This window comes from Thunnus thynnus, chromosome 21 (assembly GCF_963924715.1).
Source record: "Thunnus thynnus chromosome 21, fThuThy2.1, whole genome shotgun sequence".
NCBI lineage: Eukaryota > Metazoa > Chordata > Actinopteri > Scombriformes > Scombridae > Thunnus > Thunnus thynnus.
Genome location: NC_089537.1, coordinates 8,417,619 through 8,489,707, shown reverse-complemented (window position 1 = coordinate 8,489,707; position 72,089 = coordinate 8,417,619). Strand labels below are relative to the sequence as shown.

Sequence of the window (72,089 nt, the reverse complement as noted above, 5' to 3'; positions counted from 1 at the left end):
TTTTAGAATCAGAATGGCTTTCCGTAGCTGTCCCTGATATGCACCCGACAGACAAACTTGATCTGCTCATGCCCTAAAATAATAATAATAATAATTCATAATGCATCAGTGCATGCCACATGGATGATGCCAAGTGTACGTCCCACTTCATTAATTCATCCATAATGAGTTTTGCAGCATGTAGGAGCAACTACCTTAGAGGCAGCCCCAAGAGTCAAAGCTAATTAAATCAGAATCTTAAATCCCAATCTACACACATCTGCCTTTGTTTGCAGAGTAAAAAGCACAAATGAGCTGCACTCACACAAAACACACTACTCTGTCTGTCTGTCTGTCTTATAGATGTGGACAACTGAGGACACGACTCTACAGATGTAGACTCTTTATGTTCTCCGTCCACAGGTCCTTGCCTGCTGCACAAGCCACTAAAACCCACAGGAGGTCCACACCAGTAGGTGTCTCTGTAACACAAACAAATGCTGTGTTATTAGACAAGTGCATCATTGAATGCCACATCATATTGATCTCCATTTTGTGTGTATGTATGCATTCCCGGAAAAGCTGAAAATACAACTTAACACCGGGTTCAAGTGTAATGCCCTTTGTTAATTGGTTGCTAGAAGTGTGATCCACATCTCAAGATGACAGTAACTAAGAAGCCAGTATGGAGCATCTCATTGCAGGTGGCTGAGAGATGCTGTTATGCGTTGGGTTAATCTCTTGCTGTCTATAGTCACCACAAAGTCCTCAAGGACATTATCAGCAATGAAAGGACCCTGATTTGTGTGCTGCCCATATCTCGCTATTCTTTCACAACTGATTAAGCAGCAGGAGCATCTCAGATATTGAGTGGCGATGCAACCTTTTCCACTGAGGTGAGGTCCTGTGCATGCAGGCCTAAATAGAGGTGAAGCTTTCTGGGTCTTTTTTGAGCTTCAGTTGAGAGAAAAAAAAGTTGTAGGTCATTTTGTATCAAGTACACTCACTTTGTTTTCTTTGACTACGGCCTCATAAATTGTACATCACTGACTCTGTGCTGCATTTCTGTGGATTCAACACATGCATGTGTACAGCACCAAAACAGACCCCATACATATGTATGCTAATGTTTCTTGAATGAGGAAAGTACGTGCTCAGAAATCCCACAATTGTTTATCGGTAAGCAAAAATTTAGAGCATCATGCGCCTTAAATTTGTCTTTTCTGGCTCCCAGCGCTGAGGAGAATGTATGAGCTGGATAAAGATTCTCATCTCACATGCTCTCACAGAATACTTGAGCCTGTGGTTTATGTCTGTAAGAGAAGCTGTCTCGGAGATGACAAGTCGCTGTTTGAGTAACCCAGCGCAAACGTCACAAGTCATCATTAATCATGTGAATGTGTCATGCATCACACAGAGGTGGTTTGCCGCATCTGGTCTTTAGTCATATATCCTAATCATCACCATATCAGCGTTCCAAATCTGTCTGTGAATACATTATTCAAATTTAGTTCATTAGAAAAGTCATTTCAGCTGATAGTTAAGTCCACCTAGAACTTGGAGAATGGCCTTAATGACATTATGTTTCATTGTAATTCTCTTCCCTTGCAGTGGGGATATTGTACTCACCATAATATATAATGCCATATACATTCCCACAATATAAAGGGAGGCATGTGAAGTTAAAAATCTTTTCTTTGCCTTTTTTCTGTGTAAGAAAAGGGAGTTTCTAATATTTGAACACTTTAAGAAGTACTTGAGGTATCTTCCTGTTCATCTGAAAACACTTTAACCATGAAGACATCATTAGCAAAATGAGCTAAAACAAAAGCCCCTAATATTGTTTTCTCTTTGTACAACAAATGAATCATCATTACTCTCAATACAATATATTTCTCTCAGGTCTTCCAGGACACAGTGTGTACTTCATATCACCTCTTATACAACTGCATGACAAATCAATCATAAAATTGTTGTTTAGATTGTTTTGACCGATAGGCACCTTGAGCCCTGGAGGACCCAAACAACCAAATAACTACAACACACCATAAAAATAGCTGAAATAGAAAAGCAGGCATTTCTAGCTGTAGCATTACGGCTGCAGGTATGTTTTTATTTCATTGCTGTAATGGGATCTCAAGCTTGTAATCTTACTATTTTATATTTTATAGGTTTGTACTAACATCAGTGGCAGCTCTTGTTGACCTTGAATCATTGTATACTGAATCTCTGAGTACATTCTCTTTCCTTGCAAAACTGTCTATTTTGAGACACATGCAAGCAAAGCTATACATCTTGCCTGGAGGATTAGTCCAGCTTACACTGTGGAATGCTTACCAGAGACAATGCCTGATCCATCTGTCTGAAGAAAAAGTCTTCCCTGCCCTTCCCTGAACTAATCTCACATCGCTATAACCACAAGTCTCAATTCACCTGTTGACGGAGAGCTGCAGGCAGATTTTTCCCCTTGAGTCGAACATCGCATCTCCGCTCCATTCACCAAGGACCAACGAAGGAGATTTCACATGGAACATGCAGCCCCTGAGGCCTAATTTCAGACAGCCATGTTTTTTAATTACAGAGTGATCTACAGCACTGTGCATCTGTGCTCTTGTTTGGTTTGACCTCTCTTGTCCTCTAAATCCAAAAAGCTGACACACTTTAAGAAATAATTCATAAAATCCTTTAATATGAGCCTCTCATTTGTGTTGACGTGTCTCTTTAGTTATGACCTACTAGAGCCAAAACATTTTCAAATTGAACTCTGGCCATTCGACAGCAGACACAGGACTAATTTCCATTTTCTCTGCCTGCAGTGAAAGAAATGTAACTGCTGATGATCCTAAAGTTGACAAAGTGGATGGGAGAGGATGCATTTGTTTCATTCTCAGACTAACCTGGGAATGAAATATGAAAAAAACAACTCTGCCTTTATCTATTCTTTGGATAATGTAGCAATATTTATGATATGCTTATATTATAATTAAAAGAAACCTTTCACTCAGTCGTGTTAGATAAAATGTCAAGACAATGTGTATATGTTGTCAAGGAAGTATAAATATTTAGCCACACTTACTCTTGCATAGTTATATTAAAACATTTTATATAATTTGAATTTAATTACTTTTATGTCCTTTATTTCCACAATACAACTTTAACTTAATTCTATTAAAAGATAAGTATTAAAAAGGCAATTCAATATTTGTAGTGCTATAAATATGTTTGATCATGCAGAGACGTACCTCTGTTATTATGATTATTAAACTGATCTGCATTGCATTGATCAAAGATAGTCAGAGGTCCAGAATGCCCACCTTATGTATGATTGATGTCCAGTGAAAACCGTGTATATCAAAATGTGGTGATCTTGATTTTTTTTTAGATAAACACAGGTTCCTTTATAAGTTGAGAAAATTCTTCTTTTTAAGCCAGATAACAGTTTGATTATCTGAACGAGGCATTGTAACCAGGCTGAAAACGGGGCTGTAATTCTTACTTTGTGAAAAGTCGATATATTGGGAGATGTGTGGTTTTCACAGGACATAATGAAACATGATAAAGAGTATTATGAATTCACGCAAATTGTAGAAATAATTTTCTGGCTGCTTGTAAGGCTGTAAAATTACCTCATGTTCACTTGTAACTCTTGATATTGCACTAATATCAAAAGTTACAGATGAACATGAGCTAATTTGATTGCTGGGATCGGCAGAGTGTGATTCTGCTCAGCTGTGACCTATCATTCTTCACCAAAAATGGTCTTAACTTGCCACACTACTGTGTAACAGATAATAGTATTATTGTTATTGCATTGTTGCTGCCTGTGTTGGCCCAGTTGGTGTTTATTTTCCTAACGCTCCATGTCCACAGACGATGGCAGTGATCCATCCTGACAGCCAGAGGCTGAGCGACAGATTCCACACAAGAGGGAACCCCAAGGTAATCATTTGCATTTGTTTTTTATTGCAATCATTAGGGCTCCCCTGCCGGGCCTCAGCACAAGTCTGTGTGACAGATCCCATGTTTTATCTCAGAGTCAGGGGAGGTATGTTGCTGGGAGCGAGCCGAAGAGTACAGTATGCTGCACTGATAAAGAAAACAGGCTGGCTACCATGCATCATAGAGACACTGACATCTGTGCGTCCCTACGTGCGCTTTGTAGAGTTGGAATAGTGCAGAATTTTCAATATAGAGAATCTGTGATTAAAAATGCAGAGGATATTAATTATCATACTAACTTGTATTGCCAATTTCCTCTGTCAGTGTATTAAAAGATGTAGAATTATTTTCATTATCTTCAAAGGCTGGTACACAACATCGCAGAGACTGCCGATAGCAAGAAAGCACACCAGAGAGGAAAACTGTGGGGAACAAAAGACTGAGGAATCCTTGATCAAGCTGGGCAGTGTCATGACCTCTCCTGTCCCCCAATAGAGTCCTGGAGAGATCACAAGTGGTGCTTGAACGGCAAGCTCCATGGCTGTGCATCAGGATCCAAAGATCACCCCGAGCCCCTACTCTCCTTTTAATTATCTTGGGGTCTTCAGGAGAATGGGCCTGCGTGCAAAGGACCCTCCCATTCAGCTTTATCTGTGGAAAAAAAAATCTGAAATTACCCTTATAGTTACACAGCTGTCACTATAGTGCTACTTAGAAACTCCTATTCACAAAGTGCTAGACACAAAGAAGAGTTCCTACACTCCACAGCTGGCAACAGAGAGAGAAGTAGCTATTGTTCTTGGACTTAGTAGATGTAACATCTCTCTTTGACATGTGGTTATTATATGTACTTGTAAGTCTGCTTGCATTAAATATACCTTTCCCAGTACCTCAAATATAACTAACTAATTATATACAGCCAACCCTGAGGAGAAATGACCTTTGAGTGCTTGTTGAGACTAACGGTAGACCAACACTTGCTTATTCTTGACTTGTAGCCAACTGTCGAAATGCTTTCTAATACAGTATATCAGTCTGTGTAGCATATTTGTTATAATGATGCTTTGTATGAATACACTGTGTCACTAATATACCCCTGTGCTTGTCACAGTGCAAGCAGGATCATTAAGTTTTGATGAAACAATGGCAGACCCCAAGGTGAGTTGGAAGAAGCCTCCCACGCCAAGGCCAAACTAGACTTGCCGCCATAGAATATTACACTCATTCAGCTCATTACAGAGGAAACAAGCGCTTTTCTGACTCCCTTGCTTACTTGTGTGTCCCTGCTAGCAGCCCACACACACACACACACACATCTCTAATAGATGCCTGGGTCTCCCCAGTCTTTTTGTCTGTGTCCTCCTTATCTGTGCTGCCATGGAGGAAGCCTGCCCCTTCTCACCATCACGGCTGCTTCTCAATCAGTGTGGCTCCAACCTCCAAGACTCATTCCAATTTGGTGCCGTCCCCCTGATACCAGAGCAATTACCCTGTTCTGGCCATCTGCATCCCTAGCCACACAGTGCGCCACTAGCTTGTCACTGAGCCACCGCAGTAAAGGGGAAAGATCTTTCATAGCTGTGGATGAGTAATAGAAAGGAAAGATGTGACACATGGATCTGTTACATCTCATGGTATGTATTGGTTGTGTGTTCCTGTGATTTGTATTGTTAATCCTAAAGTGAGGTAAACTTTCAAGGAGTTGAGGAGCAAAAACTGTATTGGCTAGCTGCTTAGAGTTGGATAAAAGTTTTTTGGTACTTAGACTCATAGGCAAGTCAAGAACTAGCTCGTGGACATAAGGTCAGGAAGTCTGCAGAATATGAAACCCTTAAGTAAAGGCTGGTGTATACTCAAAATGAAAAAGTTCGTACAATGTGTCGTCCAACCAAGGAAAAATTGCTCATAACTGTTCTGAATTGCCACAATTTTAGGAAAGGAAAACTTTGGAATAGTTTCCACTTAACAAGCACTTTGGATGAAGCACACTGACTCCTTAATGCGGTGAAGCTATGAAGATCCAATTTTAGATGACCTCCAAGAGCTTCAGGCAAACAACTCCTTGAAACACCCAGGAGATAGAAGATGAAAGGAACACTCTGACCAGATCCTAAACTCAACAGTAACACCCTCTTTCAGGTATTAGTGTAAGATTCTGGACAGTTCATGCTCATCTCTTTGGCAGAGGTCACTCAAGTGGTCTCCACAGTAGGAAGATGCCAGGGGTGGACAAGATCGGTGCTGAAATAATGAGGTCTCTGGATATCAGGGTGTCATGGTTGATACATCTCTCAAATGACACTGAGATTTCAGGAACAGTGACATTGGACCGGAGGCCTGAGTGGTGGTCTGCATTATTTTTTTTTCCCACCTGCATTCTGTTAAGACCTGCCCCTACTCTGCCTGTGATTGGCTCTGACCCTGATATTCTTACCCTAACCCTAACCATCTCACTCCTCATGCCTAAACCTAACCAACCTAACCAACAAAGGCAACGAGCACTAGCCAATCAGAGGCAGAGTAGGGCAGGCCTTCGAGGAATGCGGGTCGGGAAAAAAATGACGCTGGTGGTCTTTGTCTTCAAAGAAGGGCCCTGGGGATATGTTGTAGCCATCACATAGCCTCTTTAGAAGTGCTTAGGGACTGTAAAGGAAACAGTGGGTGATGATTTAGTCCAGTTTAGTACCAAAAGTGTGGATTCATCCAGGTCACAGAAAAATAGACCAGCCTGTAACCCCTTTTCAAATAACTGTGGGGTCAGAAGAGAGTGCTACTCTTGTCTTTGTGTATTTTATGGTCTTAAAAAAAAGTCTATGTTCCCCAAGGGATCCTGTGGGAATGCGCAATGTGGGAGCATTGGGGAATTGGGACTGCTGCTGCTGCAAGTCATTCATTCTTATGAACATTAATATACAGCTCTCACAAAGAGTGACAGATACTCTGCAGGATGTCTGCATTCTCGTTCATTCAAGGTAGAGGTTAGTCTCCAGCAAAGAGGCACATTGTCCTAGTGAGTGTTTGTTATATTCATGGACAGGAGAGAGATCGAGAGATCTGGAGAGTGTCCAGGCCTCTGCTGAGCCTTGATATTTGGGCAGTACATCTTCAGAGAGTGTCATTCTTTGACCTCATTCAATTTACCTCACTGTGGTTTGCTGCTCGATGTGATGTTGTCAGGATGAGGATCAGCACCTACATCTATATCTGAAGAGAAAGTGTCCGGTCCCACTCAGATGAAGAGTGAGCAGCAGCCCAAAATGGTTCATGTATCGTTGGGTCCTTTTTAGCTGTGAGGGTGGAGTTGTGAGATTTATTGCATGTAAAATGTTTGGTGTAGTGTCTGCAGTAATGTAATTTAACAGTGTGGTGATAGATAGAGCTGTGCAACAAAGAAACTCTTTTTTTTTATTTAACAGTCATTCTTTGTCTGTTATATTTAGGGATCAAAAGAATGATGATAATGATGGTGGTACTCTGCTCTTTTTGACATGGTGACAAGCTCAGTGGCCAGGGCAATATCAGTCAAAATGACTGTATTCTGCTACTCCATATTAAGGGGAGCTAGATAATTTAGATGTTCTGGACACCTCCTGCTGGATATGTAACCATCATATATTTGCTGTATTTCCATGAACACCAATGACATGCTGAATCACTGCAGATCACACAGAATCCCATGCAGATTTCATATTACTCCAGCTCCTCTTTGCGCTTGTAGTCTAACATTGACGGAATTGTTTTGAAAATGCTTTTAACTATGTACAAGGTTGTGAAATGGCTTTGATCCAAGTTGCATTAGCAATTGTTAAACACCACTGAACATTGTGTGGCCACTCAGGTGCTTAGATGGAGCTACTATCCTTCTTGACTCCAAGCTAAGATCAAGAGGAGACTACGCATTACAACATAATAATGTTTCCTTTCTGTCATGCCTGAAACTCCACTTAGAACCTTTTAAAAGAGCAGTAAAACAAATATTTTTCTTTTTTCTTTTTATTGAAAGAGTTCATTGAGTTTATTGCCATTTTCAGTTATTCTTTATTCAGTCGTTTGTTCATTTTCATCAGTTCCTTTTATATTCATGTGTGTATTATTATTCAATGTACATAAAAGTTTACTTAATGATTGGCCTAAGGGTTTTTCTTGCCACAGTTGCCATTGCAACCATAATGTATATAAGTGAAAAGAACATTTTTGGAAGTGTATGATGGTAAAAGGTGATGGGGTGGCAGGTCATGGGAGGATGGTTCTTTCTGCAATTAAACAATAACTGAACATACAGTAGTTTGTGTAGCATAAATTAGCTCATCTTTCTGGAATATAATTTTATTTCAGTTTCACCATGGCCAAATCTTTGACCTATTACTGCAGACAAATCCACAGCAACAGGCTGTGTTTTGAGTTTCAACAACTCATTATGTCATAACCTGGTAAAACTGAGGGTATCAGTGCCTTGCACACCCACACATCATGCCACAGCGAGTCTCTTTGTATGTTCATCTTGAACATAATTAATCAGGAAGACGGCAATTCAAATATAAAAACAACATTAGTCAAAAATTACTCCTGACCTTTCTGAGTTGCAAAATAAACCTCCCTTCTGGTTTTCAGTAATTCAGCTCTAAATGGGACATGAGAACACAGTCTGAAAGTTTCTCCCCACACATGATGGACCTTGTTAACAAGACACCGCCATCCTCCAATATCACCGCAGTTTACATCTCCTTTGCTTTTAACTTTCGATTTTGAAGAGTTCAAAGGAACAGTCTCTTTGGCCTTATGAAAGTCTAGACTGGAGACTTTGAGGATGATTCACAAGCTGTTTAATGGGAGTTTTTTTTTTTTTGCTACATACAGTTGATAAAGCCATAGTTGAACAGTTAACACTTGTTAATATTTGGTAAGTTAACACTCATAGGCACGTCTGTGTCTTGCCTTGTAATGATACTTCCTGTTATGTTGTAATGATGCTTTCCTGTGATGAGGGCAGGTTATTACCATTGATATTTTTTAACTACATAGAATTATTACTGTTAAACTTAATGTGGTCTTTTCACCATTTTTATGCAGTACTTTTTTTTTTTTTTTACAGAACAGTCTAGATGTACATAAGAATACTTTTTACTGTTTTTAATTCATAAATTATGTACGTATAAGCCGTCATCTCATGTACTGAGGCTGATTGTTTACTATTCACATTTCACTTCAATCTGAGTCAAAGGCAAAGCACTTTAGTGAAGTGGAATATCCAGTTGGCTCACAGAGTGGATAGAGAGGGAGTTTAATAATACAAGATCAGACAATAAGTCTCAATAAACACGTCTGATTAATAACTAATTCCCTGGAAATGTCAGGACAATAAGGCAGCAGCTGTTTGAAAAGGCCGACTAAATAGGAACATCCTGAGGGATTATTTTGAAGGCCTTAATATATGGTGGAGGAATTGTGACCAAACAACATGCTGCCAGTATTTTATATAACCCTATGATACTACATATACAGTAACACTGACAGAATATACCATAGATGTGAAGGATTTAAAAATTCTTGCACTGTAAACAGTGACAGCGCACTGACAACAGCATTTTTGAAAGACACAGCACTGTATGTCTCAACTTGTCAAATTTCCGGCAGACTTCTTCATATTATATTTAGCTTCAAATCCTGAGTGAACATGCACATCTGTCTCCTTATACCGGGAACAAGAAAGAAAAATGTGTCCCGTGCCGTAATGTGGAATGTCAGTCTGACTTCGCACTGAGCAGATCCATTGAAAATGAATGGTAAATGATAGAAAATGTGACTTTGACTGTAATCCAGGATGATTTCCTTAGGATCAGGACACATTTATGGCTTGGAATTCATAGCGCCGCCTGAAAATAAATCTCAATCAAATGGAAAAGTTTTGACATTGTTGAAACTGTTTTTAGCGCAAGTATCCCATTAATTAGGACCGAAACAGCTCAAAGGTGTTCATACTGGGATCCTGTCATGATTTATAATGTTGTTTTCTGGCTGTTGTTCAATTTCACAAGTTCTGCTTGACAGAATTTATCAAACTTCACAACAACCTCAAGCTGGCTATCAACAATCTCCTTGATAGTATTCACATGTAAACAGTTATATTCTATGTTTTGAATCTATGTTGGAATTATTTTTTTGAAAGACATTAACATTTTGGCAGACAGTTAGATGAGAAGATCAATACCATTCTTATGGTCCTTGTATGCTAAATATAAGGCTACAGCAAGCAGCCAGTTAGCTTAGCTTAGCACAAAGACTGGAAACAGGGAAACAGCTAGACTGGTGCTGTCAAAAGGTTAAAAAAGCTGCTTACCTGCACCTCTAGAGCTCACTAATCAACGCTTTTTTTTGGTTTAAAGATATAACAGGTTAATAAGCTTCAGGTTTTACTTTAGAGGTGCTGGTAGGCAGATCTTGTTACCTTTGGACAGAGCCAGTTTAGCTGTTTTCCTGTTTCCAGTCTTTATGCTAAGCTAAACGGCTGCTGGTTATAGCTTCATATTTAATGAACAGATATGAGAGTGGTACATTATGAATCACCTCATTTAACTCTGCCTCTATGTTGTCGAGGGCAATAAATAAATGTAAAATAATGACAATAAACACCATGTAGATTCAATGCATACTATCAGAAATCCTTTCCTGTCTTTTCAGGAATGAAAAATGCACATTCTGTTCTTCCGGTCTCCAGTCTGGAGTTTACCCACCGCTGCTATTGTGATTCATCGGGGGAAATCAATCAGGAAAAGCTTAATCGCCCCTTTGAAGAGTACAAGTCACACGCACTGATGCACTGTGTTGCTATCGCCACCATTGTAATGTTTTACCTCAGAGGTGTCTTCATCAACATATTGGATAACAGGTGTTGTTTGTAATGAATTAATTAAAATTCTCCGTGGAGAGGGGAAAATTGCAAGGCAAAAACTGAATTATCATAATTAAGCCATCATTTTTCAATCGATATGAAGAGAGCAAAATGCTGAATTTGTAACTCAGCTGCAACTGAAATGTGTGTGTTGACTACTGTATGTAGGAGTAATGACATCTGTGAACATGCACACACTGTTGGCCATGTGAAATGCAAATCAGTAGCCTATGACAGGATTTGCTGCTGGATATCACATAGTGTAACAACTCTGATTAAAGGATAGGTTCACATTTTTTTCAAGTCTGTTTTAAAACAATACTCACATATCCATATCGATATTGAAAGGATTATTGCTCGCTGTAATTGTTCCTAGTGTCTATATTGGCTGCAAAGAGATCCCTTCCTAAAGCAATTCCAGTGTAAGAGATGAGGGATGAAATCCACAGTCCTCTTTCTGTGCAGAAATCAAATTAAGTTCAGCAGAGCCAATATGAGGCTTCAAAAGGCTGACTTCACAAATCAAACAGGTAGGTGCCAGAGTTAGTCTTTTTTGTATGAAATTCCCTCCATTCCTCTTCTGTTGCTTAGCAAGAGAACACTTTTTGTGGACACACAAAGACAAAATTTGGTACTAATGAGACTGGAACTTTGGAAATTACTGATTTGATTTGTCCAGCTGAAGCATTGTTTTAGCTTGGAACTGTGGATTTTCTTGAGCTTTACTTTTACTGAAATAGCTTTTGGAACAATTACAACAACGAATAACACTTTCATTATTCATATGTGAGTACTATATCGTATTATGAGTATTAAAAGTTGAAAAATGCAAAGCAAACTTGGTTATATTTTTGATTTAAAAAAAAAAGAAATCTCAAGCCTGAAACAACCTGATGTTGTGCTCCTGCTGATGTGTTGATTCTGTTTAGAGAAAGTGAACAAAATGAGCTTGACACCATAACAGTCCGTGTATCCTGTGGGAGCTCTCTGCACAATAGGTGCTTTGGCAGCGAGCTCTAAATCTCTTTGTCTTCTCCGTCTCTCTTCACAATACCTCTCTCTCTCCCTCTCTCCCCCTCTCCCTCTCTCTCTCTAACTCACACACACACACACATATATATCAGATTATGGTCACTTTTGGGGACATTACATAGACTTGCATTCATGTCCTGAAGACTTACCTAACCATCACCACGACATGCCTAATTCTAACACTTACCCTAACCTTAACCACTGACCCAAAAATCAGCTATTAAAAGTAAAAAAGTAGTAAAGTAGTTTATTACAGACCACACACACACACACACATGCATACACTCAACTGCAAACGTCCAAATCTTTCGGTCATTTGAGCAAAATCTAATACTCCATCTCCATGTGGGTCTGCAGCAGCTAATCAGAACGAGATCAGACATCTGGGACTGAGCATGTCATTAGTACGGCACTACTGCTGTGTTTACATGCAATAATCTCATTATTGTCCTCACTCTGATTATGTGAATAAATCCATTAAGTTGTTTACAAGCGTTGTAGAAATGTAGCATGTTATATTCCAACTTAATCGTATCTGGCACGTTGTAATTGATTAAATACAATAATTAAATACAATAATTGCCTACCTGTTATACAAGCTAAAAATCACTGGACACAATATTGAGTTAATGTTGCCCAAAAAGCCACTGAAGACCAGGGGTTGTTTTGACCCAGTTGTAGTGTTATTTTTTATTTTACTGTTGGGTTATTTACCCAAAATAAAGCTTTATAATCTACTCTAATCTTTTTAAACATGCATGTAATAGTTTATTGATTTTTTTGTGTGTCTTTTGAATGTAATATGCAAATCATTTTGTACATGAAACAATACATTTGTGATAGTTTTTAGTTAAAGCTTGTTATGTGTAACACTGGGTCAAAATAACACATTGCTACTGCAGTTAACCCAATGTTGTATTGGTGCTATATTGACCCAAACTGGGTCAATATGTGTGTATCTTTAATGTGTAAGATACAGGTGTGTTATTTCATCTACATATTGTTTTCTACTTTGATATGGGAAACCAAATCACACAAAGAAAAACATATTTCACACTTTACTGATACAGATTATATTGGATTTATCTGATTTTGAGATGACTGCCAATGAAATACAGTGAAGGTGTGTAGCAGCCAACAATGTAATAACTACTGTTAATGTAATAACTGCCACTAACGTGATAATATTTCCATTCTAAATGTAATAAAAGTTGATAATGTCATAACTTACCCATAATCTCATAAGATTTCTAAACCAATAACGTAATAACTTTTTTCACATAGTGTCATAAGTTATTACATTATCAGCTGGGTTAAAAAAAATCATAATAAATTTAATAACTGGAGCTGATAATGTAATAATATACCTATATCACTTTATCTAAGTTTTATTTATCGGCTATAAAGTGTCACACTTCCATGACACTTACCCTTACTGTTGCCCCTTTTAAATAGCTGCTCAAAAACCTGACCGCACACACACACACACACACACACACACACACACACACACACACACACACACACACACACACACACACACACACACACCCCTACTCTCTCTCTCTAGGAATTATGACTATATATTTGTTTGTGGTATTTGATGGTGGGACTTATCTCCATCCCTGCCTTCTACTCCTGAAATCTATACATCTTTCATGAAGCTTTGTCCTCAAATACAAAGATCACCATTTCTTCTCATGAAAAACATCATCTTTAATTAAACATATTTAAATTACTTTTTCAAACAAACTGTTTCAACCACACTATTAGAGCTATTCTGCTCTCTCTCTCTCCCTCTCTCTCTCTCTCTCTCTCTCTCTATGTATATAGTTAACAAACTCTGACAAGTTATCCTTCACCTATTTACATCCCTGGCTAATTAAATACAGTCATGACAAGCTTGCCAAAGAGTCTAAAACTGAAGCAAATGATATCTGTAGTTCCTTCTTGAAGATGTGTATTTTCTTTGTTCCTTTGTCTGCAAACTTCTGTCGTCCTTATCACACATGTTGAAAGGTAATAAGTGATTTAATTTGATTTAGTAAATATAGTTTATTTAGGTGAGATTCATGCACATAGATTAATATTTCTTATACATTTAGTGCATGAGGCTATACAGATTTGTTAGATCATTCTCATTAACTCTTAGAGATCCACGGGGGGTGTCTGCACCCTTGGCTGACATCTTTCAGAGGCTGTAGCAGGCTCAGCTTTAAAGCTAGTAAAGATACTGGTATTATATGAAACCAGAAGACCCAAGGCATCAGTCTCAACAGTCTTTCTACCAATGGATGCCTAAATATATAAAAATTGCTAATCTATGTGCATGAATCTCATCTAAATAAACTGTAAAATACAAACAAAGAAAATACAAGGAACTACAGATATCATTTGCTTCACTTTTAGACTCTTTGTCGAGCTTGTCATGACTGTATTTAATTAGCCAGAGATGTAAATAGGTGAAGGATTCTGATTTGGTAATACATTTTCTTGTAACTTGTCAGAGTTTGTTATATATATATATATATATATATATATATATATATATATATATATATATATATATATATATATATATATATATATATATATATTGGTTTAGATATGTTATTACATTATGGGTAATAAACAAAACAAAAAATCATAATAAAATCTAAAAAACTCAACAGTCTTTCTAGGGCTCATGTTCTAGTCCTGATTAACATCAAATCTGAATGGATAATCTTAAAACCTCTCAGTGAATGGTTTTCATTTGAACTAAACATCTACAGTAGAGTAACCGATATTATGAAACTTTCATTTGAACTTGATATCTGCAGCAAGGTTGTACGCAACTAATAAAAAAGACATTCATCTGTGGGTAATACACAAGACCACAGAATGATAGAAGTAAAGACTGGGAGTTTGTACTTCATAAAAAGCATATGCCATTAGTAGATAAACCTTCCTTGAACTGTGGTCTTAAAGCTTCTAAAGGCACTTAAGTTGTTAACGTTATGTTGAGAGCTTTGGGCGTTGTTATGTAGTGATGTACTGTATATGTGCTGTCTTACAAGCTCTGAAGGCCTAATTGACGCAATCAGCTGGCAGCTGGAACCTTAGCAACAAGGACTACAAACGGCAAGTTATGGGCATGTAGGAACAATCTGACGTCATCACAGGGAGGAAGAAGAGGTAACTTTGCAAACGAAGTGTTCAGAGCAGGCTAAAGCACCGGCTCTTGATTTGCAGGAAGTATTTTTAAATATGTTTTTAAAATCTGTCTCTTGGAAATCCCCCAACTTTTGGAATACCCCTTTAAATGACTCTAGTTTTGGTTGTTATAGTCATTTAACACACATAAGCAGTTCATAAACGCCTTAATTTCAAGGTGAATGTGATTTTTACACATCTGGTGGTTTTTATTGCAGCTTCATTCTTTTTTTTTTCAGTTATCAATGTTATTCAAAAGTAACATGACAACGACCCTGAATCGTACATCCAGCTCGCTCCACAAAAGTGAATTCTGGAAAAAACAAATCTCACATCAAGCAAACACAATGTAAGCCCCTTCCCAGATGACTGCACTTTAATAATAAATAAAACATGAAATTAGCAGTAGATATTATTCTGCGGTGATTTCTCAATATCAAACAGTAACACACACAAGCACACACACACACACACATATTCCCCGACCTTAAACATAAATGTTACATAACACCTAATGAATGCATTATAAACTCTCAGGCAAAAATTCTCCAGAGTGAGCCAGAGATTTGTCTGATATAATGTATCAGGAGACATATTACCTCAGGGACCGTCGCCCTACCAGGCCAGCCATGATAAATAATGCAACAAAAATACATCATCATGATGTTTCTCTTTATCCAACATGTGTAGCTGTCAACTTTGATCAATACGAACGCACTAAAGGCGATGGTATATAAACACAGTCCTTTTATGTTTATGCATGCTGTTGAACCCAGAAACACCTCAAATAAGACATTTAGATGCAAAACATTACAGCCCTTAAGCCCCACAAAATCTTTTAAGTTAACCTGGGGAGTGTTGTGTTGCACCACTACAGGCAGCAATATTGTTATCATGATAGGAATATCGACAGAGTTAGAGAGGGGGGTTCTTGAGCAGTTCTTATAGCACAATGATATTCTCCAAGGTTTTTCCTACAAAAATGATTCCACCAGGGCTTTCAAAATATCAATTTAGCTAAAGTATCCTCCATATTCACTGTATGTCCACTCTCATCGCCGCCGTACACCCGTAACACAGACAACCTAATAAGGATGGAAATTTGAAATTCAAATTTCTTTTCTCTCATCTCTCATCTACACCGGTGTAGTGATCTAAGGACCCACCCCTCAATTTTGACTGTCAGATCAAAAAAGTCTTCATTTGCATCGGGGCTCATATGAATTTTCATTTCACGTATGGAGTTTTCATTGTCGGGGAATATGATGAAATGTTTTAATAATTAAATCAATTTGGTGTCACTGAACAGCAGTAATGGATTTTAACTCAGGTGCTGTATAGTTTGAGATACCTTACTTGAGTATTTCCATTTTTTGGCACCTTATACTTCTACACCACTGCATTTCAGAGGGAAATATTGTACTTTATACTCCACTCCATTTTATTTAATATATATTTATTACTTACTTTGGATATTCTATATACAAAACATATGATTATCTAATAAAATACGATTTCTTGCTATAGGTTAAGCAAACCAACAGTATATAAAGTAGTTGAAAATGGCTCCACCTGGACCAAGTATAACATTAAAATAATGACAGGGTCTGTGCATACTTTTACATTTGATACTTTAGGTACAAATAGTTTTGTACTTTTACTTGAAAAGTATTTTTAATTTTACTTTAATGCAAATTTTACTTACATTGTGGGAAGAAAATGAGTTGAATACATCCTCCACCACTGCTGACAAACGTACTTACACTTGATGAAATACCTGAAATGTTTATGAAAACTTGAACAAAATGACATCCCTTAAGTGTCAGAATGTGTCAGACCTCATTTCATTTGCCTGTAAAACTTGAGTGTACGGTGAAACACCTCAGATCGGTTCACCTTAGTGTCCTCTGATATCAATAATTCTCTCAGTTCTAATAAGAATTTTTGACCCAGCATTAGCTTCTCGAATCGCAGCGGCCCGCTATCACTGTATAATATTTTCACTCACCATGCATTCCCTCTGTCTGAAACAGGCACGTGTGATTAGCATCAGTGAACTCAGCACAACTCTCTGAATTAGAATCCTGCCGCCATTAATAAAGACCAGAGAGAAAGATGAAACCGAAGACTCGACTGTACTCCTCATGTGGTGCGGCCCCAGAGATCCGTGGTGCCCAAGGCTCTGAGGACTTTCTCTGAGGCATCTTTTTGATGTAAAAGTCAAGGAGTGCTCTCTGTATTCCACAGGCAGCCTAGGCCCTGCCTGACCAGGCTGTAATAGCCTATGATCAGAGATCTATTACTCACTTCTTAGAAATGGGCTCAGGGAGCGCAGTCATTTGCCATTTTAAATTGATCTGTACTTTTGGTTTCTGGTCCGATGAGACAACATCTCTCAATTTCAATTTCCACTTGCGATATATTACTATCAATACATTATTAGAGTCATTTCATAGGTTATTCTGTAGACTCTAATTTGCATAAGTATATGCATTTCATTGCAGCACAGCAGTGGGCATGGTTTTAAATACAGAATTGTGCAATGTGTCAGAGAGAAAAGAAAATCCTGCTTTTTCCTATATTGCCAGGAAAAAATTGGTTGAGGCTACTTTCCTTCCCTTGCTTGACTATGGTGATATGTTGTACACGCGCGCCTCTGGCCAGTGCTTGCATTGGCTGAATACTGTGTACCACAGCGCTCTGAGGTTTGTCACAGGCTGAAAAGCTCACTCATCATTGCACCTTATATGCCAGAGTTCAGTGGCCTACACTGGCCTTGTGCAAACTCACTCACCGGTACATATTTATTTATAAGTCCATCCTTGGTCTGCTTCCCTCTTACCTTTGTGGGTGTATCTCATTCAAAAATAGTAATTATTTTTTGCGCTCAAATGGCACCGTCTTACTGTTCGTCCCTGAGGTTCATACTGAATTTGGCAAACAGGCCTTTATGTTCTCTGCCCCTGCAGCCTTGAACCACTTGCAGACAGATTTGCAGCTAAAGTAGCTGATCCCGATTTAAAAATGTAGTAAAGGGTTTGGAGGCAAACCCAGTTGGAATTTGTAATTGCTTCCTTAGCTGGATCCGTTTCCTCCTGTCTGTCTTTTTAGGTACATGACCCTGTGAGTTGCTGCTGTATGTTTCGTTTTATGTGTTTTTAATGTTTGCTTGTATGTTGTTTGAAACGTTGTATTGCTGCTATCTTGGCCAGCGCTCCCTTAAAAAAGAGATCTTGTAATCTCATAGGGACTCACCTGGTTAAATAAAGATTTTCATAAAAAGATAGAGGACTATGCGATAGTGTTGAAGTTCCTCTGGGCGAGCTCTCTCCCAGTTGTGTCCCTTCCTGCCCGGATATTTTAGCATCATCCACCACAGGCTGGACAGGGAAGCACAGAGGAGGATTTGGAATACATTTGGCTGAGGTAACAAATTAGATTAGTCTATTTATCTACTAGCTGGCCTCTCCTCCTGCTTTACCTCCTCTCTTTTCTCAGCAGGAAGCCACAGTTGTGTCACTCCTGTCTCCTCTCCTGTTTCAACTCAGACAAAACTGTCCATGCTGATCAGCCTCACCGCTGCTCAACGCAAGACAGGGAGAATATAAGGAATCGGAGAGGAAGAGATTAGCATCTTGTGGCCAGATCATGAATATATTCAACGCACGGCAAAAAGGATGCGACCCAGCTGTTATAGGAACATTTCATATTACCATCTTCCACATGTGAGGCAATAATTGTGTGAATGAAAGCAATGCATATTATATTTTCATTTCCCTTCTCCCTTTCTATGCTGGCAGCTGTGGACTTTTATTTGACTGAGCTAAAAACCGCTGTAATAATCCAACATTTTGCTGCATGAAGGTAATGTTCTCATACTGGCTGAGCACTGTCAATATTCTCTCACGACTGTTGTTATAATATACAATAAGTGAGTAGCACGTGTGTGCTACAATAAAATCACATTTTACATTTATTCCATATGCAGCACAAATGTTCATTGAACCATATCACGTAAAAAGTCTTGATGTCACAGAAGCTGCATAAATGTTTAGTTAGAAAGACCCAAGGTTATGTTGTAGCATTATAACTGATTCACCTAACAGGATGTGATTGTGCAAAGCATATTCAGTACAAGAAAATAATCTTTTTTCATTCATGGCACCTTGTGCTTTACAAAGATGTTAAAATGCAAAAAATGTAGAGTTATAGTCCAGCAATTCAAGCTACATAAACACATGAAAGTGCAAATTTGTGATACCTCTACCAAGATGATTATAGCAAAGTGTGCAGAACGTTGTTAACAAGTTGTGACAACACTGTAAGCAAAAGGCAAAACCTGGAGCCATGCCAACCGTCTTGTATTTTCCCCAAGTGGAATATGTTCTGGACAGTATTTTTTCCACTCATTTCATACTCCGCTCACGGCTGCCTCTGTTGCACTTAAAAGGTCCTGCGGCCATGCATCAACAAAACGGCTTAATTCGATTAAACAAGTGACTTCAAAGCCACAAAAGGTGTCACAGTAAATCCAAATTAATTAATTTTGTTATCTGTTAAATGCATTGTGTGTCATTAGAGATGGTTAGAGTGAATAATGGCTCGCTCCTCCATTTACCCGCTAACATCCTAGGTGGCACTTTATTCATGCAAACTGCTAGATTAATATTTTAACTCTTTGACATGGAAGAGGAGCTCATTTACAGCACCACTTCAGCATGTGTGTGTGTGTGTGTGTATGTGTGCTCACTACGGTTCACATGCACTCATATGGAAAATGTAGTTTATTACTGTATGTACACTTCTGATTTGGTATCATGACAGTTCACAGGATATCCATGCCACTTCCCTTGAGGATACCACCACACAGCTTGAGGGAGACCTGAGAGATAAGGTCTTATCTCCTCTTATACAACTAGACAACTTGTACAAAACCAGAATGATGATGTACTTGTATGACATCCAATGACTGTCACTGCTTCTGTTGACCTAATTCAATTTTCTTTTCAATTACCTGTAGTATATTACCATCACAGCCATTGGTATTGTGATATAAATCATCCAACCGGACCCTGTGGCTACAGCAGAAAGGCACCCCACTGGGTGATGTAGAGCTGTGTCCTGTCTGGCCCGTGTCTCACTTAAATATGTTTTAGATTAAAGAAAAGAACACAAAACACTCACGACCCACATTTCAGCAGCCAGACTATGCCGCTGGGCCCCTTCACAGAAACGTAATGTATAATTACAATGACTCAAGGTTAGCTACAGACAAAACTGATAGCTGAGAACAAAGCGCAGTGAGTTCTGGGATCTGAGGATTATTATTTGGGGATGTGTAATTAAAAAGGCCTTGGTGTAATTTACTTCTTAGTCTTGCGTCTTCGTTTCAATCTTCACATCTTTCTCTAGACCTAAGAGCTTGCGGCAGGTTCAATGAGGTGAATGTTGGTCAACGAGTGGGGGGCCCATTGACTGGGTAGTGTTACCAGTGTCACCTCAGTGTCCTCGTGAGGTGAGAAGACTGATTAATTCAAGAGAAGAACTGGGAGCAACCAGGTTTGAAAACACCCTTTAATCAATAGGGACGGTTTATCCAGTGTGCTTAATGTGAGAGAAGAATTAGCCATGCTGTATGATGTGGGTACAGACCAAAACTAATACAGTGAGTAGATGCTGAATGAAATGTCACGCATAAGTACAGGGTTTGTGCATCAGTGGTGAAGTGTTTTTAAGATTTTATTGGCAGGTAAAGTCAAGGTTAAAGCTGTGCTGTTGTGTCTTTTGAGCAATGGAACCAGTATCTCACATGACACATGAAACACACTACTCTCAGTTCGTAAATACATTTCACATTTTTAGTCATGCTAGTTGCATAGTTCAAAAAGATGGTCAAGACTTAAATATTTCAACGACTATTGATGGATTGCTATGAAAATTTGTACAGATCCTGTGGTGCTCAGAGGATGTATTCCTCCTCTCCTCCTGGAGGAAAATCTTCTGATTTTGACATTTGTGTATTTTACAGAAATATCTCAATAACTTTTGGATGGATTATTTTGAAATTTGTTACAGACATTAAAGTCCTCAAAATGAATAACTCCAGTGGTCCTTTAACATTTCCTCTAGTGCCATCATCAGGTCAAATGTTTTAATTCGCCACTACTTTATGAGCAAATACCTGCAACACTACTGACATTCTCATCCTAATTGGCAAATGTTAGCATGCTAACATGCTAAAGTAAGCTAGTGAACACTACACCTCATACCTGCTAAACATCAGCATGTTGTCGTTGTCATTGTGAGCATGTTAGCATGCTCCCACTTGGTGAAAAGAACTACAGCAAGTGTCAATAAACCTGTGACAAAAATGGCTACAAAGTCTCCATCACCCACAGTGACATAAAAAAAAATAAAATCCAATATTAACTTAACCTCTTGTTAATGAAGCCCTCCAGATACGTACTGCAGTTTTTGAGAGGCAATTCAGGCAATGGAGGCAATTTTTGGCTATTGGTTATGATCTTCCCATTCTGCCAACATTACATGTGTAGCGATCATTACTACATTTGGAAATTAATATTAAGTACTCATAAATAGTATGGGGGACCACTTCAATTTGAAGAGAAATAATTAAACTAAATGAATCAGTCTTATATCTGAAAGTCGTGAACAGTACAGGGATCTCCATCTCCTGATGTAAAGGAATACACAGATACAACGACTTGGCTATAAGTCAAGATATTTATTTAACTACCAAGAGATAGAGATGAATGATAAACACTACACATATGTACATATATACAATTAACATGAATGAATGAAAGGATGCATGAATGACTTGCTGACATAATGAATTGATTAATAAATGAATGTTATCAAAACGAGTCAAAAACACAATGAGGGGCTGTGACTCCAACTACATCCAATAGAAATTTAATTTTTGATTAGCTCCTGCATCAGCTCTGAGACAGAAGCATGGTAAATGGTTTTCCTTGTGTTTTCGTGGTGATGAAGGCTTGATGATGGGCAAACTTCCTGGAAAGCACCAAGCAAGACGAAGCAGACTCGGTTATCCTCCGGTCGCCAGAGTGACAGCCAGATGAGAACCGTGGCAGTAGGTTCAGTGAAACAGCTTTGGTTCACTGCTTCTCAGGAGGATAAATCCAGTCTCAGACTAGCTGAGGCCACGAAGTGGACACACACACAGCGGAGAGGTGTCTCAGTCTCAGTTCATTCAGTGGCAGGCTGCAGAGTTGGATGCATGGAGCTCTGGACTAATCAGAAGAGTCCTTGGAAAAGTCTTTTAAAAAGTTTAACTACACAATAAAAATAGGAACACAGGCCATCGTGGCTGATAAAGTCAAGAGAAAACAGAAACATCAGCCGCCTGACAAAGAGCTGTAAAAGTTTTTATAGTCTAGGAAGCGTGTTTTGAAAGAAAAATTATCTTTGGTGCTCTTTTGAGGGACCGCATTGATTACTAATTAATTCATTTGTGTGGAGAGAAAAATCAAATAAAAGGGAGATCATTTTATTCCTATAGAATATTTGAAAATTATACGGGCTTGCAAATTGAATACTAACTCACTTTTTGTCGTCAATGCCATCATGACATCATGAAACTGTGAGAAACACTTAGAAATTGTAATATTCATATTATATATTCACCAAATAAAATACAAAATAAAATAAATAAATAACCTAAATTTCCTAATCTGTAATTAAATCTATTTAGAAAGCATCATCCTAGTAATCAAAACATAACTAAATAATAGACTTACACTGGTTAATATCAAATAAATCAAATGCAATAATATGTGTAACTTATAGTTAACAGATTTTAAAGCAGGTTTTGAATTTCCATAATATCAAACTAATTGATTGTCCTGATACACAATAAAAACATCAGTTAGATAAGTCCAGATACATTTTTTTTTACACATTTTTAGTGGCATTTCTGACCAATTCAGACACTTATTGTGCATAAAGGAAAAAGAGAGGAGAGCGACTGAAAGGAATGTAGCTTCTCCCGAAATGCACTATTTACTGCAAGCAGAAAAAGGGACGATGGTTCATTGAGGTTAGAACAGTCTGTATCTGAAAAGGAAAAAACAAAGTCATTAATTCTGACTGTCCATTTTCCTTCCATGGCTGGTGGAGGAAGGCTCAGGTTTTTGGTTCTGTTCATGTCTCCTTGACATACTTATGCCTTTAGGTCAGAGGTCACCTGGTCCGCCGTGTGCTCCTGCACCTACACAGACAGACTGACCAGGCCAAAAGGAATCATGTTTTTGAAAGCATTAAACTTTTCTTCTGCTCCTGGGTTCATTCTCCTACACATGAAGTGCAGCCTTACAGAGACACTGGCGTGACTGTAAGCTCTTAGTTTTGTACCCACAAAATCACACTAGTTCAATTTATAAGAATAATTTCAAGTTTGGTCACACTTCAACCTCTACATTTTTTTCAGCCAATAGTCTAAAGGTGAAAGAATAACAGCATAGTATAATACAAACAAGACCAGGTGTGCAAACATGAGATGGAGAAAAAGTCAAAAGCATTAGCACTTATATCTGTGGGCTTTCGCACGTGGAACAGGAAAGAGAAGAAAGAGGAAAAAAAGGGAAAAAAGTTTCACTTTTCGGCAGTGCTAAGCGGCTTTGTAAAGGCTAGTTAATTAAATGAGATGCCTGAGTTGACTTGCCTAAATTCACGGCCTTAATGAGGTTGATAACTGTGTTCTTTTTAATTAAGCTCTATTGTCTCTGACAACCTGTAAATAGAGCTGTAGCTAATGGAAAAACATTGCAAATTGCTTGTGATGTTCTAAGACCTTTTGTTGAGAGATTTTCACACCAAAGTAGAGAGGTACAGAGTCTGTCATACCTTGATAATAAGCTTTGAGTTGTAGACTAGGCTAATATCATGCAAACTAAGAAATTACAACATTACTCGGTTTACTGTATATCAAACATTTGCTTTGCCTGTTTTCATATCTCTACAGTACAAAGAGCGCAGAAAGAAAATAAAGCTATACCTTATTTTCTAACTCCGTCCCTCATTTCACAGTGGAGCATTATGAGCATAACTACATCTTTATTCATGAATAATAATTCATGAATAATGACTTAAACATATGCTGCTGTCTCTGTGTTCAATGACTGTAAACTAGTGAGAATTAATTACTGAGTAACAATTAAACAGTGTAATTTTATTCATACCCCAAATTAGCTGTGCCTGCAAGTACCTAAACAGACAAGTGTGTCTAATGTTACACAATTGTTTTGTTTTTTTTTCTCATTGCTTACTAAATACTCACAACGAGTTGATTTTATTTTTATTTTTTACAGGCAAGACCATATTTCCTCTAAAGGTATGTCCGTTTCCAGTTTGAGGCCCTTGTGTTTGGTGTATTTGTTTGATAGATAATCACATTTCTAGGACGTTAACTTATATATTTCATACTTTAAGACATTCCTCTTTGATTTGAAAGACGATTTTTATTTTGCATTTTGTAGTTTTACAGTATTTAAGCTAAGTATTGATTTGAATGATCGAGTGGCAGCGAAGCAGGGAGAGAAATCAAGTTTGGTTGGGAGGACAGCGCTGAGTAGAGAGGCCTGAAGAGACAATGAGCGGTGCTTTATTTGCATTAAGCAAATTGGAGTTTTCGTTATATAAACATTTCTCAGAGGCAGAGCTGCTCCAGAGGCAGAAGTAATCTTATTAGTTTAGTTAAACCTGGCAGAGCTAAATGACCAAAGTTTGTCCCTGCCCCAGTTAGGCCAAGTTGCTTCTAAAAGGTTTCTCCTCTTCAGCCGTGTACCACTTACAGAAAATAATTTATACTTAGACAATAAGCTAAGTCCAGGAGTAGCACATTAAAAGATTCACTACATTTTGGTTCAGGTCTGATCTCTCTCATTGCTTTTCTCTTCATACCATGTTAATTTAACATTTGTCCATTTACTTTCCAGGTTTTGGTCCTCCTGAAGTTTCACTGGTCACAGTAAAGCAATCAGGGAGGTTAACGTGCAAACATTTTTGATACAAATGAGATTTGCTCAAGAAGTGGTCACACAGGTACACTGGAGACAAAGCTGCTAAACATGTGTTCTAAAGATTTAACTTGAACACTCCTGGGATGAGTTTTAGACCAGGTGAGTCTGGAGCCCACTAGAGTCCCAGATGCACCTCAGAATCTGGACAACAGAAGGGATTTTAGGAACACTGCTGGTCATTTTCTAGTTGTGAGAGGAGCTGGTGAGAACATATATTCATTTTTTTATATTTTATTTATTCATTGAACTGTTCAATTATGTTTTTTATATATTATTTCTCAAGATCAAAGCCTAAATGCTTTTTCAAAGCCTATTCCACATCACCAGGAAATAGTCCTTTATGGGAATGCTTGGTCAGATTCTTGGGCTTGTTTACTTATTTGTTAATCAGATATTAAATCAGGAAACTTTTCTAGTTTTTACACAATGTTTTATATGGACAAAGCTTTTTACACCGATACAATGAGCAGTTTGATATATTTTGTTGAATTAAAAGAAGGTATAAATATCTTAATATTTCTAAAAGGTATCTTATAGGCATCAATATTGATACCCAGCCCTTGTTATTTGTTAATTTGTAGTTAGTTTGCCTGAAAGTGTAAAATATTTAAGTATATTCAGTGTAAACATAGTGGAAATCAGCCTGTAAAATACTCACCATGTGTACATTTTTAGTTGCAGAATGAACAACACTGAGGACATGGCTTCAGTGTCTTCAACTGTACAACCCTGTAGCTGTGTCCTGATCCAATTGAGATGTATCTTGAACACATATGGAGACAATTTGCCACAATTAAGTTGCATTACAGACAAAATAAGAAAAGGAGCATCAGTGGTTACTGTCCTGACACCAGAGCGGGCTATGAAGTCACAACAAAGTCACAACAAAGAAGAATGTGTGTTATTCATGCTTTATGTTTGTAGTGTTACTCTAAAAGAAAAAAAAAAAAAAACGGTATATTGTTTTTAGTGCCCAAAAGAAATTTAGGAAAAAGGAAGATAAAAGAACTATAAATATTTAACAGAACTGGCTTGTTTTACAGTGTGTTTACCCTTCCGGTTGTTTTTTAAGCCACATGGCTTGTTGTGGTATGGTCTATTGCCGAAATTTCAGAGTGGGAAGGATGAGAGCCTGCCAGTGAAAGAGTCCATTTTATATTGAACTCCAGCCAGCCTGCATGTCATTGACTGACTATTAACGAGCACACCCTGTAGGTGGTTTGCTGTCAATTGTCCAATCAGAGCTTCTATCCCTGCTACAGAGATAATACCTGGCCTATTTTTAAGTGTCCCGCATCTTCGGTGGTTGTGGTTCCAACACACTTTATTTAGCCTTATGTCTATTTAATGAATGTATTATATCTGAAATAGTGTCTGTGTGACAGAGGCTGCAGAAATGTAACAAAACGCTGAGACCACAAAACCACACAAAAAGAGTTGTGAACTTCAGAAAAAAAATAAAGTAACCACCAATGAAAACAAACAAACTAAACTATTTGGTGTAGCTTTTTCTGCACCATCCACATCACAAACATTTCAACCATTTGCCTCCACATTTGCATTTTCGTCAAGTGCAAAAGTAAGGTGGGTCTTAATGTTTCACACAGCCTCAAATGAAATCAAATGAATATTAACAGCAGCCCCCAGTGTTTAAAGGTACCCTGTGGAAATTTTGACCGCTTATGGTGCTACGGTGCAATGTTTTTATGAATGAGTCCCTGTTTTGTTTGTAACATGCTTCAGGACACAAACGCACACGTATGAGAGGACACAATACACATTGCTGCTGATGGTTATTTTGCTGATTGACAGTTGTTGGCGATAGTGAACAAAGAAACATAGCAATAGAAGCAGTGAAGAAGACTGTTAGCTAGCAAACATGGCTGTAAATGATAAATGATTTAAGATATTTCCAAAAATTGCCTTTACAAAAGTTTTATGAGGAGAGAACTGCATTCAACATGTTTGTTAGACCTCAAGGATACACACAGTGCATTTTTGTGAAAAACACTGATGATAACATAAATTTTTATTTATCTACAAGAAACTCTGTGATTACATTAAAGTTCTTGTTATCAACGTTTTGCAGAAGTAAAAATTTATGCCGAGCAGGTCTTGGGTCTCTTTGCACTTTATCCTCAGTGTGATGTTGTCAGATTAGCCAATAATGTTTAGGATCATTTGAATTGCAAGTCTGATACTGGAAGTCTTGCCAAATATTGACTCTATCACTCACACCAAGTGGTTTTCAATAAAAAGACGAGGTAGATGACAAAAATGTGTGCACCCGCTAATATTTTGTTCCATTTATATCAGTGAGTAGACTAAAAATGAGAAACACCTCATGAGTATAATGAGCACCATAAACTACAGCCTCCAAAATGACAACAGAGTTCAATCAACACATCTCTAAAACAGCTTCAACCCAAACTGAACATCATAACCTTCTAAAATATGAGCTACTACATCTGCAGGTTTAATGCATTCAGCCTAATGTCATAGTGCATGATTTGTCCACTAGTTTGTGGTCAGAGTATCGCAAACGCTAACGGACTTGCTGACCATTGTTGCTACTAATTATGTTCTTGAAAAGGCGCACAGGGAGTGTGGTTTGTTACAGCTGAACTGCAATTAGCAATAAAAAGTTATCTTGTTAAACTCTCCTAGTCTCTGTATTCCTGTTTGTGCACTCTCCCAAAGAACTTCAACAACAATTATGCAAATGTTCTTAATTATTTTGATCTCTTTAATTAGTTTCTTCCCCAAGTAATTGTGTCTCCAGGTGATTTCCATTATGTGTCCTTTTAAGTTGTATGTTTATCTAATGCACAGTATTAATAATATTTTAGAAAAGGCCTATTTTTATGTAAAATTGCATCTGTTAGTCAGTTTATTTTTCCATATAATCTTCTTGCCCCACAGATGCTCATGTTGTAGTAATGGAAACATACTTGACACCAACAGAGAAGAATACAGTGAGCCCATGCTGGAGTAGTTGTTTACAGAAGGATAACCAAATGGTCTTAGCTGAGTCTACTGAACAGTATGTCCCATTATTTCTGTTTGCCACAGAGACATGTAAGACCGCAGAGCACCTGAGCTACACTCAGTTTAACCACCACAGCCTGTATACCATCAGCAGTGACTGGTACTATATGTGTTCAGGACCATCTGTGTGTATATATGGAGTATTAAGTGTGTTAGTAGGAAAGCGCCACCTCTGCAGTTCCACTATATTAGTTTGTCCTCACAGGGCAGGGCGACAAAGACAGCATTGCCATGTATCTGCTGACAGATCAGTCTCCCAGCAGTGGGAGAAACCCTTATGTCAACTCGGTGGGACTGCACGCCTCACCCTCCCCTCTGAACAAATAAGATCAGAGTCAAAATGAAAAGCATTATTACTGCTGACATCTTTATCTCCGGTCTACCTTATTTAATAACCAATTTCTTTCAAGGCTTCCTAGAGGAGTTTATCCTTTGAGCAAGCCTCTCTTTGCTGCTGAGAATCTGCTGAAAGAGAAAAAGCTGCTTCATAGATGTTGGTCTTATAGTTGCACACAGCCTGTCCAGCCTGTCCTCAAAAGAAAAACAACAGTATAGGTTGAAAATTCAACTGGCAAAAACGACCTGTAGTTACGTTTGAGTAAAAGACATCATTTAGCGGGCACGGTAATTATGACCCGAAGAAGTGACACAGTTCAGATGATGTCCATATAAGGTGACAAATGTCCATAATCTGAGATGGTTGGGTGGACGGCTAGATAGATACATGCCATAAAGTGGACTTATCTGCAGGAGACAGCTGTTAGCTTCCCGTTTTCAACCGCGAGTGTTGCCATGATGACAAAGGTCGCCTTACTTTAAGGAAGTAGTAACTTTAATCCACACCACGTTTCAAGTGATCATTTTAACCCAAACCATGATCTTTTCCTAACCCTAACCAAGTGTTTTTTTGTGCCTAAACCTAACCAGACCTTAACCATAGCATTGTCACACTGTAAAACATAATTATTTTTTAACAGTGATATGTAACAGTTTTGGAAAGCACTGATAGAGGCGGCTATTAGGATCGTTATGTGCATGAGTGCATGGTACAATCTACCTATGTGGTTGTTTGATTATGAGGATGCGTTGGCCTGTTGCCCCGTCTATTGTGTTTATTCTAATAAAGCTCTGGGGAAGTGTTTCATTGGGTGAAGGTGTTTGGAATACAGCACATGTAGCAGGGGAAAGAGAAAAGACAGTTTCTTGAAAGATATTTGCATAATATAGAATATTATTTTTCTTTGAAAGCAAGAATATTAGTTATATGATTCAATTATTTATTCAAATTGCGTGCTATTTCTCTCATTTTATCCATGGTATCTATTCATGCATTGACTTATATAATCTTTATATACCTAATGGCAAAGAATAGAATAATTTCTTTAATGTCAAGCAAAAAAGACCACAGCAGCTTCAGTCCCTTGTGGATATCTACGCAGGAAGCATTCAGGCACAGTTTTGAGTATAGGTTATCTGCAATTTGGCAGCGCTCAAAGCCCAACACAAAATCACTGTTATGCACATAAAATGAAAAAAAATAGACCTCAAGCGAGACACTTAAAAAAAATAGCTTTGGGTTGTAGTTATACACTAGTGAGTGTGATGCAAGCCACTGTGAGGTCAGTGTAGGCAGCGACAGAATAGAAACATGTCTGGAAAAAATGCAACTGAAATGCCTCCTGTGTAGACAAGCCTTAAGAGTCTACAGCTATAGGAGCTCTGTGAGTCTCTACTTAGGCAGAGAGAGTAGTGCCGCTCATAGTGACAATGCTAACATGCTTTAGCAGATATGAGTTAGTGTAGGGTGTTTGCTAATTAGCACCAAACATAAAGTAAAAACATTGATGGCACCAGATGAAAAGTCATCAATTCATCCTGAGGGAAAAATGAATGTGTGTATCAAATGTCATGGCGTCACCCATCCAATAGCTGTTTAGACATTTCACACAAATACCAACCTCATGGTGGCGCTAGAGAAAAAGTCAGGGTATCACCAAAGTCATCAGGATTCATCCTCTGGGAACTATGAATGTCTGTACAAAATTTTGTGGTAATTCATTGAGTAGATGTTGTGATATATTAGTGTACACCAAAGTAGTGGATAAACATTCCACTTGTGTGACTGAAGAGAATGAAAACATCAATTATTTTATTAAATTAGAATTTGATTTTGTTATTGGTGTTTTGACAACACAAGTCAGTGTGTTGACATCTTGATGAGAGCAGTCAGCTGCTAGCTATCAACCTTGACCTTTAAACCATCCAGGCGCCACGTACAGCAGAGTGAAGCTTAACACTCGGAGCAAGAGTGTCTCTTAGCTCTGGTACTCTCTGCCACGGCACGCTCATATTGAAAACCGATGTAGAGCCCACTGATGAATGAAGTTTTAGTTTTAGAGTACAACATGTGTAGTGTGGAGTTTGTGATTGAGAGAGGATTTACAATTAATGGTACAGCAAAGGGGATCAATTGCAATTAGGTGTTTGTAACACACTGTGGCTGATAAGCATCCCCGTCATCGATCAACGTGCCAACACTACGGTCCCATGAACCTGAGGCGGTCTCCATGTCTCCTCACTGCAAACGTAATTGACCCCACAGGGTCAATGAACAAAGCTCTGGATTTGTCATGGCTCCGGGGTGATCCCTTATGTGAGGGGAAAATAGCAGGCTTTGCATTTGCAGTCATATTTATTTTTATGCAAATGTTTAATAATCTACAAACACACTTACACAGTTGGGGCAATATGATAGCCTCATGCTGTATGCTAATGCTAAGCATGAAGACTGTGGGATGTTTTGAATTCTTCTGCATTCTCAGCACTGCTCAGCAATCCAAAGATTAGCTCCCGGTGTTGAAACCTCAAAACAGGGCTGAAAATGTCAAGTCTGGTCTTTTGACATTTTGGACTTGTCTTATTCATTTCTCAAATGCATATATACATATGTGTGTGTGTGCGTGTGTGTGTGTGTTTACATATCTAAAGAATATAATAACAGTTCATGGTTTTAATGACTAATTTATTTTCTCCCCAGTACAACAAACAATTCAAGGGATTTCAGCTGTGCAAACCGGTGGTCTATGTACTCAGCTACAAACCTCTGTGCTTTGATCAGTCTGTTCCTGTGCATTGATTAGCTGGATGTCAGGAAGTATTGCAGTGAGTGGATTTGCAGATACAGTAGATCTACATGTCTTTTGATCCTTTACATAACTTCAAACAACATGACATGTATCTGAGCTTGATTACCAGGTTTTGATCAAAAGACAATTAAAAACCTCAATAGATACAGTACATGTTACATGTTGAGGAAAAAAAGATGCTAAATCCCTTCTTCTTTACACGGAAATTATGATTTTTTAATTTGAGTTTCATAATGTTTAGGTAGCGACTTCACACTATTACAACTAACAGTTTTATCAAAAAGCTTTATGCTAGCTCACGCACAACATTAAATTAAAATGTAAGTTTTAATTTAAGGTTTTGTCATTTTCTTCACCATGCTATTTTCATGCTGATCGATAACCCTGTCAGTTGTCCTCTGTAACAGGGTTGTCACTAAAACAAACATTATTATATAATAATGTTTATATAATATATAATTATATTAAGAAGATGCATTCAACATTAATTTAATTCAAAAGACTGGCTGTAATTTCAATTTATACAGTTTTCAGTGGCACCAATCACAGTTACAGAAAGTCAGAGACTGTGCTGTGCCCACAGGAACGCTGACCTTGTCCTAAGGCAGCAATATTTAGAGAAAGTGAGAGAGAAATGGAAGCAGGATAGATTAAGATGGAAAAAACAAGCATTCAAGAAGTGACTGAAAGAGAGCAGAGGCTAAAGTGAAGAGAGAGAACAGCTCAGCAGAAGTGTAGGCTGAAGCCACAAAAGTCAAATGTCACCTTATGTCAAATGTGTCCATTTTTTTTTTATCTGACACACTAACTTTAGCATGCTTACATGGTGACCACTGAGATCTAGCTATAGGTAAGGCTGACAAAATGAACATGAGAGGCTGATAAATGTTTGGAATTGGTTAAAAAGTTAAAAAGTTTGAATAGGTTTGGTGGCTAAAACTAGTCAAACTTTAACCACTGTGGCACGTGATCAGAAAATCTAATGGTCATATGCATTTTGGAAGGTATTAAAAACGTTAAACAGCCACTTTAAAAATGACAAAACCCTTTGGATGTAGATTTTGACATGAATTTCCATTGGTGCCACCCTTACCACAAACTTAACCTTTTTGCCTTATGGTAAAGATTGTAAGAATAGCAAAGTTATCTCTTCACAGGGTTATAGGCTTTCTCGGATATTTAAATGTAGGAAGTAATGGTCACATTTTATTGCCTTTTGGTCCCATTTGGTGTTAGTTTGCTCTGGTGGAGTTTTGACCTTTTTGTAAGAGTCCTGCCCAGTCATACCTCGACTCAAACTAAACTACACCTTTCTTAGAATTGAATTGGACAATTTGGATTAATAAAGCTGGACTACAGCCTTGACACACTGAATGAACTCTATTCTGTGTACACCGGACAGATTTGATACATTTGTGCCAAAATCTTCCCAGCTTGGCTACCCGACTGTGAGATCACTGACCTTGACCTCGAATTGCTCTTATGGATTAATACGGGCATCTCCTCTCCCGGACATTCACAGTGCTGATTTATGATTTTGATGTTTTTTACAGTATTCGCAGCTGCATGCTTAAAACGCTTCTCATTCGCTTACAATGTGTGAGATCTTGTGAAATTTTGGTTTAGATACAGTTGCTGAAAAAGTGCATTAAAGTACAAGAAATAAAAGCAAGTGCAACATTTGCTGAAAAACAAATTATTAGTGTAGTATTATAATAATAACATTTTAATAAAAAAGAACTACACAGGAAATCAAGAAAAATAGCCATGGACAGATTTAAACACACCTCTTATGATAAATGTTAGTGTAGAAAGGGAAGAAATAAACTATGAAACAAAACCAAACAAAAGAAATGAAAGCAAGGGGCCATGATATCATTATGAACATTTACCTACTGCTTACAATATTAAACCAAACTTTTGTCTCCAATAATTCAGCATGTTTATACTTTCTAATAGATTGTGTGTTATATTGTATGTTGGAACAACAACTCGCAGATATGCAACTTATTATCATACTGTGCATAAATGTATGGACCAAAACATTATGCTTGTATTTCCTCTCTCCCTTGCTCATTATACTTGTATTACTTAGATAATTCTGCCTTAAATTTATTCCTGTTTGTGATGCAAAATGTCATCCATCATCTATCAGATGTATGATTGCAGAGTGTGTGTGGAAACTCAGAGCAAACCAGCTACCAAAATGCATTGCATTGTCCTATAACTGTACAGTAGCATCACAGGCACATGATAACAGGGAGATGTTTGGGTAATATTATCACAGTACATTAAAATTCATTGGATCCATTTCATTAGTTCTGATATCTGAGCCTGTGCAAATTGAATATTTGTTCATTCTCAAACTGACAAATAAATAGCAGTCAGTCAGAATACATCTAATCTAAATCCTTGTTTTCTCCTGGTTACAAAGCTCTTAATACCCCCTCTAATGCAATATGCATACTGTAGCAATACACAGCTTAAAACCAGCTTCTCAGGGAAAGAGAACACCGGCATAGATTGTCGAACATTATGGAGGACTTGGGCAGAATGCTGAACTACATTCACTTTTTCATGGAGCCATATACAGAGTAAGCAAAGCATAAGAAAGAAATGTTAAGGCCAGCTATATTTATATAGGAAAAACTCACTCTTAGTGCCCCAGTCTGTTTGTGCCAAGAGGATTACACAAACTAACAGTGGTATCATCATTTGCTTTCTCATGCATTAAAAGCAACAGCATGACTCAGTCTAAGAGGGTTAATACCTTAACTTGAGTGTTATCAGGAAAAGCTCTGTGTCTGTAAACATAGTCCTCCAAGCCAGGTACAACAGGTTGTTGTGCAATACTTACATGGTTTCAAATCAGTTAACCACACTGATTGATGTGTGTATAAACTGTATGCTATTAAATAATGTGTATTAACAACCCAGTTTCACATCAAAATGTGTAGTAGCAACGTTGTTGCTACGGTTTGTTGAAAAAGTCTAGGGGACTGTGTACATGAAAACGCTTGGAGATGGCCAAAGTCAACAATAAGTCCCAAACTGCATTGCTTTAAGAAATCAGCCAATCACAATGCTTCAAGTTCTGGATTTCATATTCAATTCATCCCTGAGGTGCTCTGAAATCTTACATAAAAAATAACACAAATAATATAACAACTCAGGTAACTGTACAACACTAAGACAGTGATTCAAACTACATGAACCTATGTGGTTTCAGAGATAGTAGCGTCCATAGCAACCACCATAGCAACGATAGAAAAAATTGCATTCCAACAGTTTTCTGGTGACACCTGTAATAACTAACAAAACTAAACATCATACACATTCACTGAATGAAGATTATGAAAATGAAATGCACATTTCTCGCTAGAAATGTTATCAAAATGCATTTTAATGTCGAAACTACGTTAAAATATTGCATTAAAAGGAGTGTCAGTCTTTTTTTTTCGAGAAAAAAAAAACAAAAAAAACAAAAAAAATGTAGGTGTCTCACAATTTTAGAGCTGTTATTATGAAACTAATACGTTTTGCACAGTGGACCAACGTAGCTATAGACTGTGTTGGTATTAATAAATATTGTACCATTGTATACCACCTCAGGTATGCGTTATATTATTTTAATTTTCACAATGTGCTGAGAGTTTTGTTAGCTATACCAACAAAAATAAAAACATACCATTACCACACCAAAGTGGTTTGTACCTTAAATTATGTTTCTCTTTGATCACACACATCAAAATGGACAAGCAGTTCCTATGTTGACATTGCTTTCTTCCTCCGATTAGTCTTCCGCTTGAAGGATGTTAGCACTGTATTCAATGAGAACTGCCTGTATTTGTTATGGCTCTGTGTCATCTTTGGCTTGCTGTGAGGAAGTGAGACATGATGTATGCTGCTGTCTCTTGTCATCATGAAATAACCAAAGACAGTGCAACTATTGCAATTATTCAATTTATTCTGATGATACTGATGTTCCCACACTTTTATTCTTTGTAATCTATGATGCAATAGTTACACAAGGTGCATCAATAAAACATTACACAAATGTAAAAGCCAACAAGCTGTGTGACATATGAATATGCTAATGAGCGAACTTTAATTTTTTAAATGGTTTGAAACTTTACTAAAGATGCACTCTTTCTCCAACCAGATAAATCATAGACTGACAGAATTAGGTAAAATAAATTAAGGTGGCATTTGGCAACCACAAAGAGACTGGCTTTGCTCCAGTCTTAACTCATAGAGAGAGACTGAAATGTAGTCAAGTTCAGCTCAGCTATTATGAAACACAGACCGAAGAGGCCATGCTCAGATCAAAAGGAAAGTTAGAAGGGGTAGAGATTTGCAAAGTCAATCCCCACCACCCTGTTAGCTTCAGATACACTGCTTGATAAGGTCTTTGGATCGATACACTGATGGACACAGTGTCAGAGGCAGGGTGGTTATGTACTTCCAACCACTAGGATCTTTTCGTGTATAGTGTTGTTAGAGGATTGGCTCATCACATTGGATCTTCACTGACCCACTGAACATCTCAGGAAAACAGTGTTTCCTGGGACTCACACAGAAGCCAAAATAATGATGTAGCTGATGTGTAGGTCTAGTAGTTAAAATCAGGATTTCATAGTGGTAGGAAGTAACTACTGTAGGTGTGTCTACTTAGGTACAATTTTGAAGTAGTAAATGTATTTCCACTCTATGCTTTATATAAAAAAACAAACTGTATATTAACAAAAGCAAGAGGACAACCCTGTAAACATACATTTGTGGACTTTTGGTTTTAGGGTGTTTTTCATGTTTTGGCTTGACCCGTTTCTTCCAGTTAAGGGAACTCTTAATGTTCCATCATATAATGATATTTTGATTAATCATTTGCTTCCACCAATGTGTAGTTTTGGGGTAGGCCCTTCCCTGTTTCAAGATGACAATGCCCCCGTGTGCAAAGCCAGACCCAGAAATATGTTTTCTTGGTTTGGTTTGGAAGAACTTGACTGGCCTGTCCAGAGCCATGACCTCAACCCCTTCCAGCACCTTTAGAATGAATTGGAGTCAGCTACACCCATGGACTGTATACAGAGATGGACATAGTGAGGTCACCTTTTGGTTTTCCATTCGGAGCCAAGACCTTTGAAATAAGGGGCAACTGAGCAGTGCACACTTGGGCTAATGTAAGCTATTTTAGCTAAAATGTGCTAACAGGGCAGGTATCATAACTAAGTAACATTAAACTTAAATGAAATATTACGACAATAGTCCGACTCAGTGCAAGTACCAGAGTCAGGGAGAGAAGCAGGTGAGCAAACTGTAAATCAACACCCACACAGCAGACATCAAAGCTACTATAAGTTTTCAAATGTTATATGTATTGCACTTCCATAATGTTTGAGTACCTACAAGAGACAGATTAAAAAAAGTGGTGAAGCTTGTCCTGACTTTTGGTCCCTAATATGGGTTGGGCTGAAAAAAATTCTAATGTGGGCTTTCTGGATGATTTCAATTGAGTTATTATTTCAGACTTGACAAAGCTCCATTACATTGATGAGTGGAAAGTTTCCTTATTCAAAGAAGCTATCCATTTTGTGAGCACCTTTTGAACCGCATATATAACACCAAACAGTCTTTCCAAAAACACAATAAATCTCAAAGGTTTCCTCTTTTCACCTTCCTTTAAGAACTGAAACCACATTGCTGTGGAAAATGTATTGAGCAGAACTGCAGGAGATGTGCTCACAAATGCTGTTTTCCTCGCCAGTCTAGTGGAGATTCTGCTGTTACTGACACTAGGCCATCAAGAAAAGAAAGTCCCCCTCCCTCTTCCCCCTTGCAGACTCCCTCTGTTCTTATCAGCAGGAGGGAGATTGAAAGTTTCAATTGGGTTTATCGTATCAATTGTCCAGACTGACATTCACATTCAGTGTTGGGCCTGGCAGCATTGTCATGGCTGAGGAAAAATTCACTCTAAACAAAGTTGTAGACCACTTTTCACGGACATACAATGGGATTTGATGCAACAATAGTGTGTCAGTATGGTGTTTAATGCAACAATCTCTCTGACCATATGAATGTGAAGAGTTATTTAATATAATCTAGTTAATGTATATTAGATAATGCATTTTTGAAATGAGTATGACCTTATCTGTTCAGGGTAGCAGGGGGCTGGCATCTATCCCGGCACGCGCTGGGCAAAAGATGGGTACACCATGGACAGGTTTCCAGTCTATCAAGGGGATAACACACAGACAACTCAAGTTCGGACCAACCTTCTTGCTGGGAGGCAAACTGATCTACCATGTCGCTCCATCTTATCCCTTGAGGCAACATATCCCTTTGTGTCTTTTACCCTATTATTTTGTTCTTCTATAGTGAAAATATATGCTTTTTAAAAATGTATTTCCATAGAAATATGATACTTAGACTTCCAAAGAACTATGGCTATACACCTGAGGCAGCTTTGAGCTTAATGCTAACGTGGGCGTGCTAACATAATCACATAACAATGCTAATATGCTGATTAGCAGGTATAATGATTGCTATGTTCGCCATCGTAATTTAGCAAGTTAGCATACTAATAAGTGCAAATTAGCACTAAAAACAAAGTACAGCTGGCAGTCATAGCAGCCCATCTAATAGTTGTCAAGACATTTCACTAAAAAACACAAATGTCAACCTCATTGTAGGGTGAGGAAAAGTCAGGGGATGACCGAAATCAGTAACATTCATCCTCTTGGATCCATGAATGTTTATACAAAATCCATACTGTAGTTTCTTTCACAGCTAAAAACAGTATTTGTGGAACCTGACAAAAAGTAAGAAAAAGAAAGAAAAGAAAAGAGATCTAAAGACCATGCAGAGACAAACCCTGGAGCTGCTTTCTTTGCAATTAACTGTAATTCACGGGAGGCTGAGTTGGTACTGAACATTTGTTTGAGCTATTATACTCAAATGAGCTTTTGCGAAAATAGTGCTGATAGGCCTGAACCAGGAGGCTTTATATGTCAATTGTATCTCTTGGAATGAGCTCTGTCATATAATGTCTTAAGTTTGTTTTAGGACATCCTAAAATCAATATTGATTTACCACTGTATATACAGTACATTTATGCATTCAAACAAGAAAACAAGGGGTGAAAACTTTTACATAATCTAATTTCAATCACACCCATTACATTTCCCTTGTTCTTATAATCTCCCTGGATACTGATGTCAGTTATGACTATTCAAGATATTACTATTTCTGATCAATACTGTGTTTTCTCTGAAGTAAGTATTAGCCATAAAACATGTTGATTCAAGCAAAATTGTAAGAAAACAGTACATCAGTGATTACTGCATGCCAACAGTAGTGACAAGCATCCACACAGTACTTCATCAACAAAAGCAAGCTCTTCTGCAACTTTTGTGAGATGTTGAATGGTTACTTTCCAACACAATACGTCATGGCTCAGCCCTACAGCTGAGTGCTCCTGATGTGGCGATATTCCAGTGTATTTACTTGAACATTTCACATTTATCTACAGCTATAACTGTTTGGTGAAGTGAAAAAAGTTAACAACGCCCCCCCCTCAACCCTGTCCCACTTGTTACCTTGTGTCAAGGTGTCCTTTTGTAAGTGACTTCAGCTTCCAACAGTGTTTTTAGAGCTGCTTGTAGCTGTAATAGATTTATAGGTTTCTTATTCTTGTTAACTTAAAGTTAAAAGAAAACAAAATCTGTCTCCTTGTAGCGAAAAAAAAAGGACTTCTGTGAAGATATTCCGAGGGCACATGGTTGACTTCCAAAAGAAATATGACTTTTTAAAAAAGAAGTATTCAAATTCCATCAACCACCCGTTGAGTGATGTGGAGTATCAAGAAATATTACTTATATTTTTATTGCTTGCTGTTCTGTTGGAAACAGTGCTGCTTGTATGTTTTTTATTTATTTAAAGATGCAGCTCAATGAAACCAAAAATGAAACACATATAGTAAATGTTTTTAAATAGCCCATAGTGTTAATTTTAGGTTTCCTGGCAGATTTGTATGTTTTAAGCAACCAAAATTTTATATATATGTGTATATATATCAGCAACAAAATTGAATGAACAATTGACCACATTTGTCTAATGGCAACAACAGTTTATATGTAAGTATTAGACATGTAAAGACTTAACAACAGCGTTTAGTTTCAATTTCCGCTGCGTCCTGCAAGCCGGGATGCAGTGCAACATATACACTGACATTACTCCAATGATTCAATTGATTCATTTCTGTTTGTTATGATTTATTTCAACACTCCTAAGGTAAAGTATAACAGCCCTAAAAATGTAAAAGCAACTGAGCAACAAATGCCTGAGGGAAAGCAGGTTTGTGATGGGAATTGATTAGTGGGGCTTCAAACGGGGAAACAGATACAAGTGTTTTACTGACAATAACATTTTGAAGCTGCAAATTTGCAGTTTACATAAGGTCACAGCCACATCTCCTACAACTTTCATTCATATAAAATAATACAAATTGGGGGAGAATGTAATGCTGTGAGGAATAATGTTTGTGTTTTTTTCTTTTGATCTCCTGCTTTAAGGTTCACATTATAAGTAGCTGCAAAATAGTCAATACCAACATTTCTCAGATGGTTTTACCTGCAACATCTGTGAATGACAACTTAAGTATAGCAACAGAATAGTTAAGTGTAAGCCACTACAACCAGGCATCCCTGTTTATATCTGCAAAGCCAGGAAGAAACTACACTCTGAAATGATCCTGCTGTTTGATCTGAGAAGAAACGGACCAAAAACAGGTACCTGCCTAAAATAGATATAAAATATTAAATGAGACAGCAAAATGCAGACCTGTGACACAAGGCCATATAATGGCTTTCAAAAGACTTTCCTGCACCATATTGCCAACACTTTGTCAGCAGTCATTTTGTGAATTAAAATGTGGACAAATGCATAAATGTCTGGAAAATTACATGGACTACTTTAAGTATTTTCAAAGCATAAAACACAAACAAATTATTAATAACTTTTTGAGCCTTTGCCTACTTCCTCACAGTGGAAAAGACTGGACCAATGAGTGACAGTGCAGCCTTCCAGCCAGAGAGAAACACACACGTGTCCAATAAATCCCCCAAACTATTATAAAATATTAGCTAATCTTTTTACAATTCAGAATGACATGGATGTGGATTTTTTAACAGGTGCATTACAGCTGAAGTGCCTTGGGGGCAGAGATTAGCTACTGCGCCAATGCATGACTGTAGGACTGAATGAATAATGCCACGAGCAGAGTATTACTGTGCCTGGCTACTATGAAGACTTATTCTGCTGCAATCTGAATGTCAATATTTAAGCTTATACCATATATCCCCCAAACTGACATTTATACACCCCACAGTTATTTTGCAGCTTAAGAAATAATGTCAGAATCTGTAGTAATTTGTAAACTCATCTATTATTTATCATAGACCGGCAAGAGTGATAAACTTCTCGGCATAAACAACACATCTACACATTAACTGCACAGTTTATGCTAATATTGGATGTACAGTGTATAATGAAATGCTGTCTTTTCATGCTGTAAAAGTGGCTGAATGGTTAGAGGAGCAACTGGAATGTCACTTACTTAACATCCAGGATTACGTGCAAAAATCATGGTGGCATAAGTTAACAAGACATGCTGTTCTCGCCCCTTGTCAGCATGTGTCAAGATGCCCTTTGGCAAGCACTTCAACTTACAATATCCTCAGATGTGCTGCTTGTGGCCGTAGTAACAGTTTTCTAGCAACCATCCCTCCACATGGTTTTATGGCTCTGGCTTCCTTCATTTATATAGTTAAATAAAAATTGTTTATTTAAGTGGGACTGACATTATCATTCTTTTTTATTAAGTAATCAGAACATATGTTCTTGGTGTTTGTTTTGACTTGTGTACTAAATATGTCTAAATTGTAATTACCAAAAGGAGGAAATTGTAGTTTTATTTATTTTTCTGCCATGACAGTGCCCCCTACCTTGGTGTTCACCAGGGGTGTGATTTTTGGTACCAAGTAACAATGTCAGAACGGATGATTTAATTGGTGCAATTCTGTGAGGGTCAGCACTAAAAATAGTTTTTAGTATCACTTAATTTCGGCCACACAGGCAGCTAACCAGCCGGGGGCCAGTGCTTTCTGTATATCTGTGACTTTGTATATTAGGCACTTTGTGTTGTAATTTAAATCTCAGAGAAACATCCACAGGCTTAAGGGCCTAAACAGTAACTACAAAACTCTTTTCAAAAAAGGTTTTATCCTATATTTCCTTAAACAACGTGAGGAGAATGATATACATTATATACAGTATAACCTATACTATAGTAGTAGTAGTTATTGTGTACATTTGTAGGTACTATTGGCATGCAGATCCTTGACCACAATTTGTTCGCCTGGTAATGGATCTCAGGCAATGCACTCTTTAAGAAGGACCTTCATGAACAGTTCTTAACTGCTCCGCCCAATGATTACTGCAATATGGAACATCTGTCTACCAGTAATACCAGCACAAATCACTCATTAATCACCTGTTTGTCTTAAATACTGCAGCACAGACGTGTCGAAAAAGGTGCCAGCAATTTTATGCTATCATCAGCGGCTTGCAGTGATGATTACCTGGAGGGCATTTGAAGGTGATATTCAAGTTTTATACAATTCAGAGATTATTAACTCTCTAACCTGTGCACAAAAAAAAAAAAATGCTGTGCAGGAGTAGCAGCAGCTTCATCATAGATATATTTTTTCAGTAAGATACAGAGATAAGGAGCCTCTGCTGTGATAGAGATGAGATCACAAAGAGGCTGAGATGTTGACATCGTCCCTGTTGTCCTTATATAACACATTCCTGTCGCAGGTCTTAGACTTAACACTTTTGTTCATGTCCCCAGAGGTGGCTGCTTTCCCACCAACTCAAGGTAGAGGACATTGTCGGGACACGGCAGCTTATACATGTTAATGTTCCCTTTTTCCTATTCCACTCCTGTTAGATTGATGGCTCAGCAGTGGTTCTCATTGATCAATCAGACACAATCTGCGTCTCAAATGAACCCAGGCCAGGGGGATTGTGCATTCTTCCAGGGGAACCACATCCCTAAGGGTATGACAGTGTGGTACACTGGATCGATTGTTTTCAACTTATTTGTGTAAATACTTTGTAACCTTGCCAATTTATCATCTGCATTTCTTTGCCACTGAGTGAGAAAACTACAATAGATATCAGCCAGCCAGCTGACACGGGCCCAGCTTGTAATTTTCATCTTTGCAGTCAAGTCTGGAGAAGGATTACGGGAATGATGAGAATTAATTATGCATTTCATCAGCATGATGGATACCACACGTTCAACTCAAAACTATATTTCCCCTGAGAACAGAGAGGAGCCTGCTTGGTCCTCGAGTGAATCCTTTGAGAAATGCTGTCAGTTCTCACTCTCAGAAGATGAAACTTTGCTGACATGAAATAGAAAAACAGTGATATTTTATCAAGGTGGCTAGTATAGCTTTACATTTAGTAAATTTAACTATTTAATACCAGGTAAAGTACTTTCAATACAAGTGTATTATATTTGTAACTAAAGAAGTCAATATCATCACATTTATGAGGATAACACACCAGTATCCCCGCTATGTGCCAAAACATTATGTAATGTTAGCCATGTTTTAACATTTGAAATTAAGGCCTACCTTCAATATAATGTGTCTGCAATATGAGAGCCTGCCCCTTCATGCTACATTTGACATGAGGATGTTCCTCTTTGACTCACCCTTATCCACAGTCCTCCTACGAGGCTGGTGTTGATAGTAGTCGTGTGGCTGGAAAGCCTTTCCTGGCTCTGGCTAACCAGATCTTCTCTTGATGTAGCCTATTCATCAAGAGAACAGCCTACAGAAACAAGAGAACAGAAACAAGAGAACAGAAGCAACAAATCCTTTTATGCTTTCGGGATCATCTCAGCATGGTCTGACAAGATTGGAAGGTCAGCACTGCACCCTCCAGTCTCTCCGTACACAAGCCTTAATTACCTTTGAGTGTAATAATGCACATATATCCTTTCACCAAAAGAAAAAGGGTATTATGTGTTAAAATAATCCATTTTTGTAGTGTTTTTGTAGCCACTTTAACCTCTGATTAGGTTAGTTTCACCAGTGAGAGTTACATTTATGGTAGTGTATTTCATTAATAGTTGCAATACAGTAGTTATCTCCATTTTAATAGAGTTGCAAAGTATTTCCAGAAGTATTTTCCCCACTATCAGTTCCCTTAATGTGTATGTTATGGTCACCAGCTTGGATTATTTCAACTTTATTTCTGGGAAATCACATTTTGTCTGTTAAGTTGTCAACATAGATGGCTTTAACCACTACAATACCCATGAGCCTCAGCTGCTGTTGCTACGGAGATGAAGCAAGTCAGAAGTGCATATCCGAGCAAATTTAGAACTCTTTGTTGTTGCGATTGGGGACAAAACACGACAACATAGCTGCTGAAATCTTTTAAAATTGAGCCAGAATCTGAAAATGAATTCATTTAAGTTGTAGATTGCACAGATCATAACAAAAACTTTAAGCACTGTAATTGGATATTTCATACAAAAATGCACACTGGCAGTGGTAGTAATGTAGTGAACATATAAAGCTGTACAAAATGGAAAGACTAAAGAATAAGTACCTCAAAACTGTACTTGAAGGCAGGAGTCAATTAAATGTATTTAGTTACTTCCTACTTTGGGGTAGATATTTTATGGGCAGCAGAACTAGAAGAACTTTAAATGTTTATGTAAACAAAATAGAGCTGTTTGGTTCCAGGAGATTTCCCTTGCTGCCCAGGAGTGCAGAGTTAGTGCTAATTTGTGGCAGATTCATGGAAGATCTGTTAGACCTGAAGTGTCTTGCAAGTGATCAGCCAGCAGCTGGTCTAAAGTTGGCTGCCGGCCACCAGTTTGCTGTCTGTGCTGTTTCTTCAAAGATTACTACAAACAAAACAAATTACTGCAAATATGTTTATATAAACAGAGATATATGATGCCTCCTTCGGTTGAACATTTCCAGTTTAGCAGAGAATGTGAATTTATGTAATTCCTTATGTACAACCATTGTTTATCAGGTGAATAATTTTGTTTTGTCTTTGAATTCCTTTTGAAATATTGTTATAAGTATATGCAACTTCTCTATTGTGACCCAATTTCTTCTCTCCTCCATCAGCCCGGGCGGCTGATAAATGCACGGTCTCGTGTGGAGGAGGCAACACTGGGAGAGGACACTGATGCTTCCTGTCGAATATAGAGATCCACCTCAGGCAGCGTCAGCGCCGTCCTTATTTGTCATAAGTGTCCGCTGTTTCCCATGGCTAAAGACAAAGGCCAAAGAACGTATGAGGAACATGCATTTTTAATGTGACATCCTCATCAAATTCACCACAGTGGACTGAGCAGAATGCCAATGACGCTTTATTCTTCTTCCAATTACAGCGAGACGATGCACCAATATGAATGTAAGTCGTGAAGGGCACATCTGCCACTTACATGACAAAGCCTGAACAGTTCAGTGCTTCATCTCTTGTTGAACTGAACTTATGAACTTTATATCGGCGTCGGTGTGGTGTTTGATTAGAAAATAACTTGTTTTTCAAAGAGATATTCAAAAACAATCAGTACAGAAACAGGACAGTGGAAATGTAAAGGAACAACACTGTCCAACTGTATAAAATCATCTGTTTAATGTCAGAGCCACATCATCTTCCCTTTGTGCCTCCTGTGAAGAGAATGATGTCTTCACTGATAGTGAATAATACAGGATTTAAGCAAGCAGTATATCACCATTACAGGTTACATTATTTATACAACATGACATCCCGGTGAATGCTGATTTGACCAGACTCACCTTTATCTTGTTGCAAATATGCTGACCATTACTCTGTGCCTATTATTTGACAGCCCTGAAATGTCACCGGAGACTGAGAGATAGTCGGATTCACCGCTGTGTTCGGAGAGAAAAAGAGAGCGGGAATGTAAATAATTCTTGCTGGCACTAAACCATAGCTTTCATCTCTGATGTTCTTTTGCAGTGGTCGGTCCACACTCCATCATTATAATGAGGGAGGCTCAATTAGACAAGGTCTACAATGGGGGTTTTAAATGTCACAGAGCAGGTCCTGACATTTCTCTGTTTGATATGGAATCAGAATGGGAGCCATGGAGTTCACAGGGAGAACTAATCTCAACTTCCGAAATAACAAATTCCACCCTGTCACCGGTTCTGAGGGAAGGCATTTTGGAGACATTTACACCCAACAATACTAGCTCACCCCTTTTATAACTTCTAATGATTGCATCTATTAGCATTATTTAGGTATATAATTAGCCCTCAAGCTTAGCATGTCGAGATGATGTTTACGAGACACATGTAATGAATGCTCTTTGGATATTTCATCCAAAAGGTTATTTGGTCGTCAAATCAAACGTGACTCAAAAGCGACAAACTTTTAACTGGTGGTAATTAGAGTGACCACAATTACCAGTTCACGTAAACAACTGGGAGAATGTAGAAGACAAACAATATTTCGAGTGATTTTGCAACTCAGTGTCATGACAGGTCAAGTTTTAAATGTGACCATAACATGCAGGAACAGCGTGCCCCCTCAATTTGAATGTCAAAAAACAGACTGTATCCTTCCTATCACTAGCAGAAATAGTGGTCTCACAGTGGGTGAATTACCATCCCTCTCTGCTCCAGCTCGACTCTAATAAGCATCGGATTGTTCGCAAAAATGGAGAGAAAAAAATTAGAGAGGGTGAACAGATAGAAATCCATTTGTAAGTCTGGGCTGTGACTATTTGCATGACGATGAAGGCCCCGAGTGTTCTGCAGTGTTCAGATGTGAGTCCCAGACAATAGAGCCTGTGTTTGTTCTTTCCCGGGAAGTTTGAGAAGGACAGAAAAAGGGGAGAGAAGACGAAGAAAAGGGGGAGGTCGTCAACGGAGGGGATTACGCATTGTGAGAACCACACGCATTTGCTTCTACCATTGTGGTGACTGAATTGCTTTCCAGTACCAGGGTATTTAGTTAAGCAGATTGTGTTTCCTTACACCCCGTGATGATCTCTCTTGACGGCGGTTGGTGACAAGTGGCTTGGGGGGACAGCAGCAATCACACAAACAGGTGGGTGTGGTGGTGGACGCTATGCATCCTATAAGAGACTATTTTTTTTGTCAGAAGATAATTGGATGCAATTTTATATATATTATCCAGGGAAGGATGTATAGATAAATACAAAGATGTTTTCAACATGAAAGGGGACTCAACAGAGCATCAGAAAAGCTGAGTCGTCATTTGTTTACATGAGTCCAGGGGTTCTTTGTATATGTTGGAGCAAGAAATCCGTAAATTTCCTGTATCTTGTTAGATGGCTGCTGGTATTAGCAGTGTTGTGCTCTCTGAAATTATCATGTTTTAAATTGCTAAAGAAATAACATTAAAGGGGGTTTAATTAAGTGTCAAACAAAGTGATGTAGAGGTTTTTTTTTTAGCTGACCATTTGAGACCTCTGTTAATAATCTCAAAATGATTATTTCATTGAAATAAACATGCTTTTTTTTCTCCATCTCGCATTAAGTTGTTGGCTTCTGTGTGCTGGCCTATAGTATGCAGCAACAAAACACACGCTTTCAGTGCGTTCCACCTTGGGAAATGTTTTTATTTAGAGATTATTCAAATGTAGCGTAATGAAATATGTTATTGTTTTCGTGGCCTTTCTTTAGGTTGGGACTTTCAGACATGTTTTCAGTATAAAGTAATTTGTATGACCATTATTTTGGTCCACTCATTCAAGGACAATACACAGTGATGCGTAAATATCTCATCTGCAACTGCAAAACGTCCTCAGTGCATGAGGAGAAAACCTTGGTTAAACAATGCAATGTATTTGTAATTCCAAACTGAAATGACAGCCATAAAGACATAGACATCATAAATAAACTCCAAATGTTGTCCATTGCTGAAACCTGAAGGTGCGATTTGTGTCACAAACTTCTTTTCATTACATTTTCATAGATAATTCTCTTTCTCTCTGTCTCTTTTTTCTTTTATAATAACTTCAGTTGATTATTTTTCGCTTATGAAAAAGTAAGGAAAACAACAGGATTTAGTGCTATCGCTGATAAATTTATGACACTTTGCTTAACAGTAACGATTTCCACTTGAGCACATGATAAAAGCAGACAAATTACTTACTAACAAGTACATGATGGTTTGACATTCCCCTGTTGCTTTATCTCAGTCTCTGGACTCATTTGGGGTCCTGATTTAGGAAACGTAAACTACATGTCAGTGTTATTGTTTTACAGAGCTGAACAGTAAACAAGTCCCATGATAGGCTCCCAAATGACCAATTAAGGACATTTTGTCTTGCAAGGGTGATCTTAAAGAAGTGAGGCTTCACAGATGGATTTCTCTTCAAAATTGCAAATAGTTAAATGAGAGGTCTAATTCTATATTTAGACCCACTGTAATGTTTTCAGCTTTACACATTTATACTTTTCCTTTTCTATTTTCAATGAGCATACATAAGACCAAGTCAGAAGACTTGTGAAAGAAAAACATAATTAATGCTCATATTAAGTTAGCATTACATAGCAGTTGGCGTTGGCAGTGTATAATCATATTGATGTGTCATCCACAATGTCAAGAAGAAGCTGCTTTTTCTTCATTGTTGCGTTTCACCATTTGCGTTGGCACATTACACACATTTTATTAGCATCCTAGAACCATTTCTACAACAGAGCAGCTTTTTATTAGCTAGAACACATCCCCACACAGGAAAATAATGTGACGGTCTCAGTGCATCTAGTGCTTAACATTGTGAGACTGCCGCTCATTGTCATCCTGTCATGTGGTAGAGAAGCGTACTGTATATACAGGCTACAGGAGGTCTGCTGGAAATGGGAGGAAGGCCCAATAGAGGTAATGAATGGCTGTCAACCACAGGGTACTCTGCATGTACTGCATGTCATGTAGAAATGACAATTTCTTTTGAAAGGAGAAAATTGACCATAGCGTTCAATGGTGTTTTTTTTTTACACAGTATATATATATACTTTACTTTCTCTAGATTTTTCTCTCTACTTATACAGCTGTAAGTGATAACTGATGGTATGAAAGGCTCACATGTAGCCTATCAATCACTATACTGGATTTTTTTTTTTTAAAGTCAGACTTTGGCAGGTTCACTGTTATTATCAAGCACTATCAGGATGGCTGTCACACATGGACGTGTTTTACTTGATCCCAAACACCTTTGATAATTACAGACCCAGAGCCAGGAGTTTTTCTCATACCCACTATTTTCCCAGAATTTCATCACTTATTTCTTGAAAGGTCCATTTAGTTAAATTGGCTCCTAAACATTTGTTGACCTGTGCACTATTCCGGCCACATCAGTAAAGGCTGATACCCCTAGAAAGATTTTTTTAAGCAGACTTCTTGGCATGTTGGCAGCCAAGCAGTTGCTCAGAGTAACATCATTGAGGGCTGTTGTCTAGTTTTGGCTGAAGGCGTTCAGTTTGGGCGCGTGCTTGGCAGCCCTATGAAAGACCATAACAGCTCACGATTCACTGGCCACTAATTGGAATGTCACTCCACAATGCTTGGAGATATGAATACGGTCTGTAAAGACATACATAAGCACAAACGCACACTCTCATCCACATTCTGTATCGAAATTGAATTTCAGAAATGAAAGTCTGCATCAGTAATTGATTTTACCAGCTCATTACAAATGGATCTTGACAGCTAATTTACTTTTACAAGATTAAACATGACCATTATGGGCTGTTAACGCATTAATACTGCAACTACTCTAACTGCTGAAACAACTCCCCACTATGTACTCTATATTTTAAATTTCCCCCGGGACCACCCATGCTAAAAATCATCCACTTGTGTTCCTGTGCACCACTTTGGATTAAAGCGACCACATTGTGGGGCTGTATATGTTATGTGCTGATATTACAGTGTCAAAAAGCTCTATTAAAAATGTTCAGAATTATGGCTGCTATGAGTGCTGATGTATGGTTTGCTGCTTGACTGGAGAGCAGTACAATCGGGTTGAGGGTTTTATGTCTAGACAAATAATTTGTGTGCTTTTCAAAGTAATCGACTTTATAAGACAACAGTCTAAAAAGTGATAGGAAAGCTAAAAGATATCCACGGTTGTGAAATAATGTAAACATATTTTTAATTCAGAAATAAGAATATACAGTAGTACAGTTTTTTTTTACTCTTGTCAGCATAGGTGTGTTCAGGGAAATAGCTAATTTATTAAGTGAAAAGGATAGATTACCTAGTCAAAACAGTCCTCAACACCAATTATTACTGTTGATGGCAAATATGACAAAGAAGGGATATGAGATATTGGTCTCCTTGACAGTGACATGTTTCTGCAAAGTTGACAGTAGATGGTTATTGTTGAGTGCTGGAAAAAGAAGTCACAGTTTACCGATTAAGGAAACTGATGTCTGCTAACTTCAGCAAGGTTGTCATTACAAGATATTGTATTTGTGTGGTCCTAACTAATTTCCTGTCTCATCTGACTTTCAATGTCCTTACACTCTTGACCCTGATCTTGGTGCACATTGTAATCAGTGCATTGATTCTACTCATAGTTTGTCAGAGGCATGTGTGTCTTGTTTTCCATGTCTGGGGAGACATTGATCTAATTAGAAGTCTTCATTAGTCAGCTGCAGAGTGCAGTGTCATGCTTAAGGAATGATGTTCAGGCCCTGCTCCCCCAATGAAACACAATACAAGGCCTTGTCTGAATTTCAAAACAGAGGGCTGTTTTCAGCCGCCCATGCAGGACTGCAGGATGTGAAATAACAAAAAAGGAAAAGAAAAAGGAGTGCTCAGACAAAGGGTTTGGCTTTTTCTTGTACAACACAATTCTGCTCTGGCTCTCTTGCTTGAATTTGTTATACATCTGAGTTGTTGTTGTGCAATGGATTTGACATAACTCTTCAGATAGATAAGAAGGAATCATATCATCATAGAGTGCATATAAAACAGTGTTTCTCAACTTTTTTTTTTTTTTTTTTTTCAAACGTACAGTGTACCCCCACATCCACTTCAAGTACCTATTCACTGGCATATAAAAGTGAATATTGTTGGGTGGTTTGGTCGAGTTTGCATTTGTACTGTACTTCTCAGAGTAGCTAAAGCTGGACACGTCAACTGTTTGTCCATAACTATCTATTTCAACCATTTATCCATTACAATTACTGTAGTCAACTACTTATCCAGTATTTTAGCTAAACATTTCAACTGCTTAAGCCTATACATTAATTCAGTTATCTATTTAAACCATTTATCCCTTATTTTTATCTAACAATTAACATCTATCAATTACTTTTAGCTAACTATTTCAACTATGTATTTATTTTGTAGTGTTCGATGTTACAGATTGATGTTACGAATCGTGATTTCTGTGTTTTCAAATTAGTTCAGCTATGCTACAATCATTCTACATAACCCCACCATGCAACTGCAAGGTGGGGTTATGTGGAACGATTGTTTTTTTTGAATCTACAGCATGTCAGCTCTTCAAGTTAGATTTCCCCTTTCATACAATTAAAATTCACTCGGATATGACACCCTTTTAAAATGTGTGAATGTGCCTTTGTAATTAACAAAAAAAGAAACCACTAAGCATACATGTATTTATTATTATTTGTAATTAAACAGCTAATTTTTATAGTGCATTAAAACATTTCAGTTTCCTTGTTTTACAGTTTGTGTGCACTGCTAGAAATTTCTCACTGCAGCCATTAATTTACTTGTTAACTTTTATTTCAGAGATATGAGCATGCATACAAACCACATAATAACAAGATGGGATACAGCACTGCCGGGATCATGAATTACTGTACTGTCGAATGAAGAATTGGTAGCACTGGACCAGTGACATCTCTATCCTATCCTCTGTCCACTAACCATGTGTGCAGAGGAAATGCAAGGATGGACAGTAAAAATGAGCACGCCGAGTGTTTTGGCCATGGTGACAGTCTTTTCTATGATTCCTGGCGGGGTGCTGAGCGATATGAGAGGTACTCAGGGTCTGGAAACTCAACAATTGGCCCAGGGGCCCACTCATCTGCACCGTCGCCTGAAGAGAGGCTGGATCTGGAAACAGCTGTTTGTCCCCGAGGAAGATCCCACTCCTCGTGTTATTGGCCAGGTATTGCTTCAGACTGAATGTCCTCCATGTCCTTGATACAGTACTTCCCTTTGAAAAAGCATGTTTTCTAGTTACCCGTGAAACAACTGGCTTAAAAAAAATCAAACTTTCATCTACTTTACCCCCTCTTTTTGCAGCTCAGATCTGATTCTGACCGAGGCGAGTTTTCCATCAAGTACATATTATCAGGAGAAGGCGCCGGAGATGTGTTTGAGATAGATGAGTATTCTGGTGAAATCCGGACATTGAAGAAGCTTGACCGTGAGGAAAAGGCCTTCTATGTCCTTCAAGCACAGGCCATCAACAGGAGGTCCAACGAACCAGAAGAGCCCCAGTCAGAGTTCATCATCAAGGTGCAGGACATCAACGACAACGTCCCCCAGTTCCAGAATGAGCCGTATGTGTCCAGCATCCCGGAGATGTGTCCAACCGGTATGTTTGAAAAAGATGAGGGGAGAGGGCACGGTTAGCAATAAGAGTTCAGAATACAGGCACGCAAAATGAAGTTTAAAGGCTCAGTTGCTTGGTAATTTGTTATCTACTAAGGTTTTGAAATCTCTCTTTTGGATTTTGAGATTTCTGCCTTCACCCCAATACAATAGAATGGAATAAAAATTTCAACAGCAACCTTTTTCCCAAAATCTACCACAGACCTAGAGATTTCATTGGAGCCACTTTGTACTGAAGAATTAGTTCTTATAAAAACTTATAAAAACTGCAGTGAGGTCTGTGGATGACCAAGAAAATCATTAACACTCATTTTGATGATAAATGTTGCTGTTGAATTTTTTTTAGCCATGCTAGCAGCAGATAACAGTGTCGGTTGGTCCACCACTTTGGTCCAAACTGACACAACAACTACTGGATGAATTGCCATCACATTTCATACAGGAAATAATGGTCCCCAGTGGATGAATCCTATATTACTTTAGTGAATCTCTTACTTTTCCTCTAGCGCTGTCTTCAGGTCAAAACTGCAATTTGTCCAGTGCATTATTTTATGACTAAATACGTAGTGCTAATTAGCAAATGTTAGCAGGTTAGTATGATAAGCTAAGATGGTTAACATGGTAAATATCACCTGCATTGACACATTGTCATTGTGAACATGTTAGCATGTTGACATTAGCTTTTAGAGCACCGCTGTGCCTGGTACAGCCCTACAGCCTCACAGAGCAACTAGCATAAATTAGCTAGCTGCATACTCTTAGTCTTGCAAATCATGACCGTTTTTGTGCACAAACAAAAGTAATTTATTGTTTCCAAGGATATATTTTCAAATAAAATTTCTTAACTTGAATATTGCATGAAGATAGTGAACAAAAGGTTATATGAATGTCTGTCATCTGTCGCCATCCAGGAAGTTAAAAAGTATTGGATTCTGTATCATAGCTTGGATGCCTTTATGGATAAATTTCTTAAATAATGTTATTACAACCAATGCCCTTTCATACCACAAACATTACCATTTCAATTTATATGTAATCTGCTTTTGCAGTATAATATTGCTCTTGTAATAAATCATAATGTATTTGACTCTGAAAGAGAAAGTGAGAGGGGAAGGTTGGAGTGCAGATGACTGAGAATAAGAAATGTTGCGGTAAATCCCTGCCTGTGAAAGAGAAAGGCGCTTCCTGGAAGAAAAAAAAAAAGAATGAACAAGAGAGACAAAAGGACTGAGGGAGAGAAAGATAGAGAGCAAGGTGAGGAGAAGGATACGGCAAGCAGAGAAAACGGTAGTAAGTGTGAAAGATAGAGAGGTGAAACCGAATCAGAGTGCGAAGGAGAGAAAACGAGGGGCAGGTGGATAGTGAGAGGAATGTCGCCACAGGGCTGGAGAGGTTGTCACGCACACCTGCACAGCCTTACTGAGTTGTGAAAGGCCAACGCTGCTCCCCACCCCCACCTCCCCAGTCCTCGGCCCTTTGTCAACATCCCTCCTCTAACTCTACCTCAACCTCACCCCCTCTCTTTTTCCATTTCCACCGCTTCCCCCCTGAGCCAGACAGACAGACCCTGCGGGACTATGGCATAATCACTTTATTTCCCCGTCGACTGGAACTGCTGCCTGAGCTAACTCTGACTGTGTGATCCGTTCCCCCCCACAGGGACCACAGTGGCCCAGGTGACAGCCACAGATGCTGATGATCCCATGTTTGGAAACAATGCCAAGCTCATCTATTCCATCCTGCAGGGGGAGCCCTACTTCTCTGTGGAGCCAAAGACGGGTACAAGTAGCCGTCAGCCACGGAGTCTTTCACTTCATACTATCCTTTATTCGTTATCTGTGGAGAGAAATCTCTTAGCAACCGCATTTTTTTTCTTTCCAATTTCAGGTTGTTGAGACAGGAAATTATATTGTTTTAGGGCATTTTCCCTTTAGTCCCAGTCACTTTTGACAACTCAGACACCATTTATAACTTCAGAGATTGTTTAAATTCCCCTGGCAAGTTTATCTTTTAAAGCAACTATTGACAAATAAAGCAACTTTTTCAGACCAGTGGTTAGAAATGTTAGTGTTTATACCCCTTGACAGAAAATTGGTAAAACAGAGGCCAAATGCATGTAAATTTACACTGCATTTCTCTTGTAATACAGAGGTCAGTTCTAGCACTTCCCACACACATTGTTGACCTTAACTGTGAGAAGTTGGGGGAGGGCATTATTGACGTCGGAAAAATGTTTAAAAGCAAGTTAATGCAATATCTAATAGGGCAATTCTGACTTTTTAGGCTGCCCCCATAGAGGAGTTGCCAGCAGTTGACTTTAGACTACTTCATGTTGCAGTTTCGCCCACGGCTTCTGAAAGAATGTGGCCAACAATATACTACATTTTTCTTATTGTCAACAAATTCCATGGAAAGATTAAACCAACAGCAAAGTGAGTGATCCGACTAAAAAGCATTGTCTGTGTAGCCAAATCCTCTACGGCATAGACCTCCATTGTTGTCTAAAAACTATGAACAACATATCAATGAGCCACATCATTGGACTGGGTGACACATTCTACATTACAATGAACATAGCTACTTTAGTCAAAGAAAATAGTCCCCAACAAATGCACTGTTTACTCCTGTGTGAATAACGTCTGCTGAAAACTACAGTCCCCAGCTGTTACTTAAATGAAATGATATAGCTGTGATCCATTTTAAAAGATTTTTCTTTAGTATATGAAGGGGCTTGGGGCTTAGTGCCACAAACAGGAAAGTACTGAGGGACAGACTAATGGCTTGTTGGTTTTGGTCTTTTCATGGAATTTGTTGACAATATATATATAACACCAGCCTTATTTTTAAAAAATATAGCTTCTTTTTGGCATTTTTACCTGGTCAGCTTGCTAATTTAGTAGTCACAATAACTAGATACTGTATGCTCAGCACAAAGCGAATGTGCTCACAATACAACAGTGATAGCTAGCTGTCTAGATACTGTGATTAGCGAATGGCCGCTGAGAAGCCGATGTAATCGAAACACAAGATTAGACGAATCAGTAATTGAAATAATCACTTCTCATGTAAATATAGCACATGAATTTGCATGTCTATTCAATTCTCTTGATTCAAATTGTTCATCTGTTTACTATTTCATCCACTCTGGCCTGACAGAGGAAGCCTTAAGTCATCTGAAAGCCCTCTTAATATTTCTTTGTGTACTGATTAAATCTGCAGACTTGAAGTTTATTGTGGTGCACTTTTACTGCACGGCTCTCTTATAGACTAATTGAGGCAAGTTGTCTGGTTTGAAAAAGCAAAGAAAACCATCCATACATGCTGCTTTAGTGAACCCAACTCTCCTCTCTGTCTATCTCCTCCACTCGCAGGTATTATTGTAACATCTTGGCCAAACATGGACCGTGAGGCCAAAGAGGAGTACCTGGTGGTGGTACAGGTGAAGGATATGCTGGGCCTCAGTGGCGGTTATTCCTCCTCCACCACAGTCACTGTTAGCCTGACTGATGTCAACGACAATGGACCCACATTCCAGCACCGTGAGTCACTTCTATGACTCACAGTGATGCAAACACCAGGCCACATATGCTCAATGAAATCAATGAAAGACTGCAAAGCATTGCAGGCTGTGAGGACATGTTTGATATTATACCTAAGAGGTATTTATTTGATCACACTTCTCCAGTTCCGGTGGGTGGTTTGTGCTGCCAGCGCTGCATTCGCTGTACGCATCATGTTATTCAGCTGGCAGCCAAAATTAAAAGGAGACAGTCGAAGAATGAGAGAAGAGGGGAGGGAGGAGGGTAAGAGACAGGGAAGGAGGTGGGGATGTTGGGTTCATCTGCGTGTGCACGTGTACATGTGTCGCCCACTGGATGAATTTAATCATTCACACATGAGAGGACATTTGTCATGACCTTTGGAAACAAACCTAGCCTTCTCGGCGATAAACCTCACTAAATGAATGCCCTGGGAAGAAATCAATTCTGTAGAAATGAGACGGCAAGGATGATACTTTTAACTATTAATGTCACATTCACATTCATTGCTAGTGCTACTGTATCCCATGGATTCTATGTTCAGTGAAAATGCCTTATAAATATTGTACGGCCCGCACTTCACTTTGAACTGTGCCCTCTGTTTTGTCACATAATTGCAAATTATTATCAGCAAAGATTTTTTTTTCAGGAGCAGCTGGTTGCCTGTTGAGTTCCTCCTAGTTGTGGCAGCCATCCAAATAGAGTCGCTCAAAGACACAATCACATTTTCTCATCTTCTTATTAGAGTTAGGCTGGGATTATGTGGAGTTGCCACAACTTATCTGTGACTCACACAAATTGACCTTCCACCACAATGTTCTCCCTTCTTATCACTTTACACACTCTCTTGACTAGCTATTAACAACTTACTGTCAAGTTCTGTGGGCGATGTTTCAGTGAGGAAAACTTTTTTTTTATTTGTTGTTTTTTCTCCAAACATGAGTTATCATTACTTGCTGCAAAAAAGTACAGATTTTATGGTCCTTTTGATATCCTATTCCACTGTTCAACCTCTTAAGCTAATGGTGCCAACATGGAGGTGTGTAAAACATTCGTGTTCTTTTCAGATTTGTACACCTTCGCTGTCCCTGAGAATGTAGCCGTGGGCACCACAGTAGGCAGGATTATGGCAGAAGACAGCGACATTGGCATCAATGCTAGAATGACTTACAGTCTGGAGGACCTGGAGGAAAGCTCCACTTTTATCATTCAAACAGATCCAGTAACGCAGGAGGGAGTGATTCTACTGGCCAAGGTGATTTCTACAATGCATTGTACATCACATTAGATTAAAGATTCAAAGCTTTACTGTCATATGCACAGAGAAAGAAGTGTCACTGCGCAATAAAATTGTGAGTTTGTTGTCTAAATTTATTGCCATCCATAGAGAATAGAGGTTCTTTTAAATTAGATTTTAAAAAAAGTTAGAAAACCAATTTTAGAAAGAAATAAAATAAGTAAATTTAAAGTATAAACATGACAAAACCATACAATAAGAGTCCAAAGAGATTCCCAACGTTGTCTCCTAGAAATTACGTTCAAATACGACTGAATTGTTCTCCCACTTACATCACACTGACAAATGTAATCATTGCCTGGATTATGTTCACAGGCAACTTTTTATTTTTTTTAATTTTGAAGGACTCAAGCTCTACATTTGCTTTCAGTGCCAAAATAAACATAAAAAGTTTAATGATGTTGTAGTAGTATTAGCAGATATTGTACTGCAAGATCAGATATTTTGGTGGATATTTACTCGTGTACTTGCTAAATAATTTAACAACATTTTCTCATTATGTTGAGAGAAAACGTAATTCAGGCAGTGTATGTTTAAAGCACTCATTGATACAGGCGGCTAGTTTCTGTGTTTACTTTTAATAATAATAATCTGAGCCTGTCAGTGGCAAAAACAAGCACTTTTAGTGGATGTACGCAATAGCCCCAAAGGATTACACTGCAGCCTGTTTCGCGGCTGCCGACTGAAGCGCTCTTGCTCAATACTGGACCAATTTCAAACATTTTTGTCCCCATTTGTCACTTAAATCCAAAATGATGGGGAAATAGGTTGAAAATACAGAAGTTTCCCTTTAACTTTCAGTTATAATCTTTTTTTTTTCTGCTTCATACTTTATTTTTTCCCCGATACAATATCCTTCTTCTTTAGCACAGGAGATTTCAATTTAGATGGTGTGATAATAAAATTTAAAAAACAACAACAAACAAACCTGACTTTATTGAGTGCAGCTGGTTTGCATGCTGTTTTCTTATTGCTAGCATCATCATGGTAATTGAAAACACAGCATTTTTTAAATCTATACTCACAGCTGGTAGCTTATTGACACAGACAAAACAATTTTAACATCCAGTCTGAGTCGTGTCCACCTCTCACCGGAATAATCATTGTCTTAAGTTGGCAAAGCATATTTGAAAAACTGTTACTCTTACTGGTTGCGTAATGATGATGAATAAGTTGTTTTCCGTTTATAACTGCCGTGGTATTAAAATGAATGATGAATTTCTTCCCTTTACAGCCTTTGGACTATGAAAATAAGAGGCGTTTTGTGATGGCTGCAGAGGCAGTCAATGAACATGTGGACACTCATTTCCTGCCTCTGGAGGAGTTCAGGGACAGGACAACGTTGAAGATTGTTGTGGAGGACGTGGACGAGCCACCTGTCTTCCTCACTCCGGTCTATGAATGGAAAGTTCCTGAAAATGCAGCTGTGGGAACTACAGTTGGCAGTGTTAGTGCCAGAGACACTGACACAGTCAACAATCCCATCAGGTAAAGTGAACCTTCTAAACACTCACCGGGAAGAATGGCATCTGCCACCCAGCTGCCAGTATGATAATGACGAGGTAGATACCCAAGCTGGTGGGGGCGGAACATCCCTAGACAGCCTGCCCTAGACAGCTTCCTCCACAGGGTGAAAAATCATTCCATTTCAAATAGTGTTACTGGCTCGGTGCATCCATTTTTACCCTTGATCTCTGGATACCCTGTACATGGTCATATTTATCTCATATTACTCTAGTAGGAAATGAGCCCTGCTGAATAAATCATGACGATTTTTTTTTTTTTTTTTTTTATACCTCACAGGCTTTTCTATCTATTGCCGTGGTATTATCACAAAGCGACGTGGCTAGGACGTGGGAATGTAATAAAGCACCATACAAGGTGGCATATGGAATTGAGATTTGATGTCATTTGCAAGTGGGGCACGTTGCAGAGGAGACAGCAGCACTACTGGTGCCTGTAGTCCATCTCAGCACAGCTTAAGAGTGGCAGGTGCTGCATATCATCCCCAGTCTAGCGTCTATTACTGTCCCTTTGGTGACAGTGTCTCATTGATTAATAAATTCAGGCTGACATTTTGGGGGTTTCCACAGTTCTAGTAAATATGATTAAGTTTGCTTTGTGCAGATTGGCTTTGTTTTCCATGTTATTATCCGCAAAGTGGCTTGCAGAAATGATTCATTAGTTGGTGTGTTTTCCTTCTCGGTAACCCTAATTCACCATAGTGTTTTAATAAGTGTTAAAGGTATAGTGGTGTGAAAGACCTATGCAATACGGCAAATATTACAACAATTATGCTTGCTTGGTCTCTTGCTGATGAATTTTTTTAAGTTAATTATTTGCAGGCTTTTTCATATTTTGTTTTTTACATGAAATAAAATCACAGTCCCACACTTGTCACTCAGTATCAGAAAACAAGACACAGCTTTGTGTCGCTGGAGCTGCACCACCTGTAAAACTGTGTGGACAAGACTATTTTTCAACTGAACAAAGTTTCTCTGCTTCTACAACTTTCTCTGACTCACTCTGTTTTTAAATGATATTCCCTCACTTTTGAAAAATAGAAAAAGTCCATGGTCAGATAAAAACAAAAAACAAAAAAGAAAAACCTGAAACTACACAAAATATGTCTATGCCTTGTGCGTTAGGTGCTTTGTTTTCACAGTGTTGTTGTCACTGAGTCACACTAGCTTGTGTGTGTGCTCTCTTTGTTGGATATCTGTCAACAGATTTAAAAATTGAGCAATTTGTCTAATTAATCTCCCTGTTGCATTGCAATGTTTTGTTTGCCCAAAAAAACAACCTTGCCTGCTAAATATGTGTCTCTGTGATTTTTCTTCCAGATATTCAATTGACAAAAGGAGTGATACCACAAAAGCTTTCAAAATAGACCCAAACAATGGAACTATAACTGTTGCTAAAGCTTTGGACCGAGAGACTGCAAACTGGCACAATGTGACTGTTGCAGCCAAGGAAACAAGTAAGGAACATCTTGTTCATGTGACCAATTTATGGCTTACTCAGTTGAGAAATCTGTCCAGAATATTCACAGCAGTACACTGATGACAAATATTCAATAGAGAGATTTGCCTTTATACTGTTTTTTTGATGTTCAGTCTGTTTTCTTGTTTTTGGAGAAAGCAGTAAAACATCAATTCCCATTTTTTTGGTGCCACATTCGTGATCCAAGAAGAACAAACATTTATCAGTCTTAAGTATTATTTTGACAGAGCTTTTACAAAGCATTTATGATACATGCACCCGGTGGACTCCAGCAAATGTCTATCTTCACTACTGCAGAGCAGAACCATTTATCCTCCTCTGTGGTGGTGTTCATCAAAGTGCTGGACATAAACGACAATGTGCCAAGGCTTGCAAGAGATTACCAGCCATATATCTGTGAGGGGACACAAGCGGGAGAAGTATGTATATAATGATGCACTGATGTTCATGATTTACTATACAGTAGTGTGGCAATGAACAAATGTGGACAGTAAAAGTTCTCATATTGTGTCATATTGTATTATATCACCACCTTTCTATTAGTCTTTGTATGCATCTTTTTTAAAAATGAAAGGACTCAGAAGGAACCATTTGACTATTGTGTAGCACAACATTCATTGTCAGCTGCTAAATGAGATTCTGAGTACCATATTTCTGAGAAGGCTGTATATGATTTCGTAGACTTCTTGGGAAATCTGTTGTCTGTGTGCGGCTGCTTGTGCTGCTCATATTTATTCAGTAATGTGTCTTTGTGTCTCTCAGCTTATTCAGCTGCTCAGTGCTGTGGATCCAGACGACCCTGTGGAGGGACATCACTTCTACTTCTCTATGGTCCCTGAGAAACATATCAATCCAAATTTCACCATAAGAGATAATCAAGGTTACATTCAATAGATAATAAGACACAAATAATCCATCTGTCCTAAATACTTACCCATCTGTCTTGTCCTATCCATGATTTGTATACTATATATCAGACCAAAGATGCTTTATACTGTTTGTATTTAAAGTTGTAATGTCTTTCGTGTTTAGAAGAATTATCTGCCTGAAAGAAGAACTCAGATGCCTCATGTGTATAATATTGTAGAAGAGAGTGAACCAAAACAGTAAAGATGTGGTCTGTAAAGCCAAAACAATGAGCTGAAAGGCTCTAAAGTGCTCCATAGAGCTAAGGATAACTGCAGTCAATTGATAATTCTATGTGGGCCCGTCACAATGAGCGACTCCTTTCACTTTAGACTGAGTCATTTGATCCATTGTTGATATAAAACTATTGATTGGAGAAGCTTCAAGCGAAACAGCAGAAAAAAATGGTTAATCTCAGAGCTGCTAGATAGACAGCGAGTGATGGAACAACTGTTAGAAAGTTTTTTGACACAGACTTCCTGACATTGGAGTAGAATAGAAGTTCTGTTATGTTATTCTAAGAAGTGGGCAGTAAATACTCCCTTGAATGACTCGATATGGTTGTGTTGGGACTCAGTTAGGAGCAGATTTGGTTATTAGAGAGAGGAAGGAGGAGGAACACGACGGCGGACGTGAACCATGTGGGGTTACATCATGCGAAACTTCCGGTCAATGGGGCTGACATGCAAGATTTGAACAGAGGCTGTGATTAATTAGCGACCAGCCAGTCAACACATGCCTCAGATTACCACAAAGGTGTCGGACAAAGCGGAGCGTCTCTGTTGCTTAGCAACGCGTGTCTGACTACTGAATAGCGTGTGTGAGCGTCGAAACGTGTGTGTGTGTGTGCATGCCAGTGGGGTTAGTAGACAGGAAAGAGTAAAAACACCAAAGAACAAAAGATCTCAGCGATTGTGAGGAGAAAGTGGCGCTCGCTTTTATTTCCACAGAGACGTGGTGTTTGAATGTCCTTATTCATCAGCCGTGGTCTAATTTCACAAATAAAATGCAACCCACAGTCTCATACTACAATGGCAGGTTAACACAAAGCTGTCCGAGCAGCAAACACAAATCAGTTTAGTGCGATAAACACAACCAAACACAAACCCGGTCCGTTAATTTCACAATAACAACAGCAATAAAGCTGAAAATAACATACTTTAGTAACCTCTCTCTGCCCAGACTTAAACCTTGTGTCCTCCTCATGTGAATAGGGTGTGTTTCAGTCCGTCTTTCAGGTCCAGTTCGGCTCCTCGGCCTCGGATGCTGATTGGGGCCGTCTTCTTGCTCTGTCAGCGGGTTTCACTGCAGCCAATCCTCAGCGGAGTTGCGGAGGAAATGGCGGAGTTGACTCACTTAAAGACGAGTAGGGCACAGAGGTTAGAGTAAGTGGGCGAGGAACCTCTTCTCCTCCAGCGAGGTTGAGATCGTTTGGCCTAGGCACAGTTATCTACGCACGGGAGTTACTTCCTTATGTTAGCCGTGCAAACAGCTGGAAGTGCAGTTTTGTAGACCATCTCAGGTGTTTCAGGTGCTGTCTCAGGTGCTGCCACTGGTCCCGCTCAGTGGGAGCCATGAGTTTGACTCTTCAAACCTTGAGCAAAGCCTGATGGGAGCTGAAGTCCATTTTGGATTCCTTTTGTTCAACTTGGCGTCATTTCTTTGTTATAAGGCTTTATGACTGCGTGCAGGCCTGTCTTTGTCTCATGCATGTGGTGTATGAGGCCCAGCAGTTGCATTGAGACCCTCAGCATTAACAGGATTTGTATTATTACACATCTTGCACCAAGAAATTTCATCTCACAAATTACTGACATTTTCTGTCAGAGGCTTTGAGCTGTAGGGCAAAATATGCATGAAGCCTTTCTTAAAGTCCTGCATGGTAGCTGGAATAATGATGGTAAGCTGCGCCTACACTACAACCTGTATAACTGCATAAAAAAAGGGCACAATAGGAAAGGATATTTTTATGATTCCAAGAACTTGAACTTTAATGAATAAGAGTATCTGTAAGAATTTTGCAGCAACCTCCAGTAGCTTGTGGTGGTAGGTTAAGCAAATTGAAAGAGTATTTGTCTTGTAGCCAGTGGGCAGCCGACTTATTTCAAACTGTATAATGAAACATTGGCAGTTAAAATCGAACAGTGTGCAGCAGAGGGATGTTTGAATGTGTCGACTAAGGTACAGTGTTCAGGGTGGTTAGCCATGCAAGCACAGCAGTCCAGTCAGCAACCAGGAAAGGAATAATGAATCAAGAAGGAACTCATTTAATAAAACACATTTATATATGCCATAAGGCATATTTGATTCAAAAAAGTTACTGTTTGGTTCCTTACTAAAGTCTTACAGGTGCAAACACTGAAACATGTTTTCCAAATGCACTTCTGTACACACTGAAAATTTGATTTGAGCCTTTTAGAGAGTTTGGATTGTATTTTAAATCACATTACGTGTGACAATCCAGTTGTTCAGCTTATTTAGATTCCCCCAAAATATCAGCACTCACACTCTCATGTTTTTTTTAAGAATACTGAAAAATGCACTTCTTCCTCTTGACATCCTTCTCAGACAACACAGCCGGCATCATGGCACGCAGGAGCACTTTTACCCGCAAGGATCGGACCCAGTACCTCCTGCCTGTGGTGGTGACAGACAGCGGCTCACCAGCCCTCTCCAGCACCAACACTTTGACCATCAGCGTATGCAGCTGTCATCCTGCAGGCCATTGTCCCACAGGGGGGGTGGAGGCCCTCGCTCTGTCTATGAGGGTCAGTCTGCAAACCTTGTTAGGGCTACTGGTCTGCCTGGTCACACTGACAGGTGAGCAAGCATCGTCTTCCCATGTATTCCCATCCCATCTTAGTCCAGAATATCATGTGACGATATAATAATAAAGAAACACACTGGCTTTTTTTGGATTTTGGTCTCTTGGACATCTTACTGGCATCAAAATCATCTCTGTCTTAAAAATGAGAAGAGGAAAACTTATAGCTGCTAAAGCTGGAAGATTAGTCCATTTAAATGCAAGATGACAGGCTTGTTAGAGTTGACTTAAAATCAATCAATAATAATGTTCTTTCGGGGAGAAGATCTCTCTTTATGTAATTTTGAGAAAGCCAGACTTCCATCATACAGACCCTCAAGACCTCTGTGAGGTATGGAGCAATTCAAATGTAAAAGACAGAGACAAAGAAGAATGTTGATGTACTTCAAGCCCATAAAATTAGGCATCTTCAGATTTTTAAACAGCAAACACAAAGAATATCTCAGGATTACCAGAGGTCTTGTTCTGCTATTATTTTGGCAAGAGTTTCTTCAGAGCTCAGTGAGATTGACAAGACAGATGTCTGGCTAAACAAGGTTGTTGCAAATGCTTGTTTTGTGTTTGCAAGTAGAGTGAAGTGAAATAGAGAACTGATTGTTTTTGCACAAAAGGATTTCACAAATGATGTAGACTTGAGAGCAAAAAAAAACAATGCCAACTTTGAATAGTGCAAGATATCTATGATTATTTAACTAGTTGTTATTTAGCTAAATATCCAAAGGATCAAACTCTCAAAAAGTCAGTATAATCATTTAAGGAATATTGGTCTCACTGATATTTTGTTGTAAAAAAGTGACTCTTTTTCAGCAGATCTGTTGAGCTAGAGTTCCACCTCACATCATTTTGGCAAGTATATATGTATATAAGTATATAAACGTGTGAAACTGCAGGATTTTCCATTAACAAATTTTCCCTTTCATTTGAATCTCCCTTTTTTTTTTTTTAAACTCACCAGTGTGCCTTTAACACACACTTTTAAAATGCTGAAAGCTTGCAGAGCAGTTATGTCAGGTAATGAGTGTATTGGTTGCAATACATCAGTAGCAATGCCATCCTGGGACATTGATGGGTTTGCATAGTGAAGAGCTTTATTATGACCTCGGCTGCTTTGTGTCCTCCCTGTGCCCATCACATGAAAGATTAATGACAATACCTGCTATGCTAACATTCTGTCGGATGAGTACAATACGCGGCAAATAGACAGCAGAAACACTTTTGCATCACATTTTCGCATTCTTCCACTTGGAGCAAATAAAAGAATTCCTCTTTTATGTGTGAGCTGAAATTAAAAAAAGATAATTTATTGCCTAATTTTCCCTCCTTTTGATTTTTTTCATCTACAACAAGCTGCAGAAAAACAAATACGGCTGGTATTATTTTCAGTGCACTTGTACATTCTAAGTGCATGCTCCATCAGGCACCCTAGATGCTTTTTTGCTCACTAAGCTCATGCCCTGGTGTTTAACTGCAATGATCTCCTACTGGGTTGTGTCTGCAGTGCTGTCAATTCTAATGCTGATGGTGAGGAGACACAGGCGGAAACAGCAGGAGGGGCTGGAGGTGGAGGTGAAGGAGCTGGAGCTGCCTGAGACGGTGTCGCAAAAGGTGCTGTATTACGGAGAACCGAGATGTGGAGGAGAGGACCTGGATTTCTGTCAGCCCGTCGTCCCGCTGCGCCCCCACCCGAGGAGGAGGGAGAGGAGGCTCCGAAGGGAGGACATCAGGGCCAGCATACGAATGTCCCTCCTCAGAGAAGAGTCCCGACTCATCGGTCCAGAGGATGAGGTCTTCAAGCAGTTTATTATGGACAGGCTGGCAGAGGCAGATCAGGATCCTTACGTGCCCCCATTTGACTGCCTGAGGACCTATGCGTACGAGGGGTCAGGGTCTCCCACAGGGTCCCTGAGCTCATTAGAGTCGTCTACCTTTGAGCTTGAACCTGATCAACCAGTTTGCAGTCCCAGACCTTGCTTGGTCAGACTTACACCGTGGTATGGCGGACAAGATGAGGACACCTTCTGAGGGGCTCTTATAATTTTACATGGCTGTTCTTCTAAAGTAGTCAATAATGACAAAGTTTGTGTCAAGAGCTGCACTTAAAGATAAAATCAACCCTTATATAACTTAACATAAAAAAGCTATTGTTGGCATGCCTTGCATATCTGGACCCATTTTTTTCTGCTGTATTTTTTATTCTATAACATGTTATGACATTTCAGCTACAATGGAGTTTAAGCATTCAAAGCTATATGTTATTAACATCAGTTTCACCCTTAAACCACCATTTAGCAACAATCAAACATCATCCATTGTTGTCATCCATTGTTCTTATTATCACCAGAAAAAGACTTTACCAGACTTGAATCATAGAGGTAGCAGAACACTGTCATTTGTTTTTGAAACAGTCATATGGGTTGATTTGGAAGGCACTGGCAAAAAATGTTCTTTGGGTAGAAGGGACTTGTTGCATGGAAAAGCAGCATCAATAAACCATTGTCTAATCTAGCCACAAGACAGGTTACATTATGCAAAACCTCACTTTTTCTTCACTGGATGAACTCTCACTCTGTTTTATTCACAGTAGGCTACCATGTTTCTATCATGCCCGCCCACCCACACTGGGAATAAGTCACCAGTGAGTGAACAGGTTAGTCCACGCCCCGGTTGCTGGAGTCACAAGTGAAAGTCAGTTTAGCAGATGGTTAAAAGAAATGGAGGTGCAGCAGAAAAGGCGACTTAAGGGAAAATGGATACACCAAAAATATGTTAAAATGCACTGACATAACACTCATTGATATGCTGAAAAATGTAAGAGTAAGCTATGTATTCATGCTATAATTACTGCCATTATTAGTGTGAAAATATTACACCGGCTGTATAATACATGCAGTATTACTGACCTGTGAATTTTTAATATGAGATACTATCTGCAATAGAATATCATTCCGTCTTAATCAGCATTTTGGCTCATAATGGTTTGAATATGTATTTGAATTGTCCTGTATGAATTCATATAATGTGTACTCCCAATATATACGTGTAAGGCCACATGTTTTTGTTTCCTGATTAGCTTTATTCCCACAGATATGAAGAATATCCATTAAATATCAAGTGTTTAACATGCATTATGCTGTATGATATGACTCTCTGCTTTCTGTTGATTCACCAGAGAGCACATCACACTAGTCTTGTCAACCAATCAGCAGCGGATAGAGCACGTGGGTGACTGGCAGCGAAGTAAGGTTGAGAGGAGAAAAAGTTTAGCCAAGGCTTTATTTGAAATGTCTAAAAGGAAATGAAACTCTTGAGAAACACAACAGCTTGGAGTGCTGTGGGGAAAAAAAAGTGCATAATAAATAACGCCTCTCTTCTTTCTTCATGGTCATTTATAACATTATTGGCAAACACTACATGCTCGCAGTTAGTTGTGTGGGCGGCTGCTCGCGGGGTGACTTGAGGTAATTGCATGGTGATGAGGTCCAGCCCCCTCACCTTCTCATACACTAATTGGGCAGTTTGCTGTCTGCGAAGGTCAGCATTTGCATCAGAGAGAATATAGTTCTCACAGAAGAAATAACTGAGGAATTTCATACACAGACCATTTAGAAAGAAACACTGGGAATAAAAGACAATATGAGGGAAACAACTAATTATTCGAATCTATTCAGCTTTTCCTTTCCCACTGTGGTTACTTGTATGAATAGGTGCACCACTCAGCAGGACAATTTCCAGACATCACCACAACTCAAAGTGAGCTTCAAATAGCTCCCACTGTTGGAAACAATCTAGTCGACCAGTGCTTTTTAGAGTAAATCATCGTCTCACAATGGTTTCTAAAGACACAGGTGTTCACAAAAAAAAAGGCCTTTTTAAAGTCCTTTCAAACCAATCTCCACAGTCCAACATGTAGTAGGTTTTGGATTTGCCCCCGAAGGCTCTGTTATAATTCCCTTTCAATAGTACCTTAATGTCAAAAGTCATTCAGCTCCTGGTGTCATTTAACCTTCTGAATTTCTGTCATTACCCATGGTGAATATCACGGGTAATTTAACCTAACAGCCCTTTTCTTTGTGTAATTATACCCATTACAGCAATGTGAAGGATTTCACTCCGTCAACTGTCTCTGTCCCCCTGCTCTCCCGCACAGGTTATAGATTCGATTCTTCCTTTCAAACCCGGTGCCAAACTCATCACAAAGCCCCACAATGCTCACTAGAGGGTTTTTGAGAGGGGCTCTCATTTGGCAGATGCTAGGCTGATTGAAAAGATGCCTGAAAGGATTTTGAGACCCAGTTTTTCAAAAAAAAAAAAAAAAAAAAAAAATCATTAGTAACATGTATGCCTTAAAGGTTTGGCTGAGGAGAGATCAAATCATTCATATGCAGACTGGTAATATGAACATAATTATAGAGTATGAAGATTAAGATTTGGATGTGATTCTGAGTATCACAATAGTGTATGTGCATAATAGCTGTCATCCAACAAAGCTCCTCGAGAGATAGTGAATAAACACTGTTACATGAGTGGTGTTTAAAAAAAATGAAGTAGCACAAATACTGTCAATATTGCGAGCAGTTTCAATTAATATGACACTGAGAGTGAACATCGTGTGCAGCTGCTCTGGGTTTCAGTGACATTTCGCAGGTGAACCACACCTTTAAAGTGCTGCTGTTGATTGAAAACTTTAGTATTTTGTTAATGTTGAAGAGAGTTTGTCTAAATCCCATCCAGACCTTTCTGACACAACAAATCCACGCTGACATTCTCTCTCAAATACCACAGGGCACTATTCAAGATATTGTAGGAATCCCTCTAAGGATAGCTGTGAGTAAGTTTAGAGAGTTAAAACACATGTGTCTAAATTTCACTTCATTAATTTTAATGCATGGTTACTGTAGGTTAAGTGTAGGAAACCATAACCAAATTTAGAATAAAAGTAAACACTGGATCATAAAACATGGTAATGGCATCACCAAGTGATAGTCGGATACTGATAACAGCAGCTGCTCAGTAGAGAAATGACAGAGGCTGCGTGAGATATGACAGATACTCCTGCACAGACGATCAGAAACCTGGTTAATGTTAGAGTCATACAGGGATATGAATAATTCGGTTTCCCACATTCCATATTATATTCCGAATATGATTAAAATCAGCATTAAAAACACATTAGTGTGCATGTAAAAGTACTAGACCAGAAGTTGAAAAGTTGAATCAAACTAAAATATGACTAAAATTATACCAGCTCTGAACTGGCTTGGTATGAGGAACATGTGTGAATGCGTTAATTAGTGTGTCTCTGTGTGTGATGACGTATTTGTTGTGACTGTTGTGATCTTGTGTGCGGTATGCTGTAACTTGTTCTCAGGCCTCTTGATCCTGAACAAATACAACTAACAAACAAAGTCTCAAAAGAATACTGTATATTTCGTGCACACGTCATGCATATGTTGCACACAAGTTGTTTATCTTGTGGGAATGTAATCATTCAGTTTACCATTACTTAGACTTATAATAATTTACTATTAACCTTGTATGTGCACAAAAACAACAAAAATCAGGAGTTAAAGTTTTTCTTAAACATATAATATGTAGGATTTTAACCAAATGAAGGAAAGAGCTTCATAAATTAGGACCCAATATATCTCACATCTGATCTCCGCTAGTACAGAAAGATGTTGAATATTAGATGACTGTCAGGTTGAGTAGGACGAAATCTGTGAATATGTGCTTAATGAACAGAAGCAGGACAGAGAATTGATATTAAGGTGTGGACAGTAAGCCCACACGTCACAATAATCAATATTAAACCACACTTACCAGTCTACAATATCTAAGTAAACTGACACCAGCGGAAAGGACCTCTATGTGAAAGCCCTCGTACATTAACCAGGCTGTTATCACCCCAGTGTGTGTGTGCAGGAGTCAAATCTGACAGCAAATGTGTTAAAAGATTATGCAAACTTTAATATTTAAGGATTTACAGAATACATTTCCTGCAAGTTATTTCATGTGAGCCTTTCGCTATTCTGGTCCATTAATGAGCTTCCCCTCGTTGAGATGAGGCTTGGGGATTGTCACACTTTGAAATGAAATTAATAAGTAATAATGCCGTGCAAAAACTTTGGAAACTTGTTTTGTTGCTCATCGGAGGCTAATTGGTGGCTGTTTTAGGACATAATATGCGGCCTCGTTCACAAGATAGTTGACAGTTTGATATTATGACATGAAGCAGCTGGATTGTTACTATTAGTGACTTAAGATTATTATTATTTTTTTTTTGGTGAATGGATCTAGCTACAAAAACTCCTTTCTACCGTAAATTAAATCATGAGAATCATTTATTGTATCCAAGTTTAACAGATTACTGATATGTTCTTGTGTTTGTCACTAGGAAACATGTAAAAAAAAAGGTACCTTTCATGCAGCCAAGAGAAATATGATAATATAAATAAGTAAAAACCAGTGACTTTTTGTTGTGACTTTGTTGGCAGGGTAGGAAATTAACTTTTTTTTTTTTTTACAAGGGCTGTCTTTGCCTTCATGAAATATGTCTTGGGGGCATTTTGGATCATTTCCAGGCCTATGTTCCATGACAGACCAATATTCAATGACTATTAGTAAAAAAAAAAAATCAAAGGGTGCAGCTGAATTTCTAATCAAAGAACATTTAATGGGTAAAAATACTCACTCTGAGTTATAATCCCCGTTACAGATTATAACTGTGTGAGTATAAACAATAAACACAACATTATGTAACATCACAGTTCAACATCTCAACAACACTGCTGATTGTCTGGCATGTTATGTACAGCACTCTATGGTTTAAAATAATATGCTTTGACAGCTTTAGTAGCTTTTTTAGGCACAGCGCAGACTGGGAGAGGGTCAGCGACTGTCGAGATTTCTAACATTACTTTAATTTGGAACTGATTGTGACTCAGAGGGAAATGTGACAGGCTTGCAAATTAAAAAATGCTCCATGTTGGTAAGGTTACTGTTAGTAGCTGTCATGGCTGCCGTGCAACCTTGCAATGTTCGAGCAGGAGGAGGGGGCGGGCTAGCAGGGGTTGTTCAGGTACTGAAGCCTAGCTGCCATTTCCTAGTTGCACTTTGAATACAGAGCAAAATCTGGACACGCTTTGCAAAACGTATTAAGTTTTTGTTTGACTTTGTTTACCTGCATTTAAAATCATCCTGATTTCCAAGGGCATTTAAATTTTTTAGGGGCATTTTGCCCCAAGCCCATGTTAATTTATGACCCTGATTGTTGCCCTCCTTGAATATACCACGATGAAACACTTAAAGTTAGGCATTTCCAGCTTTGTAATGTAATACTGTTGATAATGTAAATTTAGGAAGCTCATTTCTTCCTCAAATTAGATGAAAGCTGATCTAACAGACTGGCATGTGATTGTAGAGTTAGTGAGCCTGTAGTTAATCACCAATCATCATTTTGTCTGCAATATAAAATGAACATAAAAATATGCCCTGCCATTTCCTTTGACAAATCAGATTGCAATCACCCCAGCTCATGAAAAACTGAGCAGCGAGCAACACAAAAGACAACAGCGTGGCGTTATGAATGGTAGGGAGGTCATCCTTCAGCTACTTAGCTTCAAGCTCTATCACAACAGTCATTATCACTGACAAAGTGTGCTTGCTACTTATTGTGGTTCTGTAATTTCCTGTTTGTCTTTTGTTTGTTGGGATACACATTTTGTGGCATCAAACTATCCACTCAGAGATGGGCGGTGTTTCAATTATTATATATATTATAAAATACGTAGGACGTTTTTTTTCATAATAAAACCATGTAACCACTGATGTTACCTATGTTTGACACAAAATCAGAGTAGGCTTCATTAGCAGTTAAAATAAAAGATCAAGTAAACACCAAATTACTTAAATGATAAATTAAATAACAAATAATGACTTATTTTACAATTCAGGAGCTCCCGTCTGTCGCTAACAACTGACCTGACAAAAGTACCCAAAGTATTAAACAAAGCAAACAGCGGCACAACTTCCAGCTTCATTAGAGGACTTTAATTAGATCAGACTAGATGTGTTGGGTCTATCTATAAAAATTAATTAACATTTAATCAAAACTGCTGCAGCCTTCAGTAGTAAATAACCCATAAGATTATTGTATAAATGTAAAACAGGCTACCCCAGTCTCCCCACAATGAACTTGAGTCTGACTGGCCTGATCCACACGATAGAGTAATGTGTGTTGTTCACTGTAGCTAGTTTCCAGCACCGGTGTGTGTTAGGAAGAGGACTGAAACACCCTGAAAATGTTGCTCCATGTCTCCTGAACTCAAGTAGTGAGGAAGAAAGTCCTGGAACCGAGATGAAAAGGAAGGGACAAGTCTGGGTCAAACAGACTTTCTGACAGAGTTCCCAACTGGCGGGCTCCGTGGCTGAACTACTCATGGGTTTACTTCAGTTTATGCTTGCTTGATACAGATTTTGTGATAGAGGAAAAAGACATACATAAAGTTAAAAGTGGATTCTGAACTGAGGTCATT

At 38.5% G+C, this 72,089-nt stretch overlaps 1 protein-coding gene across 1 annotated transcript; it reads left to right on the top strand.

Moving 5' to 3' along the window:
• The first annotated feature begins 46,251 nt into the window (after positions 1-46,251).
• cdh19 (cadherin 19, type 2) lies at positions 46,252-67,843 on the top strand. Its single transcript, XM_067577970.1, has 12 exons — positions 46,252-46,469; positions 51,156-51,537; positions 51,675-51,969; positions 53,646-53,765; positions 55,358-55,525; positions 56,593-56,780; positions 58,057-58,310; positions 59,666-59,802; positions 60,123-60,244; positions 60,588-60,705; positions 63,300-63,551; positions 65,054-67,843. The coding sequence occupies exons 2-12, from the start codon at positions 51,295-51,297 to the stop codon at positions 65,575-65,577; spliced, it is 2,421 nt and encodes an 806-aa protein (XP_067434071.1). The 5' UTR covers positions 46,252-46,469; positions 51,156-51,294; the 3' UTR covers positions 65,578-67,843.
• The last annotated feature ends 4,246 nt before the right edge of the window (positions 67,844-72,089 follow it).

Bases quoted from the DNA above. Each gene is read 5' to 3' on its own strand.
- cdh19 (XM_067577970.1), top strand. From the start codon at position 51,295: ATGTGTGCAGAGGAAATGCAAGGATGGACAGTAAAAATGAGCACGCCG. The intron at 51,538-51,674 runs GTATTGCTTCAG...CTCTTTTTGCAG, and splicing joins CTCCTCGTGTTATTGGCCAG to CTCAGATCTGATTCTGACCG. The intron at 51,970-53,645 runs GTATGTTTGAAA...TCCCCCCCACAG, and splicing joins CCCGGAGATGTGTCCAACCG to GGACCACAGTGGCCCAGGTG.